This window comes from Primulina huaijiensis, chromosome 3 (assembly GCF_012295235.1).
Source record: "Primulina huaijiensis isolate GDHJ02 chromosome 3, ASM1229523v2, whole genome shotgun sequence".
NCBI lineage: Eukaryota > Viridiplantae > Streptophyta > Magnoliopsida > Lamiales > Gesneriaceae > Primulina > Primulina huaijiensis.
Window position 1 is genome coordinate 5,943,286 of NC_133308.1, and position 72,089 is coordinate 6,015,374.

At 34.3% G+C, this 72,089-nt stretch overlaps 5 protein-coding genes and 1 pseudogene across 8 annotated transcripts in view; 3 read left to right on the top strand and 3 right to left on the bottom strand.

The window, feature by feature from the left end:
• Positions 1-4,589: 4,589 nt before the first annotated feature.
• On the bottom strand, positions 4,590-7,071 carry LOC140973361 (uncharacterized). 2 transcript variants are annotated; one of them, XM_073436085.1, is made up of 5 exons: positions 5,991-7,071; positions 5,507-5,714; positions 5,288-5,417; positions 4,960-5,202; positions 4,590-4,826 (listed from the first exon to the last, which is right to left on the bottom strand). In XM_073436085.1, exons 1-5 carry the CDS (start codon positions 6,911-6,913, stop codon positions 4,816-4,818), a joined length of 1,515 nt encoding a protein of 504 aa, XP_073292186.1. In that variant the 5' UTR covers positions 6,914-7,071; the 3' UTR covers positions 4,590-4,815. The 2 variants fall into 2 exon arrangements, with proteins under 2 accessions (XP_073292186.1, XP_073292185.1); XM_073436084.1 differs by lacking the exon at positions 4,590-4,826 and having other exon boundaries at positions 4,834-5,202.
• A 10,091-nt stretch (positions 7,072-17,162) lies between these two features.
• On the bottom strand, positions 17,163-20,654 carry LOC140973362 (putative E3 ubiquitin-protein ligase RF298). Its single transcript, XM_073436086.1, has 3 exons — positions 20,496-20,654; positions 18,024-20,020; positions 17,163-17,930 (listed from the first exon to the last, which is right to left on the bottom strand). Exons 2-3 carry the CDS (start codon positions 20,007-20,009, stop codon positions 17,400-17,402), a joined length of 2,517 nt encoding a protein of 838 aa, XP_073292187.1. The 5' UTR covers positions 20,010-20,020; positions 20,496-20,654; the 3' UTR covers positions 17,163-17,399.
• A 10,517-nt stretch (positions 20,655-31,171) lies between these two features.
• LOC140973363 (uncharacterized) lies at positions 31,172-35,223 on the bottom strand. Its single transcript, XM_073436087.1, has 5 exons — positions 34,875-35,223; positions 34,123-34,270; positions 33,472-33,922; positions 33,269-33,337; positions 31,172-31,797 (listed from the first exon to the last, which is right to left on the bottom strand). Exons 1-5 carry the CDS (start codon positions 34,965-34,967, stop codon positions 31,308-31,310), a joined length of 1,251 nt encoding a protein of 416 aa, XP_073292188.1. The 5' UTR covers positions 34,968-35,223; the 3' UTR covers positions 31,172-31,307.
• A 3,352-nt stretch (positions 35,224-38,575) lies between these two features.
• On the top strand, positions 38,576-40,466 carry LOC140972089 (alpha,alpha-trehalose-phosphate synthase [UDP-forming] 1-like; annotated as a pseudogene).
• A 2,496-nt stretch (positions 40,467-42,962) lies between these two features.
• LOC140973364 (mediator of RNA polymerase II transcription subunit 33A-like) lies at positions 42,963-51,549 on the top strand. 2 transcript variants are annotated; one of them, XM_073436088.1, is made up of 12 exons: positions 42,963-43,404; positions 43,709-43,819; positions 44,236-44,583; positions 44,703-45,019; positions 45,090-45,181; positions 45,700-46,060; positions 46,599-46,809; positions 47,827-47,941; positions 48,158-48,319; positions 48,693-49,356; positions 49,823-50,029; positions 50,271-51,549. In XM_073436088.1, the coding sequence occupies exons 1-12, from the start codon at positions 43,121-43,123 to the stop codon at positions 51,392-51,394; spliced, it is 3,996 nt and encodes a 1,331-aa protein (XP_073292189.1). In that variant the 5' UTR covers positions 42,963-43,120; the 3' UTR covers positions 51,395-51,549. The 2 variants fall into 2 exon arrangements, with proteins under 2 accessions (XP_073292189.1, XP_073292190.1); XM_073436089.1 differs by having other exon boundaries at positions 43,187-43,404; positions 44,223-44,583.
• A 7,136-nt stretch (positions 51,550-58,685) lies between these two features.
• The window catches only part of LOC140973366 (uncharacterized), an 18,228-nt gene continuing 4,824 nt past the window's right edge, over positions 58,686-72,089 (top strand). The window contains exons 1-10 of one of the 2 annotated variants that reach the window (XM_073436091.1): positions 58,686-58,984; positions 59,641-59,685; positions 60,100-60,141; positions 60,336-60,455; positions 67,498-67,643; positions 67,709-67,856; positions 67,953-68,036; positions 68,994-69,109; positions 69,239-69,297; positions 69,498-69,600. In XM_073436091.1, coding sequence (XP_073292192.1) covers positions 58,888-58,984; positions 59,641-59,685; positions 60,100-60,141; positions 60,336-60,455; positions 67,498-67,643; positions 67,709-67,856; positions 67,953-68,036; positions 68,994-69,109; positions 69,239-69,297; positions 69,498-69,600 — 960 coding nt within the window. In that variant the 5' untranslated portion in view covers positions 58,686-58,887. Of the gene's footprint in view, positions 58,985-59,640; positions 59,692-60,099; positions 60,142-60,335; positions 60,456-67,497; positions 67,644-67,708; positions 67,857-67,952; positions 68,037-68,993; positions 69,110-69,238; positions 69,298-69,497; positions 69,601-72,089 lie in introns of both variants that reach the window. The other variant, XM_073436090.1, reaches the window with a different exon arrangement.

Sequence of the window (72,089 nt, forward strand, 5' to 3'; positions counted from 1 at the left end):
CATAAAACCTTTTACGAACCAAGTTCATCATTAATTATCACATGATCCTTAAACATATAAATTTTCATCTCTTTAGGTCAAAAGATCATCAATTCAATGCTAACGTGTTCAATGACCATTTTATTTTTCTTAACATGTTTTCTTATGGCTAAAATGCTTTATATCGATATACTTAATTCGACTACCGCTTTAGTCACAAATATTACAACGGAATTGTCGTAATATAATCTTAATGACTTAGATAAAAAAAATTCACAATTTTAAGCCCAAAATAAAACTCGTTAATATATATCATACAATAATGATTTAAAATAAGATACGAATTCAAATTCTGTAGCGGAAGTAGCAAATCATTTCAAAATTGTCAGTTCGTCTGTACATAAACATATAATCTCTAGTGCCATGAAGATAACCCAAAACATTTTGCAGTTTTATGTGGTCAAAACCTAGATTACTCATATTAGTTCTCTACAAATTCAGCTCACATTAACCTTCTGGTTTACATAATTTTCTCAACAAAACTCAATTAAGAGATAAATGAAACCTTAAATACCATTAATAAGAGGCTTGTTTCAATATATACAGCTTACTTAGTCTTTCATACTAGATATTCATCATCATTAAAGAAGAATCCTCAAAGTTATTTCATATAATCTTCTTACTCTATATCACCATTGAGTAATATTGTTTTCACCTCCATCTAATGCAAATTTAATTAAAATAGACTATTAATGTCATGATCACAAGAAGAGAATTTTTCTTGTATACATGAAAATTGTTTTCATGAAGTCAATTCTTTCTTTTGAGTGAACTCCTTAGTAACGAGTCTAGCATTATATTGTTTAATGTTGTCTAATGAGACTTTTTTTGTGTTGAAGACCTATCCACAATAAATGACAACTGGACCATATTTTAGATTACATTACTTGGTTTTGAATTCATCCATCTTTCATAGCATTGTACCACACATTAGATTTCTCATTGCTTATGGCTTTTGAAAACATATTAAGATCATTTTATGATCAAGAATAAATAGTCAGAGTATTTCAAATACTCGATATAATCACTAAGAATTGATGATTTCTTAATTCTGCTAGATCTTTTGAATATTGCACAACACTTTCCAATGAAGCTAGATAGACAATCTAATAGAATGCTCAATATCTTGACAAAAATTAAAATCCACATGATCATGATATCAAATTTATTTGAGTGGTCCCACAACACATATTTTAACTTGTATGGATGGATGAGCATCATAATGATCCATGTTCTGAACTGTCATTAATCAAGTCATTCTCAAGAAATTTCGAATTTCTGATTCGACAAATCTTATGATCAGTGATAAACAATAAAATATATATCAAGTCTTACCTTAGACAAGCATACTCAAATATATATGTCTCAAACTCGGTTTTCAACCTTTTCATAATTCAAATGTTGTCTTATGGATAGCTTCAATTGGAATCCGATAACATATACACAACCATTCTAAGAGTTTCAGTTCACAATAACTTAATAAGTTTGGAGCCACTAATCATGTTCTGCACTATGTTCATCCTAAGTGTATCTACCATAGTATTTTTTTTTACTCATACCTCATATTAGGACAATGCTTCTCTATATTTACCTTATATGTTTTTATCAAATATCCAACACTTCATACTTATTACGAAGAAAGTAGAAATATACATGTCGTGGGTAATCATAAATAAATATAATAAAATATTTATGGCTACACAAGTCTATATCCGGATAACAAATATCCTTATGCATAATATCGAGTATGTTTGAATCTCTCTTAACACTTTTAAAGCATATTGGTCTACTCATCCTTAATATAGTCCAAGCAAGTGTCAAAACCAATAAAAATTCAGATGTAATATTTTCTCGAACATGCAATAATATATATTATTTTATAAATTAATACAAAAATATCATCAGACAAAGTATCACTTCCATGAATATCATATCTATACAATAAACTAAATGATAAATATGAAAATTAAAGAATATTTATTTGATATCAGTCTTGAATATACTTGTGAGCTTTATCAATGAAAACTATTTAATTAATGTACTTGTGATCGAATTGACATTATTATACTATTTGATCGAACCCTTTATCTCAGTAAAAATCTTGCTCCTTGTGAAACAATTTGAGAAAAAATTATATATCTCCCACTTTTCATAAAGACTAGTGCACCGACGCACGCGTTGCGTGCTTGTATAATATTTTTTATAAGTCATTTGATTTATATTTAGATGAGGATCAAAATATAATTATAAGAAATACTGAGAGACTACACTATAATTTTGATATATAAATTAAAAAATAAATTGAAAAATAAAAGAAAAAAAAAATGACCTCAATAAGAATTGAACCTATAACCTAAACCCCAACAAACAATGACTATATTCACTGAATTAAACATAACTTGCATTAAAATTTTAACATTTTATTAATATATATAATTATTAAAACAGACCATGACACCAAAGTTAGTTACTCTAAGTGTCTCAAACTTAATAAAGTAGTATAGATAACCATATAAACAATTGGTTTTAGTCATGACATGTGATTCATCTTTCCTAATAATATATATGATGTTCATTAAATCACCAACATGAAAACTAACATTCCCCTTCCGCGCCTTATAATTATAATCTTGAATATCGGGAATTACCAAATTAATATCAAAGTAATTAATAGGAAAAATGATGCAAATAAATAAATAAATAAAATAGATGCTAATGTTATTACATGAAACATTAAATCATATGTCATGTTTTATCCATGTAAATAATGCTATGCATATGAATAAGAGACATAAAAATTACATGTTGACTAAATTTTTAATTCAATTAAATTCATAAATTAATGATATATGTTTAATCCAGATAGGTAAATTAATAAAATAATTCAATATCATATCATAATTAATTTTAATTAACATAATAAAATTTCATGTGAGATAAATTTCATTATTCAAACATAACTAATCACAATTTATATCTCTTCTGACCAAATGTGATCCGCATAATTTATGTATAATTTAATTCAATCGAAGATATTGTTGCTACTCTTCAATTATTTTACTTCATAATTAGAATAATCAAGATATTAAATTTTTTATGCATAAAATATTTATTATATATAATTATTCATCTCCAAATATTGCCAAATGATAAATGATGAATAATTTTATTTAATTTATATATGTTACAACTACATGTTATTCAAAAATTAATTTATAATTTTAATTTAATTAAAGATAATGTGGTTATTTTTTTAATAAATTAAAGTTACATAATCACTAAAGACAATAATCACATTGTATGAATATAAAATATTATATTCTTCATTATTTATCATAATAAATGTCATTAATGTGATTCTTAACCCACTTAGGCCATGATTGATATATGTGAATGAAATAAGATATGAATGAGATCAACTTTGAAATAGAATGATAATAAAAATGGAATGATATATATGTTTGTTTCATTCAAATTATTGATATCAAAAATATGAAACATGAATATAATGAATTTATTTTTAATTGTCAAATAATTTCTTAATTTAGTTTCAAAATATTCAAAAATATTTATTATTATTATTAAAAAATAATAAAATTATAAATATTGATGCTCTATTAATTATTATAAAACTATCATTATCATGAAACTAATATAACTATTGATCTTAATTTTATTTTTATAATTAATATTTTATTTATTAAATAATTATCCTTCAATAAAATATTATAATAATTATTATTTACCAATTATTTTATTTTATTATATATTTTTATATTATTATCACATGATCATTAAGTTATTATTTTAATTATTAATATTATCATAATTATTTTATATATATAAATGATACTAATATGTTTGATAATATTATTATTTTGAAATTTTAGTTTTATAATTATAATTGTAATAAAATATTACTACTATTATGAATTAGTTAAGCTAAATAAGAAAAGCCTTTTATAATTATAGAATGCGCAATTTTATCGACCTCAGAGAGTTGAAATTTGGCAAATCCTGATAATATATATCCGAGATATATTAAATTAAATCTCAATATGTATACTATTTTAATCCAAATAATATTTATGTTTTATTTTAGAAAAAAATATGAGATATATGTTGACCACAATTAAATTATTTTTTCGACTTAAATAAAATAATCTAAAATGATGATCATGAATGTATAGGATTTGGATCGGACCCTTAAAAATTTATTGTACTCCCCGACCCATTCACATAGACCCGAGTCCAACCCGATTAAGACGTGTCTGAAAAATGGTGCTCTGCTTTCTTGGACCAAAACTAAAGAAGACTCACATATCATCATGCCTACAAATTAACGTTGGATTAGCAGCAGTAAATTCTTCGGACTCTTGAAAATTATTTTGTATTGCTAATTAGCACAAAATAATAGTTATTGGAAGAATTTATTAAATTTTATTTTTAAAAATGCTATTACATACCCATGAATTGTGTGAATTCCGATCACAAATATATAAGAAGGAATGCAATATATGAGGCCACAGAGGAAAACTTGGTATTAAGACATGATATCATTCAAAAAAATCGTTCAAGAAAATCAATAGTCTAGGAAGAAGACAGGAATCAATGTAAATCATCCGATGTAGTTCTTGATACTTACTTTCTTGTTCAAATAAATTCACGAATAATCGTTATATATGAGCAATCTCATTTCTTTGCTTCGTCCAGTTGGAAGAGATTTTGTTTTAATAATGGCTGCCGGCAGTATTCATCGTAGTAAACGGTATTTCTTCAATGCCTTTCTGTAAAGAAAAGGGCTACATTGATTATACAATCTCTGTACATTATATTAAACTAACATGGAAAAGAAACAATAGACTCCCGATCGAAGAAGAAAATGGGACTAATTTTCTCAAGAATGTACTTTCCATATACCCTTTGACGGAGAAGAGGAATGTGTGATCTTAACCGTTTGTCGACTCTGCTGCTTGAGCTTCGTGCTCGTGCAATGCTGCGTGCTGCTATCTCCTTTGATCACATCAACTTTCACAATGTGATGATCTGATGTCCCTTTCGAAGATAAGACTGAGTATGATCCTGGAACAAACTTGTAGGGTGCGTTTGATGAAGATAGTATGTAATCTACTCGAGTCCCGTATTTGCACGTTCCTTGTACACCTGCACAAATCATGCATAGATTTAACTCAAAACAGTTGCGAAAACTTTTTGGTGTCTGAAGGGGTGTGAAATAGGTTGATCATACTCTGTCCTTTGGCGATCATGACAACAGACTCGCATTCGCCAGCGAAATCCTTAGCATCTGTGTATTGTTGGCTCTTCAAGTACTTCATCACCTCCACTTTAGGCGTTGGTTTTCTCATTTCTTCGAAGTACTGCAACATATATAAAGGAAGATTATGTAAAAAATTTAGATAGATATCACAAACTTTCTTGAAAATATAATGGGCCGGAAAGTTGTCACCTTTACAATATCTGTCCATCTTTCTTGAGAGTAATCTGTTTCGTCTAGAGAATTTAGTCCTCCGGCTAAAATATGGGGAACCTCAGTGGATTCAATTATTGCGTTGATTTGTTTCATCCTCCAGTTCTCGTCCAAACGGTCCAGATGAGTGCAGAAGAAGTTGATTTCTCCAGCTTGAGGTACATCAATGGTGGCTTTCAGTACATTTCTGTATCCAATTCCACAACCCCATTTCATAACATGTTTTGAAATAAAAAGGGTACATTTTTTTTCTCTGTAAACAGAATCGAAATCTGGAAGAAAACCCATTTCACTATTTTACAGGCTAAATTACATGCTTTGCGTTGTTAATTTCATCAAGAAAACTAAGACTCGGTTCATTCAGTAAATTTCTTGCAGAAAACTTTAGAAAATATTGATGATGTAAAATGTTTGAACAAGGAAGGAAAAAATCAAGAATAGGATTGAATTATTTATGAAGGACCTGAAATCAGTGTCATCGAAGACTTTCTGAACCTTCCACCTTTTAATCGGCCATTTTGAGAGAATGGCATTTCCATATTCAGGGGCCCAACTCTCAGCAAAAACATATTCCATCCCCAACGCTTCGGCCAAATCGGATAAAGGCTTCATATTCTTCTCCTCTTCTGCCTTCACATCTTGCAAAGCCAACACATCTGCATTCAACTCTTTCAACACTTCAAAAATCGCCCTTCTGCTCCTATATTCCGTCCCATTTATTCTGCTCGAATGCATGCTGTTTGATCTTATTAATGGAGCATTTCCTTTAAGAATCCCGCCAACTGTACTGCTGCTGCAGCTTCCCGATGATCCTTCCAGCTGTTCATTATCGGCGTAGTAGCTCAACTGTCCGCTTTTCGTCAAAGAAATCTCGTTATCGGGCAAATTTATGGAGACCCTCAATCTTGATTTCGAAAATTTTTGCTGCTTGGAGAGATAATCGGTAGAATTGCTATTATTGTTCATGGTGCTGCTGGGATGCAGTGGGGATTGTTTCAGTATGCTTTTTGGACGATTGTTCATTAATTTCCCCTCTCTTGAATTGTGATCAAACCCGAGATTTCTCTTCACGGTTTCTTGACTTTCGTACCCATTAACGTGCGATGAATCCTCTGTTCTCGGGACCGCCGGTGCCATGGAGAAGAGGGCAGCATTAAATGTCGCAACTCTAAACGACGACCTATCGGATTTTACGCCACCACCCGATTCATTACTCGGGTGAATCACGGCAGAAGCAACACTGTTCGATGCATCTGTATGATTCCTTGAGCCTGACTTTCCAAGCCTTTTCACGGTGATTTTAGGCTTGGAGGAGCGGCGGCGACGAGCCGGCCATCCCAATCCAGAACAAATGCGCTTCAGTTTCCCGTTGAACGTGTCCATCATCGTTTCAAGATTTCTTGAAAAGGAATACTAGAGGTTCAGTTATGGAGTCAACCCCATCTGTAGCATGAAAAATGGATGATTTATTGGAGGAAAAGAGTGTGCAGTGAAGATGATGTCAAATTCTTGAAGTTGAAAATTGTATGATGAAAATGTGCTGGTGCCATTTGGCTGGTCAATATAAATTATATTAAATTTTTTAAGAAACTATTATAGAATAAATAAATAAATATTCGTGATTCAAAATTATTGTGAAGATATATATGAAGGCAAAGTCCAACTGCTCCGAGGAGGAAAACATGGTGTAGATCAAAAGTGGAGTGTGTGTATCTGTTTGGACAGTATTGAATGTCCATTTTAGCTTAAATAATAAAAAAAAATCTTATTTTACAATAATAAGAAGCACTTGCAAATTTCTTTTTGTAAGTGACAGAAGGGTTGAACCTTTATGTCAATTCCAACTTCCCTGATATAATTGGTATGTCGTCAAAGAAGCTATTATAAGGGGTTAATAATATCTATATTGTATATTCTATCTACTCCTCGACGACTCTCGTTGTTTTAGTACGAATGATAAGATACCGTAAATCTACTCGATCAAGTTTGTGAACTTACGTAAAAGAAGTTATTATCGAGTTTAAGCTCATGTTTCAAGATAAATTTTCGATCAAATCTAATTTGAGTTATGTGTCATTAAAGTTCGACTCGGTTCGATTTCGCCCAATATATGCACTAATGAATCCAAACCTGCATTGCCAAAATCACGGCGTGCGATACTCCAAACTGATGAGAGCATAATCTCCTTCGGCGAAATTAGCTTCCCGTTCTTGGGGACCTGTGCATCGGGCCCATATAATAAATTTTTTTTAAAAAAAAAATTTAATCAATATCTGATTCCTTATATCACTGGTGACTGGTATATACAATAATTTATTGCATAGTTGCTGCATCGGTAGTTTATAGTCTTTTTATATATAAATAAATAAATATATATATACATATTTTTCAAGACTTGGTTAATAGGTGTTTGCTAGTTAAAAAAATAAGAAAAAATGCTACTACATATAAAAATTTGACTATATATTTGATACAGTCCGAAGCTAAGGAAATTTAAAGTTTATCGGGCGGAGCCACAAACCTTTTCACCCAGGCTAAACCTAATTTTTTTTAAAAAAAATTTATATGTATAATTTTGGATAGATTTGATATTAGTCCTGGTAGATCAATTTAAAATATTAAAAGATTTTAGAGTTTAAAATTCTAGACCGGATAGAATCGGATTCCTGGCTTCGCTAGTACTATATATTTGCGTATCCTCATTTATTTATTTGTTCTTAATGGGTGCGTAAGAGGCCAGCAAATTACTTAAGAAGCAATTGTTGGTTATAATTTCAAAGTAAATTTTTTAATTGTAGATTAAGCTATACTTAATTAATTATGAATTATAAATGCATGCATGCGATTAGTTGACTAAGCCCACAGTAAGTACCATGCACAGGTCAACCTCAATTACCATAAATTAAACTAGATGGTTCCCTCGTCAATTAATTTTATATTTATATTTATAATGATGAAAGGAACATAAATTATTGATTGAGATTTGAGATTTGATTTCGCACGAACTTAATGTTATTAATATATTCATAATATTTGTCGGATTTTCCTTCTACTGTTGCTTTTTTCTCCATTTTAGGATACAATGAATTAGAATTATATATACTAGTGAATCATGATATACACGATGTGTATCGCGTATGTCAAAGAAAAATTAGAGAACATAATAATGTTTTAAAATTTTAAAATAAAAGTTATTAATTTTTTAAATTGAAATGATATGATAAAACTGAAACTAAATAAAAATATGGTATATAATATAATTAGATGATTACAAAAACTTCACAACCATACCTTATAATAGGTTGCATCAAACTGTTCACGTTGTTACATGATGTTAGTTCTGTAAGCCGTAAACGATGTCATATGGAGTCATTAAATCTTAATGAGCAAGACTGATACTTGGTAAAGACAAGTACCGATCCTAATAAATGATGAGTATGTCTCTTGTGAAACGGTCTCACGAATTTTTATCCGTGAGATGAGTCAATCTTATCAATATTCACAATAAAAAAGTAATATTATTAGCATAAAAAGTAATATTTTTTCATGGATGACCCAAATAAGATATTCGACCCACGAAATTGATCAGTGATACCGTATCACGAGAGTTTTTTTTATGAATGATATAAGGTGATATGAGATTTTATTGTTTTAACAGAAAAAATGTGTATATCGAAAAATAGAAATGCAATAAATTGTCTTTTAATACTTGTCTGGTTATATGGCACCGCAAATGGCTACTTTGGGTATGTGCTATACAGTTGTCGTCCTATAAAAAGATACCAAGAAATCAACTTTGCGAGACTGAAAGGAAATTAATGGCCCATCTCATTAATTCCTTCAAAATTTATAGTTTATTTATCTTTTCTTAATCAATAATATTAGTAAAAAATTAATTATTAATTTAAACATTAATTTTGTTATATTAATGTGGACATGGAATTAGGAGGATATATGGATGAAAAGTAATAACAGGGAAATCAAGATTTATTTATTTAACTAATTTGCTGTCTAAGATATATTAAGTATAGAAATTATTTTAAAATATATAAAAGTACAGCTCACATTTTGTTGCTTGTGGAGTTGTGGATTCCTCACCTTCCATTGGAATATAGTTTCTTTCATAAAAAAAAATATATAAGTTTTGTTTTTAGAAAAATATGTTTGTGGCTATTATATTATAANTTAAAACATAATATAATATTGTTGAAAGGTGCTGAAAAATCGAATTAAACGTGATGAATATGTTTTTTTTTATATAAGAAATTAGACCCCCAAAAAAAACACAAATTTAATATTTCGTTTTTTCCTATTTATAATTACAAAAATTTAGGCAAAAACTTGTGTGAGACGGTCTAACGGGTCGTATTTTGTGAGACGAATCTATTATTTAGGTCATCTATGAAAAAAATTATTTTTTATGCTAAGAGTATCTCTTATTTGGATCATCCATGAAAAAGTATTAATTTTTATATTAAGAGTATTATTTTTTATTGTTAATATCCATAAAATTGACCCGTCTCATAGATAAAGATTCGTGAGATCTTCGTATATAATTATAAATTTATGGCGACGGGGTAGATGTGATGTAGCAATCATGTGCCAACTATTTTTTTTACCTGCATTCACTGAGATTCTGTGTTCTGACAATGCATATAAATAAATAAATCGTACCAACACCAGGGATAACAATAAATCGTATTTTGGTAGGATTTGATATATTTACTCCTTATCTATAATTATCATATTCATTTTTATCTCCATTTTCATAAAAAAAACAAAACAAAAAACATTCAATTTCATCTATTTTCTCATATTCACAGGAAGAAAATAATATTCATATTTTACTCAAATATCATATTATCATTTATAATTATATTTTATCGAATTTGAGTTATTTCAATAATATATGAATATTCAATAAATTGTTGGGAACAATAATAAAAAAGTATATATTAAAATTAGTAAATTAAATATTATAGAAAAAATAATAAAATATTAGAAACAATTTCTGGTCAAGTATGAACATGATTATTTAAAACATGCTTTTTCCCCATAACTAATTACTCATTTATTTAATCGAGTAAAAAATCTCCTCCATACTATCCTCCATTCGGGTCGGTTATCGGATTCTCTGTCAAGTTCGGAGGAAATTGTCATCCCTACTCTTGGAGTGTATAGTATCATGAGGTTAATCATACCCTAGCACTAGACCTCGACCGGACCACAGGCCGGTTAACCGGGTCAATGAGTTTGATCGAGAACCATGACCATAACTGACCAAAGTCGGCCTGATTATGATTTTGGGGTTTAAAACTCGTCGACACCCGCCGAACCCAATGGGGACGGTCATGATGACGTGACTATTGTACAACAGTCGACAAGTCGAGTCAAACGTTGAATTTTTTATTTTCCCCGAATTCAACCCTATAAATAACCCCTACTCCTTTCAATTCTAAATTTCTAATTCTCAATTCAAGCTTTATTTATCTATTATCAAAATATCAATTGTCGACTATTGTCAATTGTTCATTTATTTTTCTAATTACTTAAATTTTATTTTTATAAAAATGGTCAGTTCCAGTCTTAGTGGTAAGAACAAAGGGAAATAGCATCATGCTCGAGTTTAATGATCGTGATTTTTCTTCTATCAATGTTGACGACTTTAATCTTGATTTTTCTGATGAAGAACAACAAGAACAAGAGGCGGCCCAAGAAACACAGCATCATCTAAGTCAAGAAAGAATGAGCAATCTGATTGGGGCTTATAATTTGAGCGGTGCCTCGCAACACATATGATATCTTCACCAAAAATTTCGAAAAAATGACACTCTCTCTATTGATTTACGAGCTAAATGCAAATATTGTTTGAAAGCTTACAAATTTCAACAATGAGGTGGTTGTAAAATGTACACTTAAAAAATTATTTGTTGAACAAAAAAGAATTAATGAAAGAATTTACTAGTTTAAATAATAAAGTTTCTGTGTTCGGATATTTGGAGCGATTATTGACAAAATTGTTCATGTATAGGCATTACATATCATTGGATTGATATTTCTTGGAACATTAAAAAATATTGTTTGCATATAGAAGTTTTACCAACATATACGACACAAAATATTTCCCAAATTATGTTGTTACATTATAAGAATATGGTTTAACTTATCAAGTTTTTTCAATTTATTTTGATAATGCTAGTGCACATACCTCTAGTGTTAGTGAGTTTATTAAAATATGTAAATCATCATTAGGTGATCGGTACACATATCATATGTTAATTTTGTGTATTCAAGATGAAACATACTTTTAACTTTAAAATTTAACTAAATACTAGGGAATATATTTTTTTTTCTAAATTCAAAATCATCCAACATAAAAACTAATAATTTAGAAAACTTAAATGCATAAAATCCATAGATCGTCAATCACAAAATCGTACGTCAATATTAAAACAATCCAAAATTAAACTTCAAAGTAAAGTATAAAATCTTTAAATAAATAATCCTCAAAATCTTTACTTTAAAATCTTAAATCTTAATATAATGCGGAAAATAAAAGTCCCTCAAGAGTGTACTGTCGGACCCGATCCACTCAAACATCAGCGCCTCCCTCAAAATCATCATCGTCTGTGATCATCCAAACCTAGTAAGTCTAATGACTCAGCACATTCTAAACATACTTAACAAATAGTACATATACAGGCACATGCAACTTTAAAATAAATCTTTTAATAAAATAAGCTGGCGTAAAAATTCGCAATCATAGGTAAATCATAAATTATTAAATTATAAAACTTTTCATCATTATATATCATTTTTGGTGAAGTTTGATATTTGAAAGTGACTATCATATATTATATCATCATGGTCGACTGATTAGTCTAGCTATACCAAGTACCTGAGGGGGGGGGGGGGGGGCTAGCAACTATTGTCACTAGGCCTGTGGCCAAATATGGAAATACGATCGTAGGGCTCCCTCTGGGCCTTTTCCCTTAAACGGGCTCTCCCTGAGGCCTTTTCACTTACGATATCCCCATTAAAGATTTGTTGTCACAATCAATTCACATCCTTCAAAATATTTTTCTTTTCCTTTTATTTATAAAATATCGTGTCCTTTAAAAATAGTATTTTACGGGAAAATCGTATAGCCTTTGCATATATCATAAAATATCATATTTTCATCATAAGAATTTCAAAATATCATTTAGCATGTATTATGATTCTTCGGGACACTGCTAGATCTTTCGAACTACCTGGGACATAAAATGATTATTTTACCCATGGACCTCGAACTTCTCAATTTTGATTTTTTCTTACTTTTATTGACTCGAACCTATCTCATAGCATCATATAAGCTTAAATTTGACTTCTAATATTTTTCTTAGATGCAAACTCGAGCTTTTCGAATTATTAACTTAATAACTAAATCATGAAGCGTTTTAAACTCGAATTAATTCCAAACTTAATATTTTCTTCCCAAATTTTAAACATAAAATTTTCATCCCTAAAATACCCTCGTGAATCACGAACCAGCACCGTGAACCACGGTTCAAACCCCATCTCACTTCCTAGCCATTCTCGAACCTTTCATCCAAATCCCAAGTTGTGCGCCCTATTCCATCGAGCTACCCTCGAGCCCTCTTGGACAAGCCTGGACTCGCCCTGACCAGTATCGAGCCAGCCCCAAGCCGTGCCTAGCCCCAAGCGCACAGCTTGACGGTGCACGCCCAATGCGCGAGAGCCCTAGGGCTCGCGACTTTCCTTCTTCGAATCACAGCCTCCCAACGCCTAGCCATCCCTGAGCCACCCCTCTGGACCCCTCCTGAACCCAACCAGACCCATGCACCAGACCCTAGCCGATCCACTATGGCCCAAAAAAAGCCCTAGCAAACCCTATGTTTATCCTCCCTTAGCCATGCACGGTTCCGGCCCTCATCTCGTACCTAAACGTCTTCGTTCTTGTCCCTTAAGCATACTATAATGGCAGCGTACCCTTCAGAATCCATAACATGACTTACATGGTCTTTGAATCGTCAAAAGTTTTGAGAATTACCCTTTAAACGTTAAGTATTTGATCTAAACAATTTTTCACACTTCAAAACATAAAACACATATATTATGATTTGAATGGTGCAAAAAAAAATTTAGAAGCGTGCCTTTGAGTTTAGAACGCTCGAATATTCAATCGTCGTCGTGGGTTGCGAAGAGGAACGAACGGACGATGAACAACTTTGGATTATGCTCTCAAATTTCGAAAATTTATGTGTGTGGTGTGTAAAATATTCGACCAACTAAGAGTATATAGAAGCCTAGGATTTGATTTTATAACTTAGTGTTTTAGTTGATAAAGGAGTCTAGAGTTTAGATTTTTTAGGACTCTATCTTTGAAAATAATTAGGTCCATTAATCCTAGATAAATTAGGCCCATTTAAATACAAAATAAAAGTTTACAAAAATCGTTTTCAAAATAATAACTTCAAGGTCCATAAAAGTCATTTGTTTGACTAAAACCAACTTCTCGGATAAAATAAAGTCCGAATCGTCAAATAATATAGACTCCGGCATTTTTAGAAAATTTTCATCCTACTAAATCATTTTATCGAGCCTTAAAAATATTTTCATCTTGGTCGTCCCCGGTCTCCTTTCCCCAGCCTAATATCGAATATCTGGACAAAATCCGTAATTTCATGAAATCATACAATTTAAACATTTAATCATATTACATACATCATTTAAACATTTAAAATCAATTAAATAAAATAAATAAGCAGTTTAAATAATTTGCATGCATGCGATTTACGTGAACTGATTTTTGGACGTTACACGAGATGAACTACAAAAAATTTAAAATTGCATATTAAATCAATTAGGATTGTAATTCGTTATCTATGTACACATCCCCAAGTTATGAAACAATGAGACAAATTTTACAAAATCAATGGTATGATGCCTAAATGGTTTGCACGAGACATTCCAATATGTTGGATTTCAACATATAAATTGTTATTATCCGCTTTTGAATATAATGATTTATTACGTTTATTTTTTCATCATCATGTTCAAGCTCGTTATATTTATTTGTTTGCAAATCAATGAAACATATGCACTGGTATTTAAATAATTTTAAAAGTGTTTAATGATGCTAGTGACCAATTATCCGAAATTTATTATTTTATTTCTCATTTAGTTTTAACGCATTATTGCAACATTTCATGTATTTTTAGTGAACATATTAAATCTATTGATGAAGTTTGAGTTCTACTTATTTATTTCATGAAAGAAAATGGCAAAAATATTTTCTAGAAATTCTAGAAATATTTTTATGTGGTTTTATTTTAGATCATAGACTTATATTAGATGCTTTATAAGAAATTCTAATATTATATTATGATTTTTTAGACCCTGCTACAAAAACAATATCATCTACGTTATTGATTTTGTTTAATATTAGAAGTCAATAATATGATATTTATAATGAATATAGCACCAAATATGATGGGCAAATTGTTTCACATGAACCACAATCTACTAGTAATAGCATTTATAAACTTATTAAAAACAAATTTTATTAAAAAAATGGACGAAAATGTCCACGAGGATCTTCAAGTTCCAATCAGAAACTTGAGAATTATTTTAACACTATTTTTTATTTTAGTGATGCAGATAAAGACATTTTTGATATATTGCGATGATGGTCGCAAAAAACATGAGTATGTCTAATTTTGTCTATAATGACAAAAGAAATTCTAGCTTGCCTCGTTTCAATAATTGCAGTGGAACAAATTTTTAATATCGGATGAAATACATTAGATGAGAGATGTTCTAGCTTAACATCGAAAAATTTGGAAATCCAATTTATGTTCAATGATTGGTCAAAAGCCACTACCAGAACACAAGATATTAAAAGTGATGAAGAAAACCAAGACGAAACTGAGAGAACATCCGGAACAACGAGCAGCGGAAATGTGAGCGATTGAGCAACGCCACCCCTAAAGATAAGTATGCAAAGGTAACCGAACTACGAAGGATTTAATTCATCTACATCAAAATGAGATATATATGCAACTTATATAGTTATATTTATATTTATACAAGTACAAACTTTTTATATTTATATTTTTAGTATGTGATATCCTGAATATGAAAATTTGAATGGCGGTTCATGAAACAGTGTGCCGAATTTGCGGCCTTCAATGCTGTGAAATCCGGGCAATGTACCCCGCACTGGGGCGGCCAAAGCACGGACCACGCTGCCTGGATTTTCTAAGCAATGTCCCTCACGGTAGGGCAGACATAAATGGCATCCCCAGCCAGGCCATGGTGCATGAATTTACCATCGGATCAGTAGTCCCACAAATAGGTCAGGTGTGTTGCACCGGTAGAGCATAACCTTGCCTCAAAATTCATTTGGGATTGCAAAATCTACATACTCGTCGGGGTCATTGGATCTGACTATGACCTAATTTTAACTCACTTGAATGTCAAATCAAAAAAATTTTAGAGGGTTTAATGTTTGGCTCTTTTAACTCTCTCCCATTGTAAAAAGATTATGCAAGACAAATATATGTTTTTTCAAGAACACAATTTATAAAAAAAAAATGTATGGATATACAAAAATCTTGTCTATTTTAAAAAATTATTATAAAAAAATCAAGCCGCACCAGTCACCCCCGCATATGGGAAAAAAACCATCCGCCCAACACTAGGATTTCATAGAAGCGGGTTTCAAATATCCGGTTCATTCATACTTGTAAGACATCACAATCAATGAAAACCAACTCATCTAAACCAAGGAAGGAGAAAAATGAAGTGTCCACACAAGGTCCCAAGCCTTCATTAACGCATAGAATCTATATGGATTTATATTTTTCCAGTTTTCAAACCTTAATGAAACTGTTCCAATAATGTTGTCTTAAAAGTACAAAAGCTATGACGGAAATAATAAATTTTGGGTCACTCGGAAGCCATACATGGATGGACTAAGTTCCCCAGGGCCACAAACAGCCAAGCATCACCAACTATTGTCCCATTTAATCTCTCATATTGTGGCACAAACAAGTGCATTCACTTCATCACCAGCAAAAAAAAAAACATTAGGAACTGCAATTAAGTCTTGGCATCCACTATACTAGCAATATCCTTTTTGCAACACCAGAGCCAACAAACAGGGCTTTAAACGAAATTACATATGATTGATTTCACATACCATTTGTCTACCGAACAAGCCTTGATTTGAAAACCTTGCACAAATTTCGTTTTTTTTCCCCAAAAAGCATGTCAAGAAACTCGTCATAAACAAAGTAATCAACATCAGACATCAGCCATTAATAATTTCATGGTGATGCAGCGCAATTAAAATAAGACATCAGCAATTAATAATTTCACACTGCTCTTCTCAAGTCCTTAATAATCCTAAGTGTCAACCATTTTGGAGGGGTTGATTTCCAAGAATGTCAGCTGGAACTTTCAAGTTGGCAGTCATTATTAGTTCAACTTCTTAAGCTTCCAACAGACAATCGAAATGTTTGATTCTTTTATCAATTTCCAGGAAACAGATAATTTCCATATATGGGATCAAAGTATAAGTTAAGATCTAGAAGAGCAAGGGAAATTTTAATCTGTACTCAATAATGTAAAAATGGTTAAAAAAAGATTTGCAGGTAGAAGATGAGTGAGACTGTACACCCTTGACACATTAATTTCTAAGTTTATATGCATTTTCTCAACTTTTAGATTGTTTTCCTCCTTCAAAGGTAAACTACAGTCAAAATATGGGCCATAAACTGATGTAGAGGTAAGATATACCAAATAATACCAAAATGGATAGCTGATGGTTCTCAAATCACCAGCTTCAGTGTCATACCGTCCATAATCAATTGACACGATAACCAACAGATATCCGTTTACCTATTGTTGTTCTGCAAGAAGGACAATCATTTATTCCTTGCTTTTCATGGAGATTGCTGCATTGCCCGCAAAGAACTTGATGCGCACAAGGGAGAAAAACCACAGAAATCTCCTCTGTCATACACATAATGCATTCCCTTTCTGGTCTAACATTTCCAGCCCCAAAGTTCTCTTGAAAGACTGCCAATCTCTTTGTGATTTTAGGAAGCTTCAATCCAGGGAATGTGGAGGCGTCCTCGCCACCATTTAAGCAGCTACCATAACCCACATTAAGAGCTGCTATCTTTGATTTATCGGACTCTAATATCAACTCAGAGACCGCACTCTCAAGATTTTTAATGGCTTCTTTGCATTTCTGCAAGTTCAGTTCTCCCATTTGTTTGATTCTGTCCTCCTCTTCTCTTGTCACAGCATCATCTTCTTCTTTTTTCCGCCTCAAGGAATCTATAAACGTAGCAGCTTTAACTTTCTCCTTCTCTTCCTGTTTCATCAGAACCTGGAACCTTCCAAGTTTCAGATTACAAACGAAAAAAGAAATTGTAATATGTAGCTTAAGTACACATGAAGCATGGTTTTTTATAATGGCTACCTTGAACTGATCCATTTGTACTGTAGCCTTTTCTAGTCGGTTATTCAAATCAGCTGTTTGCCGCTTCAGATCTGTAAGTTGCTCCTGGATTAATCCCTTCTCTGCATTCCACAACTGAGATTTCTTCAGAGCATCCTGCTCCCTCCGGACAGCTTCCTGCAAATTAGAGGCAGCTCGTAGAGACTGCGACTTAGCATCCTCCATCTTCTTCTTCAACAAAGAATTCTCTTCTCCAAGCCGCCGAACTGCAGAGTTAGCCATTTCAATCTGGCCACTGGCATTAGACAATGCATTCTCCATTTCGGATAGCCGCTTCAAAGTATTCTCCTCCAAAGTTTGTCTCTCCTTGTTCAATTTCTCCGTCTCTTCCTTTTCTTGCCTCAACAATTTCAACTCTCCCTGGTCACTACCAAGTCTTCGGGCAGCCTGCATAACCTTATCATTGGCCCAGTGAGTCCAACCTTGTAGTTCTTTCTCCAGCACTTTTCTATGAGGTACTAGTATCAGGATTGTTTCATCTTTGTCATCCTGTGGAACGTACTTCTGGAGAGTTTCATCATATGCAATTGCAGAAAAATAATCAGTAGACTTATGAGAGCCAGAAACAGATGGCTCACCATTTGACAAAGAATTAGGATCTGCGACCAGTGATGCAGAAGATTTGGAAATTACTGCAGGCAATGCAAATACAGGATCTTTAATGGGCAAGACTCCAGCAGGTCCATCTCGTTGTGAATTACTTGAAAGGTGATGTTTTCCTTCCACAATGGAGTCATTGATTCCAGTTACCTTTGAACAAGCTCCTTTCATCATCACACTAGAACCAGATTGTGACTTTGACGATTTGTCCAACACCATACTTCCCCAGGCAGCAACTTTTGCCTTAAAGGCTCCCTTTGACATGCGACCCTTGTAGCTTTTCTCAAACTGAAATGTCTTCTGACGAAGCAAGTCTCTCTTCGAACTACCAGACGGACCCTTTTTAGTGCCTCCTGATCTCTCGTCCACTGTCATTGATTGGGATGACGTCTGGATTTTCTCCCTGGTGATAGCTGAAAACTTTCCCTTGACTTCTTGAGGAGCAACGGAACCTTCCTTCACAATGCTACCAAGTTCACCTGCACGGTTTTTAGAATTGGGAAATTGATGCACCGGTACAGAAATAGGGGATTCGAGCTGAGAACTTTGAGCACATGGCATTAACTGTTTTGGATCATCGCAAGTTTTAGAACCTAAATGACTGTTTACAGAAACTCCATCTTTGGACCGAAAAATTGTTGCTACAGAGCTTTCTCCAGGACTTTCTGGAACACAAGAACTACCAGACGTGACTCCCTCCATTACACACGCGTTTACAAGATTCGTATCGCTTATTAAAAGATACCACATTGCTTCTGCAACAGTCAAGGCTGGCCTAACCTCCCGAAGTACATGTATCATCTCTAGGATCGTGTAATCCACCAGATTCTGTAGTCCACCAAACAGTGGACGATTTGATGTGTTAAACTCCTTCTCACTCAGTAAAGCTAAAGCACCATCCACAACATTGGATACAGCATCTTTAATTCCATGATAGAGGCCGCTATTTAAAACAGCCCACTCAGCAGCTTCCTCAGTGTACCCGCATTCTTCTATTTGCTTTATGGCACTACGGAAAGTGGCAAGCAAATTATTGGTAAGAAGTTCCTCGAGCTGACATGCAATAGGATTGTCCCAATCAGCCTCTTGAAACTCTTGGAATTCCTGCTCCTCGCTCGCGTCTGCAGACCCCGCAATGAGTGAACCTAAATTGCTCAAAGCATTCTGGAATTTCTCCTGCAGCATTTCATGCCTAGGGAATTCTGTCCGAGACAAGGTTGTTACATCAACTGGAATGTCTATCGACAAATTAGATAAAAACTTTCTCTTGTTTCTACTTCCCTTCTCCTTGACCAAAGCAGTCGATGGTCCTTCAATGGTACCCGCAATTTTACCATGTTCACCCATATTCGTATCCTCTGCCAACCAACACAAGTTCCGTGAGTCACTTATAATCAGTCAGCCAACAGGCGATCACAGTGAGAAAACCAACAAAGGATATAATCAGGTAGCACACCACTCAATAATCAGTAATTTCCCTATGACACTAAATAATTAAATAATACCTGGGATGCTTGACATCTTAAAGATTTTCAAGATTGTCCGGCGTTTAAATGAATATAAATCAAATAGCAACCAAAAACAACATATTCACACATAGACTAAAAATATTTTAAGCTCGCCCACCTCACAAAAATAACATATAAAAGTCCCAAAACGGAAAGAGAACACCAAGAACAGAAACCAATCACAAAACCCAGAAAAACCAATGCTACAACGCACAGGATAGCAAGCCCTGATTCGGAAAAGAATTCACCAAAAAATTAAACACGAAAATTAAAACATAACACCGCAGAAAACTTTCAAACAAAATAAGAACCAACAAAGCAATACCTGAGTGAATCAATGCAAAGAACAGTCAATAAACAGCGTGAATTGAAAAGGTTCGGCTCCCGTTTGTGCTTTCTGCAATAAACACCCCCTAATTTTGTTCGTTTTTTAGCTCTAATAGACTGTGGCCACCCTTTTTCAGTGTGGGGGGTGTCACGGCTTCTAACTAATAGGGTTATATAAGTAACCCACGTGTAAGTAACCACCAACCCTTTTGCTTTAACCACGGTCAGAATAATCAAAAGAACCACCAATTTCGTAAACCCTAATTGCACTTATTCCTAAATAAAGCCAGGCCCACAACTCACAAGTAACCTAACCGGGAGTGGAGTTGTAAGGTCTAAAAATTAAGATGACGTAATCCAACTACACGCAAATTTAGAGAATATGAAAAAATAGTTAATTAAATGATTTTAAGTGCTAAATTGATTATGTGACGTTTTAGTAGTTTTTCTACTTACATGCATTAAAATGTATTTTAAAGGTTATTCAAGTTGCGATCGATGAACGAAGATCGAGACCTGAAAAATGAAAAATATTTTTATTAAATAATTATTTTTAATTATTTAAATAAAGGTTGATAATTTTTCTTATTTTTGAAAATAAGGAGTTTTGAGGTGATTTTATACTGCGAGACGTAAATTTTATCGGTGTTGGTTTTTCAACAAAAATACGAACGTTTTAAAAACTCGGCTAATAAATTCACAAACTTTATTAAACAAAATGATTTTTAATATTTGAATTAAATACTAATGAGCTTAATTAACTTCTTTAATGGGCCTAAGCCTGGTTAGTGGTTTATTAAGTATTTAAAGTACAAATTTTACTCCATACCCTATCCTACCCAACTCTCGCCCCACACCCCATCAAACTCAAAACACTTCTCCCAACAATTATACACGGCGCACACAATAATATTCAAGAGGAATTCGATTTTTGTCAAGGTTTTCAAGCCAACGTTCCCTCGTCGTTGTTCTTCAACTCGCCTAAGAAGATTCGTGCGTTAAAACGCAAAAGCACGCCATAATTCTTCTTTTTCTCATCTATCACACCTTAATATGTATTTGATCATGAATTGCATGGAAAACAAGTTTCACTTTTATTATTTTCGTTTTATGCTTCAATATGTCAAAAAGCTCATGGAATATTGCACCAAAACTTGTTTTTTTCATACGTAAAAGGGCTGTCATGATTAGGGATTGAATATGAGTTGTTTTTACACTAGTTTAGGGGTCCTAGGTCACACGAAAACTTGCTGCAACGAAATAGGAACAAGCTGGAATCATGGTGCACATTTTGGGGCAAAAGTGATCGGGTATTGGGTTGAACCGTGCATGGCTTTGCTTTGACTCGACCAAGGCTGGGCTGGAATGCGGCTGAGTCAGGGGAGAAGTCCCAGCCATGCTAGGACTCGAGTTAGAGGGCTAGGGAAGGGTCCAAGGGCACAAGGACTCTTCCCCAAGCCACTCGAGAGGAGCAGCAGCGCGGGAGGGCGCACGGTTGGGGCCAGGTGGCCAGCCTAGGTCAGTTAAGGTCCTGAGAGGGTTCACGAGGGGCTGGGCTTGATGTTGGCTCGAGGGCATGGGTTCTGGTTGGGGCGTGAAGAGTTCTTGGTTGCTAGGACTCTCGGCCGCCTCTTTTGGTTAGTGCAGGGAGTTAGGCGGTGGCTAGGGTCAGTCCTATGGGTAAGCACGAGTCCAGTAGGTTCCTAAGTGGTCTGAGAAGGGGTTGGCTCAAGGTGGCTCAGGCGTGGCTCAACAAAACCGAGAGTTGGCTCGAGGGTGGTTGCTAGGCGTGAATTAGGGTTTTATTCGTGGAATTAAATTCGAAACATGGCTCACGGGGGTCGAGTCGTGGTTCACGAGAGCTAAAATAATATAAAAAGTCTAAATTTTTAATTTAGAAATTTTATATTAAAGTTTGAAATTATTCGAGATTAAACGCCTTTAAAACGAATAATTAAATATTAATTAAAAAGTCTAGTATTTAAACTAAATAAAATTATAAGAAATTTAATTTAAGCTTAAATAATTATTTGGAACATGTTAGAGTCAATGAAATTAAGAAAAGTCAAATTCGAGGAATTTTACGTCTAGGGGTAAAACGATAATTTTACACCTGAAAATTAGTAAACGTCATGACAGTGTCCTGAATACTGTTTTATATGCTAAAATGATTATTTTCAATGTTTATGGATGTTTATGGATTTTAATATCTTAAAATATTTATTTTAAATGTTTATGGATTTTTATGATTCAATATGGACATTTAAAAGATATGTTGCATGCTTGGTTTAAAAAGAAAAGCGATATTTTATGCATGTTTTTATCAAGTGATGGAAATACGAAATGTTGAAGGATGTGAAGGGATTGTGACTAAATACGATGATATGTTGGAGATATTGTGAGGGTGAAGGTCCTAGTAGGAGCCCGACGATCGTATTTTCATTGATACGAATATGTTAATATGTTAATACGTTGGTCAAAGATCAGTTGACGGGTGAGAGTATCGCTGATGTCCCCGCCGCCCAGTATTGTGGTTATATGTAGATGGATCCATCATCCAATACGAATACGAGTCACAATCACGATCTGAATTCAACAAACACGAATATGATTATGAATATGAATATGTTTATGATGAACATGAATATAAATATGTTGATACGAAAATGTTTATGTTTAAAGTTTATGCGTTATTATGAAAATGTTATTTTAAGTACAAGTATTTTTCACTATTGTATGTGTTCTGTATACATATTATGTTGTTATCAAGATTATGGTGTGTTGAATATTTAGACTCACTAAGTGTGACTGATGCATGTGATTATGATAATAATGTTAATGGAGATCTTGATGTTTGACCTGACTGGACTGAAGGTGCACATGACCCGAGGACCAGCGCTTCTATTTTCCGCACTTATGATTTTAAGTTTATGATTTATGTTAAAATATTTTACGACCTTTATTTATGCTTTAAGTGGTTTTTGAGATGTTTTAGTATGAGCTATGATTTTCAAATTATTGCTTTTTAGGTTTGGTAAAGCGTTTGACGATTTTATGATTTCAACTATTTCTTTGATTTTTCAAATATTAGTTGGTTGGTTTTAGTTTAAAATGGTGTCACAATATTTTTGTGTACATGGTATGTTTCGGCCGATTAAATGTAACTTTTAAAAAAATTTCTAGTACTTTTTAAGTAAAACGAAAGTAGACGTTTCAGGAGTTAACCTTAACAATGTTTATACAAATCAAGAATGGAATTTTACTCGACTCGAGTCGTGTTTGAGTTGGTAGAGTATGTAAACGCTTAACTAATTGTCAATAGTACAATTCTCTCTACCAACACTTACTTGTGCGATCTTATCTAGTTAACATGCTTTACAAACTATTGTCTCAGTGCAAAGGTTTATCCAATACACCTGCAAGTTCTCACGTAATCAAAAATGAAATTTACGACAACAACGATGCAATGACATAAATCTCTCTTATCGGTGTTAGTTGTTTCTGCGTGAGATATTTTCTAATAGGGGGATAGTTTTTGTGCTTGAAATTTAGAAATTATATTAAATTTGAGATTTTAAAGATGAATTTTATAAGATATTTTTTTATAATTAACTAAAACAATTATTTTAAGTGGGGCAATTTTTTGTTATGGTCTTTAACATTTTTAGTAATAGGGTGCCAATTGCTCATTTTATTAACAAATTATAATATATCAAATGACTTGCTCCCACTTTACACACAAACACATATAAAGTAAATGTTAATAAATAAAGCATAAGAAAAGTTGAATAATATCAATCCAGCAAGTTTCGGACTCAAAAAACTTTACTAGAAAAATAATGTATTGAAGACTCGGATTTCATTTATTTAATATTGTGTCCGTTTAAGAGTATTTTCCATTTTATTTTTGTTCATTGGGGTAATATTTTTTTAGAAATAAAATAATTTTTTTATTTAAGTTGTTCAAATATTTATAATTGGAACTAAAAATGAATATATATTTGAAAGAAATAATCAAAAACATTTGTTTGTAATTGAAATTGCAGCCATTAAGTAGTCTTTTAAATTTTAGCTAACTATTTGAATAAAAGTGACTGCCATGGTAACATAAATGAAAATAATATTATACAAATAAAAATACATATATACTTGAATCGAATAGTTTCTTAAAATAATCTGCTTACCATGGGAATAATGAAACCATTAAAGGACATTCTAGATATTTTGTAAAATAAATAAACATAAAATATAATTAACAAAAATAAATTATAGATATAAATTTCGTCTACGAATTAATTTAAGAGAATTCATAAATTTTACAAATATAATAGTCCTAAAGCACTTCGGGTGCCCATGGGACTTGGGAGGGGGCTAAGTCCTAATATTGAAAAATTTAGGGGTGGTAGGGTGATATATAAAATTTAAATACGCCAAACTTTGAAATTATTAATGAGCATGTGCAATGAAATTTAAATGTCATATATGAAGTTGGGGAAAAAAAATTAATGTGATATCAAAATGTGATATAATAGCCAAATACAAAACTCTTATAAGACGATCTCATTAGTCAATTTTGTGATATTGATATTCTATTTGGATCAACCATGAAAAATTATGATTTTTATGCCAAAAATATTAGTTTTTATTGTAAACATAGACATGGTTGACACGTCTTACGAATAAATATTCATGAGATCGTCTCACAAGAGACCTAATCATAGCTAGAATGATTATGTAAGTGCTTATTTTGTCATTTGGTCTCGTAAGTGTTTAATTTTAGGTTTTGATAATGTAAAACGAGCTATGTGAAAGTCTCACGTTTGATATGTGACTTCAAGTTTCATTTTATTAAACAAGAGATGCGGTCTTAATCTTAAAAGGAAAAAATAATAATAAATGATGCAAAATCGTTACTTTTGCAAAACTTCATGATCTACGCTACTTTGGAATTATTATTATTTTGAATTAATTAAAAAAATCTTGGAGGTGACACTGAGATACGGATCACAATGGATCGGGTTTGGATAGGATTTCATATCTCTCATCTTCATTCGTATTAATTATATTCATCTTCATCATCATCGTCATGCACATCGGGTATTCAATTTCATCTTCATATTCATCCTCATACCCGTCGGAAGATTAAATATTCATATCCTACTCAAATATCATATTACCACATATAATTACATTTTCTCAAATTTAAATTATTTCTAGTAAGCTTTGGATATTTAGTAAATTGTTGAGAACAATAAAAAAAAATTAAATATAAAAATCAGTGAATTAACTAGTATAGAAGAAATAACCAAATATTATAAACAATTTAAATAACATCATTATCCTGTAAAAATAACATAAACTCTACGCTAATAGTTTTCTTCATTTTATCCAACTAATATCATTCAATAAAAGCATATTAGAATTAACATCATAACAGCAAAAAATATATAAATTATATATATATATATATATATATCCTCATACCCGATTATTCATTATTTAATCAGATAAAAAATCTCCTACATACTAACCTTCATTTGGGTCGGATATCGAATATCGAATTCTTCGTCGAATTCGAAAGAAATTGTCATCCCTACTCTGAGATTAAGGTAGGGGAAATTAGGAAAACACATATAGAAATTGCTGTGTGATTGCTTGAATTTTCTAATAGGATTCTTGAGGACAAACATTGATTCTGGGAAAATACACAACAATTATAAACACGCCTTTCCATACTTCTGGCTTGGTGTAGACAGCCATCATTATGGAAGCCACGAAACTTCATCCTGGAATCAGTTAGCAACTTAAAAGGAAATATATAATGTCAAACTGAAAATAAGTATCCTCCTTGATTGCTTCATGATGTGACCGGGTGAATTGGGTGCGAGACAGGTGTGCAATTTCATCGGGTCGGGTTATGTTGTTTCAGTCAGATGTTCTCCTTGGCTCTGGAAATATATGCACACTTAAGACAACAGAGATCGTTAGTGGGGCGCCAGATGGTTTTCAGGCGTAGCCACTCCGACGCTCAAGTTAATATTTTATGCAGAGAGTGAGTATTTCGTTTGCAAGAGAATATATCTGAATGACTTATTAATAAACAAACCTTAATATTTATAGGAGGAAAACCAATGTTTATTTTGTATTCAGTGCTCAGCCACTATTCTTGATGGGATAGTTGCTCATGCTTCTGTTTTTGACACCGTTAAGTCTAGCATCCCATGCTTACTTCCACCAAGTCACATCACTCTTTCATATGCCAAAAGATCTCCTAATGATGACCAAGTCATGGTGTCTCATGCCTATAATCTAAAACACGACACCTGTATTGAGATGCCCGAGAAAAAATCCTGTGGCGGAACTCCCCTCGGATGCTTGTAACTCGGGCTTTGCCCCCGGGTCCTTTCCTTCCTTCACCAAAGATTTATCCGAACCCCTATCACCCGAGCTTCAAGATAAACCTCGCCCCTGCCGTCTTCCCGGTCTAAATCCATCCTGGAGATGACCCGAGAATATGATATTCCCCGAGGTATCACCACTTCATATAGTGGGTTTTACAAGCATTAACTTTAAAGAAAACTAACCACAGAACAATTAAAATTTGAAATCGGATTGGTATGTGCATAAGAATATTCGAGAAGCTTACACAAATAACATCATTCTATTCGAAAACACTGTGCATATTGAGTTCATCAACTGCAGTTCTTCGTCTCTGAAAGCCAAAGGCATATATGGGTCAGAAATGAGCAGAGAAGTAAATATGAGGAGGCCCAACCAACTGCAATACCAATTACTTGTCGAAATCGCACATGGATAACTTCAATAGGAATGTTGTATTAACTTAATCCGGTCAATGTACAGCTAACTATATTCAGAAGTGTATATTGACCCCATATAATAATACAGCAAAAAAAGATGATACAGCAGCCATCAAAAGGACCTAAACCATCAGTATCTTAGTACTTTCAGTACTTCTCGCACATTGTTCATAATATTTAAAACCACGAGCACCAATAGTACCTAGATGCCATCTGGCAGGTTCATTGAAGAGACCATCAACTTTGCATCCTGGCTAAAGTTGATCTCCGATCTCCAGCGCTTTGGTGCAACCTTAAATTAAAAAGAACAAAAGATTTTCAATAAGGATTGATCCCTCTCGGTGTACTTATGTTTCAGTTTTATAGACATGGTAAATGATAAACATTGTTAATGTCTACTGAGGTCGATAAGATATCAATAATACTTGCTAAAATTGGATGCATGTCATTTCCGATCAAGGACAACTCAAAGAAAAAAATTTCTACCTCATTTTTGACAGAAATATCGTCTGCCACCTTGACGGAAGCTTCGGAATTTTCTTTTGAGAATAGCGATTCCAGTTGCTCAAAGCTCTCTCGAGTCTAAGATTCTGGTATTTTTTTTAATAAATAATTAACTATGTCCATTTTTATAAATATCCTAAAAACCGAGTCTAGCCCTAAAACCATTCAAATGCAATAATAATAATAATATCTTAGGAATATGCCCATCAAGATAAGATCCAAACAAGACTTTGGATTTCCTGTCCATTTCTAATCTAGGTAGGTGGCTCATGACAGAATTATGTATTCTCCTATAAATAGGGGCGGAGCCAGGATTCAAAATTACCTGGGGTTGGTTCCGTTTCATATTGTATTTAATAAAATAAAGAACTAAATAATTCTGAATTTTTCAAAAATTCCAACAAAATTCCATAAATTCGCATTTATATTTTCTATAACATCTAAACATCCAAATAATAAATAATCAACATTAAAAATCGACGATCCCCAATATAAAATCTGAAAATTCGAAATAATGCTCAAATAAATTCCAAAAAATTATCAATATCATCAATCGGCTCAAATATAGTACCTACAATCAACAATTTAATATATATCAATTATCGAAATTCAAAAAAACCAAAATACACAAATTTCGAAGCACTAAAATCAGAAATTACCTTTAAAATTCGAAATCTAACTAAGAACAACAAGAACGAGATGTAGAAAGTCTAACACTAAGATTTCCTCATGATTTTCGATGAAAACGGCGACCGATGGGCGAAGGCTGATTTCGAGACGACAAAGAAACTTTGAAATTTTGGTATTAAAAGAAAGCTTATGCCGTGGGCTTTCCGAATCTACAATCGATTTTGAAAAACGGAGATCGATGATGAAGTTACGACCATTTGAAGTAATGAAAATTGTGATAGTTTGAGAGAAAATAATAAAGATGACAAATCAGACAAGTGAAAAAAAGAGAAAAAACAAATTGGGTCTTGCGGCTAATCAATAAAATTTTTAAAATAAAACATATTTATTTTTTTTAAAAAAAAATTAGGTGGGGCTGGAGCCCAACCCAGCCCCACATATACCTCCGCCCCTGCCTATAAATACCAGGTTTGAGAATCTAATTATTCATTCACTATATTGATTCTTAATTGCGTCCTTAGCTACTCTCTCATTTTATTCTCAGTACCTGACTTGAGCATCGAAAGGCTACGCCGGAACATTCTCCCGTCCCCTTTCTAACGATCTCTTTTGTGATATCAGGTTTAGAGTAAATTCGAGATCTGCATTCGGGCTAGTCTCACCTACTAGAACCGAACTCTATATTTCTAGTAAGTATCAAGAGTGAAACGGACCTTCGATCATAGGCTTCCATTTAATAGGTCGGACTAGTAGGTCTATGAGTTCTGAAAAGTGCATATCTATCTGCTGATAATGTGTCATATCCCTTATAAATCAGTCTTACCATTTTTCGGTCATGCCGCACGAGAACTTTTCAGAAGGTCACTCATCTCAATACTACTTTCACTCATGCACATTTAACCCAACATTTTATGAAATATGTGTTTTTTTTTTTGTAGTTTGAAATTATTTTTTGGACGATGTGTGATTTTTTAAGAAAAATAATAATGTCATTTTATTAAATACATGTACCTATTTCATATTGTTGGTCATGTCATCGGTAGAGACAATATTAGCCGTTAGGATCCGACGTCACTTTTTACGGCTTATTTAGACAACCAGATCAAGTGGCACAATTTCAACAACTTGACGCAGGAGAACTTCCCAAGGTGTCACACATTTCAATAATATTTTTATTCATGTACAGTTAACCCAATATTTTAAAAATATTTGTGGTTTTTTTAAGTTTGTAATTATTTTTTGGATGATGTTTAATTTTTTAAGAAAAATAATGATGTCATTATATTGAATGTACTTGTAATTTGTATATATAATGATGCATTTTTTAAGTTTTGAAATATTGATGTGATATGATATGATATGATAGTTATGAGTATGACATTTTTATGAGAATAAACAAAATGGTCATTTAAATTTGTATATTTTGTGTTTTGGTTATGTTAATATTCAAATTTAGATTTTGATAATGTAAGTTAATTGTGTTTTGAATTTTGATTCTTTTTTATCTCAGTACTAGAGGTGGACGCAAGTCGGGTTTTTTGGGGTTCAGTTAGTTATATTCGGATACCCGATATATCTGATTGAGGAAAAAGTACCCGTCTATGACCCAAATATTATTGGATGCCCTAATAATGTCGGATACACGATAAACCCATTATTTTTTTTTAAAATTAATGTCATAATTTATAACAATGTCTTCAAAATATATATATTAGCTATTAGTTACATTAGTTTAAATAATTAATGGAAAGTTATTTGATAATAAAAAAATGGGGTAAATTGCTTATAACCTTTTTGTTAAATTTCAAAACAATTAATAACTCCTTGTGAAAAATAAATAAACACTTAACCGCCTATGTTTTTAAACAAAAAACCACAAATAATCTCAACTTCATAATTTTAAATGTATGCATTTTTAATACTTTCGATAATGTATAATTCATATTTCATATGTTTGAATGTAAGAGATTTTTCATTAAAATCATACAACAAATGTTTTACAGATAAAATATAATAGTTTTTACAGAGTGACATTAAAAATGTGATTATATTTAAATTTGGGTCGCAAATTAGAGGATATGAGAAAATGAAGTTGGATTTATGCAATTTACGTTAGAAAGTGTGATTATATTTAAATTCAATATGGACTTCTATATATTTATATATTTTTCAATCAAAAATTAAAATAATCTTTTTTATAAAAGTAAATAAGTTTGGTTCCGTTTTTTAAATATTTGAAATTCCTATAATTGAATTAACATAATTTCAATAATTTAATTATTTTGGCCTAGTATAAGTTTGATTTTGTATTTTTTTTAGCATAATGTTGTGATTGATTCATATATTTTTCAACCAAAAATTAAAATAATATTTTTTAATAAAAGCAAACAAGTTTAATTTGGTTCCGGTTTTTAAATATTATGATTTGAAATTACAGATAATTGAATTAACATTATTTCCATAATTTAATTATTTTGGCATTGTATAAGTTCGATTTTGTTTTAGTATAATGTTGTGATTGGAAGAAGTGTTTATCCAATTAATTTAGATTTAATAATAGATCTATTGTGAAACGATATCATAGATTTTTATTTTTGAGACGGATCACGATAAAAAATAACACTTTTGACATAAAAATAATAATTTCGAATCAAAATTGTGATGTACGGAAAACTTTTATGGATAGATTTCAAACTAAGACACACTTGAAAGGAAAATAGGCAAAAACTAAACTTGACAGCTTTGCTAATCAACAAAATTCCATGATCAATCATTATGAACACGACATTTTCATGTAAGATCTTGAAGGAAAACCTCTTATATACAAGAATCTTGAGTCGCGCTATCAACATCGCGAGTCACACTAGCCTCAGCACAGCAACTGCCATTAACGCCACGACTCTGAAATATATATCCTTCAAATTTATTTCCAAAAGATCCATCATTTTCTCATCATTTACACCCGACTTACCAGATGCTTTGCCAATAGATATAACTGTATCTCTCAGATTATGGACCGCCCACGAAAGCGAAATAAGTCCCAACCCAAATCCCATGCTCAAAATCTTAGATGCACAGAAGGGAGCACTACTACAAGCAACTCTGCAGACTACCGCTACAATGACAGCAATTCCGGTCCCAGCGATGCTGGCAGAGAATCGAGTCAGAAGTTGAGGCAGTTCTGGACTAGATTTCTTCAATGATTGGAGTGCGTTTCTACCAGGTTGATTTTTGTAGATGAGTATTGACAAAAGAATTTCACACGCATGAACATAACTGGTGTCTCTCTCTATGTTGGTTTTTGTTCTGATCTTCTTTTGTGTTGCCTTTTCCTTCACCTTGTTGTGGCTGTGATGAAAATTCAACATTAATTAGAGGAATCGTCTACCTGTTAGAATTTTCTTGCGCGAGATACGATTTTGTCGAATTTTAATATATTGTGCACGTGGACGGCTACTTCTACAGATGAGACTTGAAGAAAGTGTGAATATATAACTGGAGGAATTGTATGCACAGATACTAATAGACTAGTCTAGAAACACAGTAGCTACAGCTTTTCAGGCCGGAACTGTAAGGGTGAATTTCAGGAGCTCGAGCTCATTTCACGCTCACAAGGTTTGCTTAATGAAAATGTTTGCGACCCATGCCACAAGTTCAGCTCGCGACCTCAATAAGTAAAGAAGCTTTATACATAAATTTAAGATGAAATTTTTATATCATAATTATTGCCAGCCTCGGCTGTAAATGAGCAACAGCACAACCGTCACAGCAAAGAAGTTGATGGCAACAACAATGAAACAAAGAAACGGTGAAGCGGAACTATAGGAGATTGAGGGCATGCATACGAACTGAGTTGAAGATTGTTTTAGGCTCTTTAAAGATAATATCTCGATGAAGCAATACAACGGGCCTAACACTTCAAATTATAACGATTTGTCTTGCTAGCGAGTTGCACAATTGCAGAAATGATTCTATGAAGTGTGAACAGCTCAATTATTACGCAACAACATTGACAAGGAGCAAGGAAGGAAATGTAAAGGCCCCTTCTCATAAGAAGGCAAAAACAAAACAGCAAAGAAATGCGAGAACAATTATTTCATGTATCCTGTTAAAATTGTCCGATTCACGCATAAAGTGATTTGAGGTTGCAATATATACAAATAACAAAACCTCAAAAGGCTAGTGAATTCACACAAATTTTTAAAGAGGATTTTTGGCATTGAAAGACATGCAACATTAAAAAGCTGTCACAAATTTAAATAGATAATTGGAGACGTTAATCTAGAGGCATTTAAAGAAACCTGAGGTAAAACTTAAAAATGAAACAAAATCATTCACTTATTTTTTGCGAAAGGCGGGGACTCATGAACGTTTATGTTTTAAAGGGTCATAACTGCATTATCTGTATATTATGTGAAAGGAAGTGATTCAAGCACATGTTTTCCTAACAGATGCACAAGTCTGATTAATTGGTTTTCCGTAAAGGTACCAAAAATTGGCTGGTCTTTTGCGAGCATAAGAGTTCTACATCTCTTTCCTTATTTTACAACCACAAAAATGGGTGGTTATGTATATGTTGAATGCAGAACCATGAGAAATCCAATGTGAGACAACTTAAATTAAATAAAAAGGGCGGGACGGATGAAAATTTTGAATTTATTTTGTCGAAATTTTACTCTCTTAAATATCACGATAAATTATATGTATTCATAATATGGACAATTTCTAGACAAGGTCGAACTCGTTCAAAATAAATAAATAATAATCTCTAGTCATGAATTCTGAGGTTTATTGCATCGAAAAAAGTAACAAATTTTACCTTTTTAAAGACCCAACTTTCTCGGTTGGAAGCTTTGCTGCATTAGAGTTGATGCTCGCTCTTTTACGCCTGGTAAATGGAAAGGAAATACAGTAAGATTCCTCAAAAAAGCAGCAACCACGACAAGATTCTAATAATAAGAGAAAGTAAACGAAAGAAACGAAATCTCATATTCGCTTCCAGTAAAATAACAAAGCTAATACCTCTCAAAGTAAGGGACCAACATTGTCTGTCTAAAGGATTTATTTGTGGTCTTCGTTAAATAAATGTCGGAGATCAATGAAATTATATCATTTATCTCAGTCGTGTATGAACCACGCATTAGTTGGCCATCCGAGTTAAATGAACTTTCAGTACAGCTGCGAAAATCCCTTGGTATTTCCACCACAGGTTCATCTAAGTACAATTCCTTGGGTGGGTATAAGAGAAACTGCTGAGTCTCGGAATCGTTGACGAGGCTTCGAGAATGAGAAGTAAGAAGTGGAAAATCCGCTAAGAATGGTTGAGACCACACCATATCATAGAGCAAGGACATATCGAGTAAACCTCCTTCCACTCCTATTAATCCAGATGCCAGTAACTTCAAGATCTTTTCGTGCCTGGCACATTGCTCAGCAATACCAGAGCTAAAAAGTACCGAGTCTTGATGAATCCCTGATTTAAATAAAGATGGAGTGAATGTCATCCAACTCTGGAGATTGGGAACAATCGAAAATTTTTTAAGGCATTTCATATATCAACAAAAACGGAGCAAAATCTTAAATGAACCTGCTTCTTGTCTGTATTCATCTTTCACATTGATGATTACATTTAAACAGAACATTATAATTATGAGGTAACAGGAATATACTAACCTTGTACACCGTCAATGAGTGCCGGTCTTAAAATGTTTGAGCCACTCCTCACAACGCAGTTACAATCAAATCCACTAGTGGATTTTAAGGTGAGGGGACTAATGATATCTTGATTTGATCCGTGACAGGGGAGACAGTGTTGAAAGTCCTGCAGCAAAGACAAAGAAGATAGCAATAGATGAACCTAGAATCATGAGGAGGAAGCTGAACCGAAAAGAAAAAGGTCGAAAACTCGTTCTTAAGCTGTATCAAGAGTCCAATAGGTATCGCACAAGAATTTTACAAAGCAAATACCAAGATGTATCACGAATCAAAACCATGATTCATTTGGTTCAAATACTCTTCATAAAACTGCAACAACAGACATTTAAGAAAAACTTAGAATTAACTGTGTTTTCAGGCATGTTGAATTCCAGTCGTTCTGACTCAAAGAACATCGAGATACATTGAACTACAGTCATTCCACTCAAAGAATATCGAGATCATTATTACATGTAAATCAAATAATCCAATACTGAAATAGCAAGACAAGATGTTAAATAAATTCCAAATCTTGAACACACCCCGAAAGCCTAGGCCTTTTCTTCTCTTTATACTTCTAAATCCCACATATTAGCACGACAACTAAGATTCTGAATTTCAAAACTCAGAGAAAAAAAAGACCCATTTGAGCACAAAAAGAAGCCCAAATCAACCAGAGGTTCCCCCGATCCAAGAACTTCGCCGGATGGCCAAGAAACTTTGATATTTACCTTTAAGATCCTCTTGAAACCCTGTTCCGGATGGAGAACAAGACCTAAATCAGGAGGGTAGCACTGCGAAGCCATCAAACAAAGCTCCACCATCGGTTACTCTGAAGACACCCAGTTTCAGAAAATCCCTTCAGTTTCCGCTAACAAGGATGTTGACGGGAATCCTCAACGGCAACTCACACAACATACCTCGACTTATCCTCCCCTGCACCTCAGATTCTTTATCAACCCGTAGAAGATTTTAGTATAAAACCAAGGCCCTCTTTAATCCGCGAATCAGTATGTTTATCAAATTAGACGGGATTCATGTGGCTGTGGTGGAATCCAGGTTGGTCTACCAAGTTCAGACAAATTTTCTGGTTTTTATTTTATATAAAATGATTAATCTTTAACAATTTTTTTATTTGACAAATATATCATCTTATACAAATATATCGAAAAATCTATGAGAGATTTACCTGAATAAACTTTACACAATTGCTATAATCAATTTTAGTCTTCATTTAAATTAATTTACCAAAATAATCTTTTTATCATATCAAATTACAAAGATATCTCCTATCTTTTAAATCATATTCACTATCAATTTATTCATCTCAAACTCTTTATTTTATGAGAAATTGATTATTTTAGTCTATTTCAAAGTCATAATTTTAAAAATGACCTTCTTTATTACATAATTTGCATTATGTCTTATATAATTTAAAAATCCTAAAATGCCCTTTTTCTATGACCACACATGTTCCATTTTCTTGATTTATTTATTTAATTATCTATTTTTTTTAAAGAGTTGATTTAACATTTGTTCTGTTTTATTTAATTTATAAGATATTTTTTTAATACTACTTACTCATATCAATAAACATATTTTCATAACATTATGAATGGTTAGTTTGGATTAGTGCATACGAAAACAACAAAGTTGAAAATAATCAAGTCAAATATTAAAAAAATTAAAATCAAAATTACAGCAATCAATTCTAGGCAATATATTCTAATGATGTGACAAAAACAAAATTAATAACAAACTGATTTTGTCATAACCCATATACCTACTCACACAGTAATATCAATATAAAATCAATTTTTTTACGTAAAAGTTAAGTGGAAAAAAAGAAATTCATATTTGTTTAAAAAAATAGGATTGATGTATTTCACGGCCGCCTCTATACGCACGAAATTGATGAGATAATAAAATAAAGAGTTTGAGATGAATAAATTGATAGTGAATATGATTTAAAAGATAGGAGATATCTTTGTAATTTGATATGATAAAAAGATTATTTTGGTAAATTAATTTAAATGAAGACTAAAATTGATTATACCAATTGTGTAAAGTCTATTTAGGTAAATCTCTCTTATTTTATTATCTCATCAATTTCGTGCGTATAGAGGCGGCTGTGAAATATATCAATCCTATTTTTTTAAACAAGTATGAATTTCTTTTTTTCCACTTAACTTTTAAGTAAAAAAAATGATTTTATATTGATATTACTGTGTGAGTAGGTATATGGGTTATGACAAAATAAGTTTGTTATTAATTTTGTTTATGTCAAATCATTAGAATATATTGCTTAGAATTGATTGCTGTAATTTTGATTTTAATTTTTTTAATATTTGACTTGATTATTTTCATGAGCAACAATCGTAATTAAAATATTATAACTTTGTTGTTTTCGTATGCACTAATTCAAACTAACCATTCATAATGTTATTAAAATATGTTTATTGATATAAGTAAGTAGTATTAAAAAAAATATCTTATAAATTAAATAAAACAGAACAAATGTTAAATCAACTCTTTAAAAAAATAGATAATTAAATAAATAAATCAAGAAAATGGAACATGTGTGGTCATAGAAAAAGGGTATTGTGATCATAGAAAAATGGTATTTTAGGATTTTTAAATTATATAAGACATAATACAAATTATATAATAAAGAAAGCTATTTTTAAAATTACGACTTTGAAATACACTAAAATAATCAATTTCCCAAAATCTATATTGATATAGACTGATCTCGAATAAGATATCTCTCATCTCTCCAAATCTTGTATGAAAAGTCGTGTTATTTGTCTTAACATCAACTACAACAATAAAAAAAAAATCCAAATTAACCTTTTTTTTTATAAATATAGTCAGGTTATGATTGTTGGATTGTGAGGTTGTATTAGTTTGTTTAATATTTGATCCCATGAAATTATATTATAAACAAAAACTGTGCAAATTTAAGGGAAAAGATTATTTAATTATATTTATTTTTGGAATATAAAGTAATTTACTTGAATATGTATCTATCTTTAAAATTGAAAATCGTTAGACGTAGCTTCTGCATAGTTATTTCATATTTAAGATTTTTTTGGTTGAGAGAAATATCTTAATTTGGATGTCCTCTTGCACGATTCCTAAGATGACATGAGTTTAGGGGTGTCAACTCGGGTGAGTTGGGTTGTGTTGGATTGAGCAATAGTACTATTCAAAAATTGTCCAATCCGAACCCGAGCCACTCCAAAAACTATCAACTCGAATCCGAATCAATCCGATCAACCCGATTTTGAATTTTTTTTAAAAATCAAATAAAATTAAAAAAAATTTAATTTAAACACATAATAACAAAATCTCACTCATATATATAATTTAAATTTGAAAGTCTAATTATAGAAAAATAAAATATATTTACTAAATCAAATAACAAATTGTTTAAAAAATAAAAAATGTACAAAATAAATATTAAATTATGAAAATTTATGATATAAATATACAATAAATATTTTTTCAGACATACAATATATAAAAATGTAGGTAATATTTATTAATTATATTTTTTACAAAAAATTAAAATTTTCGGGTTAACTCGGGTCAACCCCCAACCCAACCCGATCATTTTTTCGGGTCAGCTATCGGATCCAACCCGATCTGACTCGAACCTAAACTCGAAAACTCCAAACTCAAGCCTGATTTTTTTCGGATTGAACCGTGTCAGATTGATGAATCATGTCTAATTTTGACACCCCTACCCGAGTTCTACCTTCTTTGTGTGTATCACCATATATGAAGATTGCAGAGAGTAATGTTTCATACTATATAATGCATTAGGCATTAATTGTAACTTGCCCTACCTACTCAATAATCCCTAGAGAAGCCAACCATCTCTTAGATGGTTTGGCGCAAACCTCTCCCGTATGAGGGAGACGTGTGGGTTCTATTCTCATGTTAATAAAAAAAAATCCCTAAAGAAGTTAAGTTCGATTCCCCCAAAGCCATTTAGTTCCTTTCCTCAACAAACCATGACAAAAGTACCCTAGGAAAAGCATCTAGCATTGACCATAATAGAAGTTAAGTTCGATTCCCCCAAAACCATTTAGTTCCTTTCCTCAACAAACCATGACAAAAGTACCCTAGGAAAAGCATCTAGCATTGACCATAATGGAATGAGTTTCCGCCGAGCACGAGCACGAGCACGAGGAATCTTTAGGAACAACATTACACATCGAACAAAGAGGTGAAATTAGATACACACCCGTATGAGTAAAACGAAGTGAATTATATGAAACATGACAACCTATCCCCTACAATCATGTTTGGTATTGATAAATCTTCACGATATTTTTTTTTGTGTGGAAGAGAAAGTATTACTTTAAATAACTGGTGAGTGGACTGCAGAATACGATAAAAGAGACATTCACCACATTGAATATTCATGTCGACGGAACAGGACTGTGAAAATGGTGGGATGACATTAATTTAATAATTGTTACTATATTATAAACGTGGAAACCCTTTAGAAAAAATATTTTTGTACTTTTAATGGATGTTCAAATTTATCATTATCATTATTTCAAAATAATAAGAGAATACATTCCTAAAAATGTAGATACGATGACCAGAAGACCTCTTTCTTTACGCTAGAAATGGAAAAAGTTTTTGGAAAATAAGAATATTATGGTCTGCTGAGAATAATAGTATCCATACATGTTTCCTTGGATAAAAAGAATGTTCACCAGTACTGCTGTGACTATTGCAACAACATATTATATCCTATGTTTCAATATTTTGGACCTCCACAAGAAGACCGTCTTGTAAAAACTCTGAGTTTTTTGCCGCAGTTTACTGCATACAAGAAGGTAAATCAAATGTTCTATGATGTTGTTAACCAACACTATGAAAAAAGAGATATTTGTTTGGTGCCATGATTGCCATCTCATGTTCTTCCCAAAATGCCTAAAATAACATAATAGCAGAATTAAAGTTGGGTGGTATGGTATGTACATACCCAATTTTCATCTTTTGAAATCCACCGGACTCTTCCATCTCGATCATAGCTACTTCATGCAGTGCTAGCTGCTGATTTGGTTGGTTTCCATACATATGATTATGCTAGACATTTCGTTAGGGCTTGTATTCATATTCTTGGACTTGAAACTATTCCAAAAGGTGTAGAAGATCGAGGAAGAGTAGCTCGTGTGGTTGCATTCTCCATAGGCATTGATTCTGAATCAAAGGTTCATATGTGCTTGTAAAGTTCCTCAAGTTCAGGATAAAATTAAAGAATTGAAATAAATATTTTAGGGAGAAAGTAATGCTTAGTGTGGATCGCTTTGACATGATCGAAGAAATCCTTAAAAAATTCTAGAATTTGAAATTTTTTCCAAAAAAACCATATTGGAGGGATGAAGTAGTTTTGTAGCAAATTGTAGTGCCAGCAAGAATGATGTTCCAAAATATTAAAATTTTACAAGCCAAGTTCATAAGATAGTCGGGCGGATACATGATAGATTTGGAACTTTGATTGTCGTTCCAATTCATCATCTGGATCGATCTCTTGAATTCTATGATTTGTGTATGCTATATGATGTCAGTAATGTGGTACTTGTCACTTCTTTGTGGATGAAATTAATCAATTTAGTTATGATTTATGGCTTGCCGAAATTCTAGAAAAGGGTCCTCAACCTTAGTGAATTTGCTGGAGCTGCACAATCCCTTGGTGTTGGTGCAATTCTTGTAACACATGAATCATCATAGAAGTTGCACAATCTATAGGATAAGCTCTGTATATGTATGCCGAGGAAGCCACTCTGTTGAGGTGCAAGAAGTGGGTATTACAAAAAGAGTCTCTATTGACAGAATACTGGGAGAGATTGTTCATAGTAAACCATTAAGAGATATGTGATATACATGCTTCGTTTGCACTCAGAAAAACCATCAACACCTTAAATGCAAATGTAAGTGGAGTTTATCAATTTCCTGGAGTATGTGAGGGAGATTGAATATGGATATATGGAGAAGGCAATATCGCTTCACGACGAGTATGAGAAGTTTGATTCTTGCTAGCCTTGTAGGTGAAACCATCACCGATAAATCAACAACTTTACAAGAGTGTGATAAAGAACGATGAGAACTTGGGTTGATAATAAAAAAAAAAGGTGCAAACATGAGTTTTCTTGAAATAAAAAGGGAATGAGTTTGAAAGTAGGAGCAATAGAGAAATGAGACATGTGATGAAGAGTACATAACCAATCTTTCCATTTTGGATCTCTTCACAAATTGGAGAAAAATGAGCTAAGGTAAGCGTGGTTATATATAGAGCTAAATTGGCCAAATTGACTAGGGATATTTTTTAGGCCTAAATTATGTTAGCAAGAATAAAATTAGGGCTCGATAGGATAAAGCCCATTAAATTAGAAGGTTCGATGGTTTTAGAAGTCAGACCTCAACGCACGACGAAGAAGTTGAGCCATGACCCACAATGAAGAAAGTTGACTCATGAAGAAATGATCGTGGAAGATTGAAGTTTAGCCAAGATCCTTGATCAGTGATAGTAGTTGAAAATAGGCCAAACTACTTAGAAAAATACAAACAAAAGCAAGCAGAGTGATCAGAAAGAGGGCTACACAACCCATCAATCAACAAATTAAGCAAAATGTTCTATCCAAATTTTAACATTTCTAATTAATTTTAATTCGCTTATTTCCAGTTTTATGACCTTAATTCCCTTAGTTTTTAATATATTTCTATAACTTTTATTTTAAATTATAGGCTCGAAAGATGATGATTTCAATGCATAATAGCACAATTGATTTGATTGTTATTCACAATTTTTTCATTCAATTTCTTAAGTTAAATTCTTAGTTTTTGTAGCTTACCGATGAAGTTATAACTAACCAGTGATTCAAGATTTACATTGCTTGATTTAGAAATTGGATTTCATATTTGGAACGACTCTAGAGATGTCAATGGGGTGGGTATGGGGCGGGTATGGCTAAACCCAAGACCCGCCCCATGAAGAAAACTCGGACCCATTACCCGCCCCACCCCGATTAAATATTCTTCAAACCCTCCCCACCCCGTATACGAAATGAGGCCGGGTAGACCCGCCAGACCCATGAGACCCGAATTTTTTTATATGAAAACAGTAATCTTCTTATCACATGATTGAATTATGAAAAAAAACAAGCCTCTAAATATAACACAATAGAAAACTAATTCATATCTTCGACCACACTTAATAATAACAAACAAAGTATTTTCATAACATAATGAATTAAATAAAAAAGAGTTACTAGCTCTCCAAAAAAAAAGTCTTGACATCCCCAAAAATAAGTCATAACAGAATTTAAACAAATCAATATAAAATCAGCGAGTAAGCATGATTTCAGACACATTCTTCAGGATCATCTTCTTCTTCATCAAGAATGGTGGGACAAGTTGGTAATTACTTGAAAAATTACCTACAAAATTAAAGAGAGAAATNCCTACAAAATTAAAGAGAGAAAGTACATTGAAAATATAAAACTGTAATTTAAAACCATAAAAAAATGTAATTTAAAGAGAAAAAAGTATAGTAACAAAATTAAAATGAAGGTACAATAACAAAATAACCTTCCACCTCACCTCACAACCATCTTCGTGAGCACATCAATGCCTCCAAAGTCGTTGGATTAAGCCTACTACGATGAGGACCAACTATTCTTCCACTATTGCAAAAGTAGATTCAGATACAACAGTTGACACAGGAATATCTAAAATATCCTTTGCCATTTTCTGTAAATTTGGATATTTGACCCCATTCGTCTTCCACCAACTAAGAATATCAAAATGTTGAGTTTGTGGCAATACAATTTCTTCCAAATACATATCCAACTCGGTTAGGGATTTTGACGCAGCTTGGCTTGAACTTGAAGCCACAAATTTATCATACATATCTAAAATATTAATATTATATGCATCAATATTAGAAATAGACGAAGTCCCATCAATTTTAGATTGTGATATTTCATCATAAATTAGGGGAAAATAAAATTCAACAAGCTTCATCTTATATCTAGGATCCAATACAGTAGCAACCCCCATCATAGTATGACAATTATCCCAATATTTATCAAATTTATCATTTATATCCACATATATGGGGCGGGCGTTATAGAACCCGTGACCCGCCCCATACTCAGATGAGTCTGAAAAATTGGTCCCGAGACCCACCTCATGACCCATTTAATATGCCCAAACCCGCCCCAAACGGGGCGGGTTNGAACAGGTAATAAATTAAAAGTCAAATATTTTAATGATAGGAAATCTCAAAATATAAACCATAAAATGGGTCAAGAGTGAGTCGGGGAGTAATTAAAAAAATAGATTGGAGGGAGGGACTGCAGAATAAACTTTTATGACGTGGGTACTGATCACAAATTCAGTGTTTTAATTAGGTATTTATCACCAATTTACTCATAAAAAGATAAAAATATTGAATAAAGTAGTGTACGAAGACGATGTTATAATTTAGAATAATAAGTATTCATTATCTAAAAGATTCTACTGTTATTTGAGAACAAAATTTTAATATCTTAAATATTTTGGTTTGAATTTTTTATATTTAAACTGACCAATTTTTTCGATTTGATTTGACTGAATATATAATATTTCCAACCGATCATAAACTAAAAATCAATTCAAACTGTCAGTTTGGTTTGATTTGGATTGGTTGATCATTGGGTCAGTTTCCGCTATTCCCGATCATATCGTTCGTATGTGTAATTAGACCGAAACCGTGGGGTCCAATGCAATTTACTAATGGGCCGACGTTGACTTCTACTTCTAGAAGGGCGGTGACAGTTTCAAAAGAGTTCTGGTGCTGCTCTCATTCGCCCACGCGCGCGCTGTACTCCAACTTCTCTGTTTTCAATTCAAAAAGGGCAGATCTACAAACTCTGCCTAAAACTCTCCGGAGGTATTGAAACTGAGAGATCATATGACGGCGGCGGCTGCGTCGGGGTCGCAGAGGACATGGGATTGCGTCTTGGACTTGACGAAGGCGGCTCAGGAGAGGGGCACAGACCCATTGATATGGGTCATGCAGATGTCGTCGACTCTTAATGCCGCCGGGATGTCCTTGCCCTCTATCGAAGTGGCGGAGCTCCTTGTCTCTCACATTTGCTGGTCAAACAACGTCCCCATAGCATGGAAGTTCCTCGAGAAGGCTTTAACTATTCGTGTTGTTCCTCCCATGCTGGTTCTCGCCCTTCTTTCCACTAGGTATGAATTAATCTTGTTGATGATTCCCCCTCCACCACGGCTTTATGTCTCGCACTCACATGAATGCATGTTCACACGATGGTTAAATGCAGAATTGGGCCTAATTTTCTTGTCTTTGTATGCTTATCATACACATGGATGATTGCCACGTGCAGAAAATGCGTGTCTGTGCTGTTCTTAAATCTTAACAAAGTCTAAAGTCTGAGCTCTGACTGTGTGCTACGAACATAGAAGCACAATTGAACCTAATATTTTCCTTGTACTTTTGTGCAACATCTGTGATGTTCATTCTCTTGTTATGCAGGGTAATTCCGGGTAGGAGGTGGCATCCAGTCGCATATAGATTGTATATGGAGCTTCTTAAAAGATATTCCTTTTCACTGCCGTCCCTAATTAATGGTCCCAATTATCACAAGTATGAATCTGTTGATCTTCCCTTTATCTCGCTTTAAGTTCTCTCTCGTTGGGTCTTGATGTTCTGGATATATGAGCTTTGTAAATTGCAACGTAAGTGTCAGACAGTTATCATATTTTGTATGTTCCTTTTCTGAATGGTGATATGTTGGTGTAAGAAAATCATGTTTTCTATGATGAATTTTCACATAAAAATTATTGTTTTGAGTGGGTGGTGATTATATGGCATGTTGCCAAATATGATTGCACAATTTCCTATCGTTCTGGAGTCTGGTCATTTAGTCAAAAACTGGGGTTTTTTTTTTTCCATTTCAATTATTCGACATTGCTATATAAGATGAACACCATGCGCTTTGGCGTTAGAATAACTTTTTATTTTAGTAACAAAAATAACGTGAATGCAGTATCCAATTTCAGGGTTATGGAGTCCATAAACGAGGTCCTCCAATTTTATCAGATGTTTGGAGTGCAGTCCTCTGAACCAGGGCTTCTTGTTGTTGAGTTTATATTTGCACTTGTATGGGAGCTTCTTGATGCATCTCTTGATGATGAAGGTCTGTTAGAACTCACGCCTGAAAAGAAATCTAGGTGGCCAATCAAGAGTCAAGATATGGAAATAGACTATGTTGATAGCTTTGATGGGAAGAGAAGGGAAAGTCAGGCAGCATTAAGTAAAATTAATACTGTTATGGCTGTTGAAATAATTGCTGACCTTTTTCAGAACAAAGTGACTTCCCAAATCCTTTTTTTGGCTCGTCGAAACATGTAAGAGTCTGTTTCTATATGCATTCTATGATGACGTTTCATTTCCCCGTGCCAAAGAAATTTGAGGTGTTGGACTGTTGATGGTTTTACATAGCATGCATTCATATGTTTTCTTTTAGGCCAATGCATTGGGGATGCTTCATTCAACATTTGAGACTGCTTGCTGCAAATTCATCGTCATTAAGAAACTCAAAGATTATCTCTCCAGAGTCACTCTTGCAGTTAACATCTGATACACGTCAAATCTTGCTTCGTGAATGCCGAACAAACTCACGACAACAGTTTCACACAGTTATGGCCAGGTCACCTTTGTGTTCTGCTAGCCTATCTCATGGTACTGTTCAATCAGAACAGTGGCTTCCAATAGATCTTTATTTAGAAGATGCAATGGATGGAATTCAAGTGTTGACAACTAGTGCTGCTGAAACTCTTGCAGGTACATATTTTAAATCACGGTTCTAAACCTATTTACACAAGTATAGATCTGCTGACGTTTGGTATGACAGATTTAGTCAAGTCTCTCCAGGCTGTGAATCAGACCACTTGGCAGGATACGTTTCTGGGTTTATGGGTTGCGGCTTTACGGCTTGTTCAGAGAGTAAGAGTTTAATGAAAATAGATGAAACATACAAGATGCCTTGTTCGAATCTGGAGTTTCGTCTATTTGTCTTTTGTTTATCGGCTCTAGTCAAGTAAAACTCTGTTGAATGATGCAAACATAAGTCCTGGAAATTCTTATGGTCACTGATTCCAGATTCTTGCTGTATTGCACAAAGTTGGCCAATACTTATTCACAAAATATTTATAGTGTCATCTTTTCTGATTTTGAGTGCAAGCGAGACATTATTTTGAAATGAATTATGATTTCCAGCCAAGTCTTGGGCAAAGACTCGGGATTCTATTTTAGTCTGTGAAGTAGTAATCGACATCGTTTTTTCCCCTCGCACACTATATTGTTGATCAATTTGTATTCTATTTGAAGACATTGTGAGAAGTTTCTTGGGAATTTACCTTTGAATGAAAGTAATTTTAATTCATTGAAAATGGTTCACTTTTTGTGAGCTTTGCTCGAGAAATTGTTTAGTATTTTGACATATCTCCTTTGGATTTGTTCAGGAGAGGAATCCAAGTGAGGGTCCTGTTCCTCGCCTTGACACTTGTTTGTGTATGCTATTGTCTGTCGTGGTACTTGCAGTTGTTCATATTGTTAAAGAGGATGAGGTTATATTGGTTACTGAGACTCAGCAAAGCTCCTACAATAAAAAAAAAGATGTACCACCCGTGGGAAAGTATCATCAAGACTTGGTTTCCAGCCTTCAACGGTTGGATGATTTTGAAGGATTGTTGTGTCCTCCACCACTTATTAGTTCACTGGCTAATCAAGCTGCTGCAAAAGCATTGGTGTTCCTTTCTGGCCTTACAGTTGGCAGTGCAAACATTGATTGCATTAACTTGAATGACATTCCCTTGAATTTCCGTGAGTAATTTTTATTCTATCGACTCTTTCGTTACTTTATTTAACATCTTAACTTCGTAGCATTGCATGACGATTATCTTGAAATTTACTTTTTGAAATATTTTTTACATTTATAAACGGATCTTTTTTTAATTTATAAATAGATCTTTTTTTAATTCATTAATTCTTTTGCTTTCTATCAACTGAGATAATTGAAATTGAATGAGAGTATTGTGTGCAATTGATTTAACTCTTAGGAGCCTATAAATGATTTGATACTTCATCAGTTATTGCTTAGTGAGCATTCTTTTTCTTGCTTTTAAGCTGAGAAAATGAAAGTAACTACTCTCTCCCCTTCATTCCTTGCTATGCTTGTCCTTGTGTCCTTGTATTCCTCGTATTTTTTATCCATTGAAAGATGAGAAAGGGTCTTGGAGAGCATGAGGGATCTGTGGTGCAATGATGTACTTTATATAGTTGTCATCTCTCCTAGTTTATGTTTGTCATTTACGCCATGATGGTCCATCGGGTTTCTTTTAATTCCTCACGATTGTTGCAGCTGGGGACCTTCGGCACCTCATTGTTGAGTCTTGCATTGCTAGAAATGTTTTGGACACATCAGCATACTTATGGCCTGGATATGTAAAAGGTCCTTGCAACCAAACTCCTCGAAGCGTTGCTGGTCAAATGCCTGCTTGGTCCTCATTAATGAAAGGGTCACCTTTAACTCCTATTATCGTAAACACATTGGTATCAACTCCTGCTACGAGGTTAGATGGCAGTTTTTTAAAATTTGTTCTTTAATTTGGAGTCAAAATAACCTCAGAAGAGTTAGGTTCTTGTAGTTTCTAGTTTCAGCCAGATCTACTTCTTTAGATCATGGTCACATCATGGCCCTTTTTCGATGAAAGTTGAAATTTATAGGACAAGGAATGCAAATAGCAAGTCACCAAAAGAAATCTTTATAAATATGGCCGTGGCAACTCTATTTGTTGCTTATTTTCTTTCTGGATTGTTTTGATTGGGGGAAGGGAAAAATGAATTGGTAATGTGTGCAAATATTATAATTTGTTGAGGCCACCAAATTCATCACTTGTTATTGTTAAGATCATGGACATGGACCTACCTCCAACCCAAAAATTAGCTCAAGGAGGGAGTATTTTCAAAGTCCATGTATACAACTCCCAAGAACTTAATTCCGCTGGTGTGAGACATCTAAGACGCCTCTCACGTCCGTGAATGAACAATTGAAGTATAAAGTTTGCAAAACATTAGTGGCTGACCCATATAGGCAGTCCAACACATAACGATGAGTTTGAAATCATATATCATATTAAGATCTTGGACTTGAGCATAACTTCACACCAAAAGCTAGCTTATTGGAAGAGGATTTTCTAATTCATATGTACATCTCCCAAAAACTTAATCCAGTGTGGGACATCAAACAATCATCAATTTAGCTCAGGGTGTCAGTCCACCAAAGCTCTAGTAAATGTTTCCCAGGAATCAAAATCTGGATGATATAGCATTCAGTATAACCCTAAACTTTATTCTTTTATTATGGTAGTAGGACATTGCAGTCTCAGCAGTTGAATGATACCCCCTTTTGAATTTCACCATTGATAAGGCCACTGAATTAGAGTTTCTACATTAATTAGTTCCAGTAGAGTAAGCAAACTGAAATCAAGCTTATATTCTATATTAATCAAAGTAGTGGTACTAGCTCTTCCTTTTTATATATCCCAGTGGAAACTCAACTGATTTTGGGCTATTGGATATTATGGAAGTTTAGTAGAGCTTGAGAGATTGTACGAGATTGCTGTCAGCAGTTCAGATGACCAGAAGATTTCTGCTGCAAAAATATTCTGTGGGGCTTCCCTTAGTCGAGGTTGGAATGTACAGGTGATGGATTTGAAAGTTTGTGCTAAATTTGAACATATGTTTGTGCCTATTGTGTTAATCTTACTTGGATGATTCCATTATTCATTTCACATTACAATCAACAAATGGACAATGACATGGGCAAGAAAAGGAGATCAATGAGACAAGATATTCTTACATGTTTTTGTTCACAACTTTATGCACTTTTTCACTTACTTTTTTTCACAATATTTACAGGAGCATACTGCCACTTTCATCACCAGATTGCTTTCACCTGCTGCTCCTACAGATTTTTCTGGAAGCGAGAGCAATTTGATAGGCTATGCTCCATTTCTGAACGTTCTTCTTGTCGGAATATCTTCTATCGATAGTGTCCAGATATTTTCCTTGCACGGCTTGGTAGGTCCAGTTCCATTTGTTAACTCTTCCTCTGTATACTTAATTTTCATAAAAATTCGACAAATTCAAAACCGTGAAACTTTACCATATAAACTCAACACTTTTTGTTACATAAAGGATAGAGTTAGGACTGCTATTAGAGAACATTAGCACCTGTTTAGTAACTGCATTCTTATAATATTCTCTTGTGTTTTCTTTAGTCGAGAGTTTAAGATAAATATTGAATAGGATAAAGGTTCAATACAGTAAACTTATTGAAAGGAAAGGAAGGGAAATGTCAATTTAGTTCAGGTTCTTTGGGAACACGTTAAACTGAAATTTATATTTTAAGCACTTGTGCCCTTAAAATAAATATATCTCAACTTTTTCACAGGCTCCTCAGCTTGCTGCTTCGTTGATGCCAATCTGTGAGGTCTTTGGTTCATGTGCACCCAATATGTTGTGGACTCTAAATGCCGGCGAGGAAATTTCTTCCCATGCTGTATTTTCAAACGCATTTTCTCTGCTGTTGAGGTTTTGGAGATTTGATAAACCACCTCTGGATAATGTGATGGGAGATTTCACCCCAGTCAGATCCCGTTTAACTCCCGAATATCTCTTATTGGTTCGCAATTCCCAGTTAGCATCATCGGAGAATCCACCAAATAATCATAATAAAACCAGTGGAATGTCAAGATTGTCATGTCCATCTTTGACCGAGCCCATAGTCATGGATTCTTTTCCAAAATTAAAGTGTTGGTACAGGCAGCATCAGGAATGTATTGCTTCTATTCTTTCTGCTCTGGTTCCTGGAAATTATGTTCATCAGATTGCTGAGGCTCTCTTAAACATGATGTTTAGAAAAATGTACAGAGGTGGTCAGCCACTTACTCCTCCAACTTCTGGAAGCAGCAGCTCATCTGCATCTGGAACTGATGATTCTTCTTTTTGTCTTAAATTACCTGCGTGGGATATTCTTGAGGCAGTTCCTTTTGTACTTGATGCCGCCCTTACTGCTTGTGCCCATGGGCAACTCTCCCCGCGTGACCTGACCACTGGTTTGCAAAAATGCGTACTATTTAAATAACGTTTGCTTTTCTTTGTTCCTTGTTAAAGATATATGTCGACTTTTGGAAATATACTATTGTCTGCTTATCAACCCATCTACTTCCACGTGAAATGACATTTGTTTTGCTCACATGACTTCATTTTGTACCTCAGGAGGATATAAATAAACAAGATCTCGTTGGCATAGCTATGTGTACTCTGGTTATAATTGAACGTATTCTTTTTTAGTTGAGAGATTAGCTGCTTCTAAATAGTTATCTACCTTCTATATTACTCTAATTTGATGTAACTGAATATCTCATGTTTATTTTTAGGAACTTCACATAAGATATCTATTGGAAACTGAATGTCTGTGCTTTTATGGCCCACTTACTTTTGGTTATGATATTATTTGTTCTTATCCAAATTATCGGTTTATTTTTGTATGTAGAACTAACCATCATGTATCCATCTCAGGGCTCAAAGATCTTGCTGATTTTCTTCCTGCTTCTTTGGCGACAATCGTAAGTTACTTTTCAGCGGAAGTGACTCGGGGTCTTTGGAAGCCCGCTTTCATGAATGGATCAGACTGGCCGAGCCCTGCTGCAAATTTATCCATAATTGAAGAACGGATAAACAGAACTTTAGCTGCTACTGGAGTTAATGTCCCATGTCTTTCTGTAGGTGCGCATTTATTTGTTTGCAAATATTAAATCCTTAAAGAAAGTCTCCTTGTGCATTTCTCGTGCACATGGTTTTGAAACTTTCGCTACTGTTTGAATTCTTCGGTTCTGTGATAAAGGTGTCTTTTCCCCACAATTTTCCTTCTAATTTTCTCTTGTTTGCAGAAGAGAAGATTCTCTCTAATGGAATGATGATTGTTCTCTTTTCATTAAATATGATGCTGATTAGAATTTTTCTTTAGGAGGAAGCTCTGCAGTGACTATTCCATTACCCCTGGCAGCACTTGTTAGCCTCACGATAACCTATAAACTCGACAAATCTACCGATCGTTTTCTAAACTTGGTTGGCCCAGCCTTGAGCAATCTAGGCATATGTTGTCCGTGGCCATGTATGTCAATAATAGCTGCTTTATGGACTCAAAAAGTAAAGCGTTGGGCCGACTTTCTCGTCTTCTCTGCCTCAAAAGCTGTGTTCCACCACAATAGTGATGCTGCGGTTCAACTCCTAAAAGTCTGCTTCACAACTGCAGTTGGACTAAAGTCTTCACCTGTGGTGAGCAATGGTGGGGTTGGTGCTCTTCTGGGCCATGGCTTCGGTTCCCATGTTATCGGTGGCTTATCTGCTGTTGCCCCTGGATTACTCTACTTACGAGTTCATCCAGCTGTTAGAAATGTTATGTTTATGACCGAAGAAATTGTATGTATTCTGGTGCACACAGTCAGAGACATTGCAAATAGTGGGGTCTCGGCAGAGAAAATGGAGGATCTGAAGAAAACCAAATACGGTATGAAATACGGCCAGGTATCTCTTGCTTCTGCAATGATGAAGATTAAGATCGCAGCTTCCCTGGCTGCTTCTTTGGTATGGATTACAGGTGGTCTAAATTTGGTTCAATTGTTAATAAAAGAAACTCTTCCTTCTTGGTTGATATCATCAATCCACTCGTCAGAAAAGAGTGATAAGGAACAAGGAGGAGTGGTTGCTATGATGTGTGGTTATGCTCTTGCATACTTCACCTTATTCATTGGAACATTTGCTTGGGGCGTGGATTTGGCATCACCTGCATCTAAACGACGACCCCAGGTTCTTGAAAAACACCTGGAATTCCTAGCAAGTGCCCTGGATGGTAAAATATCTGTTGGCTGTAACAAAGCAACATGGAGGGCGTATGTAACAGGATACATAAGTTTGATGGTGTGCTGTACCCCTGCTTGGATGCTTGAAATTGACGTGGAAGTTTTGAAGAGAGTTAGCCAGGGACTTAAACAGTGGAAAGAGGAGGAACTGGCTGTGGCCCTTCTGGTAATCAGCGGGCCTCGTGCTATGGCTGCCGCTGCTGAAATGATCATAGAAACTGGATTCTGAAATCTGATAGAAAAACTTGTTCATCTGTTTTTTTTTTCATTGACATGGTTTAGTTTAGGTAGCATCCATCGTATTGATTACGTATGGCATAGAGTCTGCATATTACTCTTTTACCTCAACATTTTATAGTATCTAATTCAAAGTTATTTTTTTCCCGTTGGAGGTAATAATAAAAGTTCACGTGTAGATTTCTCTAAAATTCGAATTGGTCGCCCAGTATATATCCATTGATCCTCATCCGAGCTTGTTATCTAATCCCCAAGCAGTCGGTGGATGGATATTCTTGTAAGCATCTGTTTGGCAAAGAAACAAAAAATAAAGTTGGATCCATCGGTCAGGGAGTGTGTGCAGACGAGAAGTGATTTTTCTCCAGTGTTTAAATTAACAGATTATGAAAAAAGCGAAATAAAAAATAGAAGCAATTAGTGTTTGAAAATAAAAATGTAAAAATTAAATTTTTTTAAGGGACAATTGTCCTAAAATCTCCAACAACATTTTAAAATTTGGCTTCAGACCTTAGTTGAGCTTATATTTCTTCTCACTCTCTGACAAAAGTAAATACACTTCTGACTTCTTGATCTACAACTGTTACACTTTTATTCAATTGGCCTACTTTTACCCCTTTTATTTATTTTTTAAACACTCATCCTCCAAAAGAAATATCAACGACTCGAGCCTTAAAACATGAAGACGTGCAGAAGAAATTTTTGAAATTGGTCGTGCTGATAAGAAATTGGTCGTGCTGAGAAGACCCCTGAAGAGATCATGCTGGTAAGATTGTGAATTCTACAAATTTCATTTCCAATATTTAGGATTAAGTATTATTATTGATTTTGTGTTTCATGCATTTCAATTGTGAGTTGATTATCTGGAATATATATAGATTTTGTCGATTAATTCAATTTTATCCTCTAATTTTATAGTTTATTACTTTATTGAAGAAGAAGTTAACTTTTATAAAATTGTCTTGAAATTCTTTACAGTATTAACTTTTTATGTTTTTATGTATTAGGTGCAAAATGGAATCTGTAAATGGGTCTTGCAACCTTTCGTTTTTGGGTAGCTGTAAGTGCAAGAAGCAGTTGTTTGTGATTTCAATTTTCAGTGGTTGTAGTCTTATGAATATATTTGTGAGGCTTGGAAAGAAATGTGCAGAGATTACTCCCGAACCTATGATTTTGCAATATGTAGCTCCACAACACAAGATGTATGTGACTTTGAACGATGATGATGATATCCTAAATATGATTCATCTTCATACGTGCATGAAGCTCACCATGATTGAATTGAGAGCAAAGAGTAAAAAAGAACATTTCAGCAGCCTAAATAGTGGGAGGTAAAATATATTATATTTCTCTCCATATTTTGGTTTGATAATTTTTTTATTTTACATAAAGCTTGAAATTGTGAAATTTTGAAAATGGTGTGGTTATATAATTTGTGCTCTAGTATTATGATGTACATACAATTTTCTGGCAGATTATTGGTTAATAATTTGTAGTTGGACGCATAGTTTGGATACGTGCAGATTATATGATTTGACAATACTAATATTATTTACATTCAATATTTTACATTTTGTATGTTAAATACTTATTCGTGTATCTTGTACTTAAAAAGTTTACATCAAATTGGTAAGGGTTGTTGAGAAAGACAGACAATCAAATATTGATAATGAAGCCAATCAGGCCTCATTGTGCAATACAATAGATGCTTGGATTAATTGCATCTGTGGCGTAGGTCTATCTTTCAAGGATGCTTCTTGTAGCGTCCTTACCCGAGCCACTACTAAACAGACTAATAAACATGCAACATTAAAACTTAATAACAACAATTAAAAGTGGAAACCAAATAATTTAATCATCTTACAACTCAAACGAAAACAGAACAAATAACATCAGTCTTAAACATTAATACAACCATATCGAAAACATTATTTTGAACGAGAAAACGATAAACCACATAAAACCTCTACTGGATCACCACCGAAAACCCAACTGCTCTAGCCACTGCCTTGGTCGTCCGAACCGGCCAACCTAAGACCTGCCCCATGGAATGGGGTGTCCAACATGAAAACAAAGACGTGAGCGACAATCGTCCAATACAAGAATGTACGAGTATACAAACTGATATGATGCATGGGAAATGCAATATGCTCGGATATCAAGGATCAAGTCAAGAATCTCATGCTCAGTTTAAAGGCGCCTGAGTGTGTAGTCTCTGATCTGCCCTAGGCATGTTTTGGCTCCCACACTTATCATCAAGACGTGAACCTACAATGTCCAGGTCATCAGAGCTCGCGGGTCCCGTCGGACACTATAGCTCTCGATGCCCCACGTCCACAATACAGAATAGGGCTGAACGACCCCAACAAACGAGGTATATCTCAAAAGATAAATGACTCAACATGATATGTCATGTCTAATATGCCAAAGCAGTAAAACATGTATCATGCAACAGATAAATATGCAGCATATAAGTGTGTATACTACGCTTGTATATCTCAGTCAGTACATCATGTACCTCACTAAAACAATTTGACAGAAAGCTCTGAACCTAGAAAATATCGACAATATGAGATCACTATCAAATCAGATCCTGAATTATCAAATATACTTTAAAGTTTTTTTAAAGGCTTTAGGATTATACCTGTCCGTCGTCAGCCCGCTGATGATGTCTCGATCTCAGTTCACCGACCCCTCCTCGAGTCGACACTAGCTCCGAAACTTCCCAAAATCAAAGTGTCCTAGAAACTAACAAGAAAACTAAGGTATATGGCTAGAGCTCTCTCTGAAAGATGCAGTGTAGGAAACAAAAGAAATCATCTTCCATTTATAGGCTGCATTCGGACTAGTTCAGAAAATCCGAATCAATCTTATCTGCCATGTGTCAGAATCTTATTCGTCTAGTTGAATTTCTCGGGATAATGAAATCTGAAGTAGGTTGGGTTTCCATTTTAAATTCGGTGGAACCCTACAGATTGATCCCGAATTATCAATTCCTTAATAATGTTTAATTAACAACCCTTTAATAATCTTTTAATTAATACTTCATTCAAAATAAGGATTCGGATCATTACACTACTAACTTTAGACGTCGTGTTAAAAATTATGCCGTTGCTACAATACGTTCATTTTCGTACGGAAAGAATGATAGCGAAAAAAGTCACTGCTAGTTGTACTGAAAAGAGTCGTGGCTGGAGAATTTATGGTTCTAAATATAAAGAAGACAATTTATTGCGATTCTAAAATGCAATTTACAGCATACATGTGGTGAGAATAATCTACGTAGTAGAAGACATCCTAGTGCATATGCAACATGGATAGCTAATGTGGTGAAATACAAATTGATAGGAGAGCCCTCTTATCGTCCTTGTACAATTCAAAAAGACTTGTAAAGAGATTATAGAGTAGAGTTAAACTATCACAATGTGTGGAAGGACAGAGAGTTAGCGATGCATGATATTCATGGCATAGATAAAGGATGCTACGTTAGACTAAGATGGTATTGTTGTGCTGTTCGAGAAACGAATCCTGGAAGTGTTGCTGATTGGGAGATTGATCCCATAAACGACTCTTCATTTGTTTCCAGTCATGTGCAGTTGGTTTTGTTACTAGTTGTAGACCGTTAATTTTTTTGGATTGTACTCATATAAAGAATAAGTATAAAGGTTGTATCTTACTTGTTGTGTCGAAGGATGCCAATGATGATCTTTTCACAATTGCTTATTCTATAGTGGATGCGGAGAATGATATTAATTGAGAATGGTTTTGTTATCATTTGAGAAGTGTTCTGATTTCATATCAAAACATTCTATTCAATGAGTACACTTTTTTCTCTAACAGACATCCTGGGACAATCAAGGCAGTTAAGCTAATATTTACGGGTAGTCACCATGTGTATTGTTTGAGACATTTAGTTGATAGTTTTGTGAAGCAGGTAAATAGTCTATTACTTAATTTTATCTAGACTGATTTGATTTACTTGTATATAAATATATGTTTTTATTCTGATATTTTTTTTATATCATTTTAGGTGTTGCGAAGCTATCCAAAACATAATAACAAACATTTGTCCTCGGTATTCAAGAAAGCTGCGTATGCTCCATCTGTGCAGGAGTATGAACAACATATAAAAAATATCCTAGAGTCCATGCCACTTACTATGGATTTTATTGTAAATTACCCACAGAGTTGGGCAAATTCATTGTTTCTTGGTGATAGATGTGGTGTTATAAATAATAACATAGCCTAGTGTTGGAATAATTGGGTTAATTAGCTCAGTATCTCCCTATTGCAATATGGTGGACCATATACGAGTGCAAATCATGAACAGATGTACCGCCAAGCATACAAATGAATTATTAATCTCATCCCAACTTTTGACACCAATGAGTCTTCTCTTGATGGTGGAAATGTAATCAATACTCCTGATGTCAGGAGTCAGCCAGGCCATAGGAAGACTATGAAGATACCATCGCAAGTCGTATCACGTGTGTCAAAGTGTAGTCGTTGTCCTACGAAATACCACAACAAACGTAGCTGCAAAGAAGCTATAAACTAGTTGTGAATGTTGCATGAAAATGGTGTTTCAATATTTTAATTATTGTTAAATTCTTACAGTTTATCTCTTTCAATATTACTCTATTATTGTTTCTGACTGACACCTGAAATCTTTTTCAACACTTCCACAGGAAAAAGAGAGTTCTAGAAGGGGCATCAAGCATATACCAGTGAGAAGACATAAACGTTCCAGTGAAAGCATTGGTGGTTAACGTATTATGTGATTGTTTTGTTTTAGAAAATGTCGTGAAAGACTTGGCTTGCCATTATGTCATGTTGTTGTAGTGTTTTCTGATGCATTGTATTCTAATATGTTCTCTGGAAAGTACCTCGGGCTTGTGGTCGTTGTTTATGTTAACATTGTATCGTGAACAATTTATTATTGTGTTTGTGGACGATGTTAAGCACCTTAATATGTATTTCTGTTTAGTGTTATTTGTTTTTAGAAAGTTTGTTGTTTCATATGTTTGCTTTTTGGGTTTGGTTTAAATGATGTTTCTAAGGGTTCATATCAATTTCGAATAAAAATTTGAGTACAAAACTTTCTTTATTGGGTATAATATGTGTAAACATAAGTACAAATTTTAAAATATTGGGTATATTTTGAACATGAGAAAACTGGAATAAAATACAAATTTCCCAAATTTATGTCGAAATTGAAAAGAATTTAGTCATTAAACATTAATTAATATCAGCACTATCTTCATGTTTTTGGAAGTTTATTGACCATAATTGTGTACGTAACTGAGATTGTGTACATATATATCATTATACGACCTACTTTACATGGTGGTCTATCGAAGATATGTTGCACTCAAATTCATGTGTATTGTGTACTCGATTAGTAAATTACTATACTCAATCGGATATTTTACGTACCTTGTCAATCAGCGCCTAGGCGCCAGTATAGTTCATACGTAGCGTCACGACGCTTATGCTATAGCGCCTAGGCGCTTGAGTTTCCACATTTTGGCTTTGTGACTCTAAGTTTTAACGCCTAGGCGCTTTTTTCTTCCAGCTCTATGTGGTGCTCGAACGAATACATATTGTACTCAATTCATGTGTACTGTGTGCTCGATTGGTAATTTAATACACTCAATCGGACTTTTTTTGTACCTCGAAATTGCCACTATATAACTTCATCCGGAAATGAAGTGTTTCTTAGTATGCTTATATGACCAAATTTATGTGGTGCTCGATCTAATACATATTGTACTCAATTCATGTGTACTATGTGCTCGATTGGTAATTTACTATACTCAATCAGACTTTTTTGTACCTGATATTGCCACTGTATAACTTCATCTGGAAATTNTTGTGCTACTAATAAAAATCGTTTTGATTTTGAACTCATTGAGTTTTCTTTTCGCCACTACAAAAGTCAGCCTAAAAAAACTCTAATTTTTCTCGTAACACGGTCACTAGTAGCCGCTCAAAAAATTAAATAATAAATACTCACTCTCTTCTTAGCTCGGCCGGGAAGGGGAGAGTGGCCAAGAATGGAACGACAGTAGTCCGTCGGCAAGCTCGTTCTGATATTGGATTTAATTGTACATAACACAAGAAATTTGGAATAACTGCCTCAAAATCAAACACTAAACTTAATTTCTGAATTTTAGCAAAGTTTCAAAAATTCATTCTCGTAAAACTAAACAGTCTATTGAAAAGCAATACCAAGAACAAATCCAAGAAATTAAGGGAAATCGGTTGCCAATACCTTATAACAAACAATAACAGTTTCAAAACCCCCAAAAAATTTAAACAAATAACAAACCATAGAAATTGAAGAAAATGGGGTTCTCTTTCGTACCTTTCTTCGATTTCTTCTTATTTATAGTTGTTTGGCGTTTCATCTCCGTTGTATCTTATACCGATTTCTCCACTTTTTTCCCCCTTTTCATGCGTCTCAGTCTAAAGATTCATTCTTCTTCGTCCCATTCTTCTCTCACTTCGTCGAAATCGGTTGTTGGGAAATGGGAGAGAGAGATAAACATAGAGATGCTATTATAATATATACATGAGTATTACTGAGTTTTACTTAAAAATGAGGGCAATTGAGTATTTTCCTATTAATTAGGGAGTTCACGCAAATATATTAGTTTTGTCTTGGGAGTGATAATAAATAAATTCTTAGTGAGTAGGTCTTTTGTGAGACGATTTTACGAATTTTTATCTGTGAGACGGGTCAATCCTACCGATTTTCACAATAAAAAATAATACTTTTAGCATAAAATATAATACTTTTTCATGGATGACCCAAATAAGAGATTCGTCTCACAAAATACGACCCGTAAGACTGTCTCACACAAGTTTTTGCCATTCTTAGTTGGGGTAGGAAGAATATTTGGACAATTTGTTTGTTTGTTTGTTTTTTTTTTTAAATGAGTGTTTTTCGTAAAATACATCGAAGATGTGTTTGATCGTGTATTATGAAACACAACAAACATATTGGGAAATAAGAGTGTGTATTATGAAACACAACAAACATATTGGGAAATAAGAGTGTGAATTTTTTTTATTTATTAATCAAAATCTATAATCACTTTTAAAATCAGAATTAACATTAAACCAACTTCTATATTTTATTAAAAGTAAGTAACGTCGGATCAAAATTTAGGTTTAAGAAAAATAAACTGATATTTTTAGGTGATTTAGTTTTTGAGGTTTGCAAACAATCCCAAACCAAACCGTATTAAAATTAATTAATTAATTATTATTAATTAATTAATAATTCCCAAAAAGGATCAATCCTAAAACCATCCAGCAAAAACCCTCAACGACCGATAACTCCACCGGCCGACCATTTCCCTGCCTTCTTACACTTCATCCATCGCTTGGAACATCAAAATTCAGATTTTCGTGCGGAATTATCCGTCTTATAATCAATTTTATATCGTTTACTTATTTTTATTCGATCTCTTTTCCAGAGAAATGAATTCACCGTCTCCAGTCCACGATGAAGATCAGGGAGAAGAGGTTTTTATTGATGAAAATGATATCATCAACGAGTATGATGTTGATGAAGAAGGTATGCTGTGAGAATTTCCTGTCGCGATTGACTTTTTACCAACTGATGGCTGTTCTAATATTTTCATGTTCTGACGAAACTTTTAGGCATGGGTGTTAAAAATTCCTTTGGTTTTAAATTATTTTTTTAAAAAAAGATTTATTTTTTTAAGTTGGTGAATAATTTTCATATACAAACTGTGGATGTTGAATAGACATTTTTTTAAGTGTATCATATGTTGCCTTTTTTTACAGGGCAGCTTTTTTTTTTTTTTTTTTTTTTTTTTTTTTTTTTTTTTTTTTTTTTTTTTTTTTTTTTTTTTTTTTTTTTTTTTTTTTTTTTTTTTTTTTTTTTTTTTTTTTTTTTTTTTTTTTTTTTTTTTTTTTTTTTTTTTTTTTTTTTTTTTTTTTTTTTTTTTTTTTTTTTTTTTTTTTTTTTTTTTTTTTTTTTTTTTTTTTTTTTTTTTTTTTTTTTTTTTTTTTTTTTTTTTTTTTTTTTTTTTTTTTTTTTTTTTTTTTTTTTTTTTTTTTTTTTTTTTTTTTTTTTTTTTTTTTTTTTTTTTTTTTTTTTTTTTTTTTTTTTTTTTTTTACAGTATCACTTGTTCATCATGCCATCATGTGATTGTTTCTAAATTTGTACGTTATTTTGTGTGTAATTTGATTTCTTGCGATTTCAGAACTTCCAGATGCCGATGATGGAGGAGGCACTGATGGAGAAGAAGGTTCTGGTGTGTAACTTTGGTTGCTAATGCTTACCTTGATTTGTTCGCAAAATGCATGCTAGATTTTAGTTATCTGTTAATGTGAACTTGTTTTCTTAATTTATTGAGTGAATGAATGAGAACATTAGGTGGAATTAGAAATATTGAAGATCTGTGTCTTTCCTACTTATGATGTCAATTCAATGATAATCTGTTTCAAACACTCGAAATTATAAAAAAAAACTGTAAAAATTTCTAGTGGGACTATAAAATCATTTGGTAAAACCACTTAACTTTAAAGATTTCTGGTAAATAATGTGAAGGCACGAGACCACTCTGTGTTACAGTTATAGAGGTTTTTTCATAAATGAGTTTATATCTAAAAAATATTCCTATTATTTTGTACCTTACCCGTTTGTGAAATTCTGGTTGCAGATATTGTTGATGATTCAATACACATATTTACTGGCCATACAGGTGCACCATGCCTTTTCCTGTTTACCAGTGCTGTTCCATATTGCTTTTATTAGTTCTACATATTTACTTGTCATGCAGATGCATTTTGTTTTCTCGTTTTGAATACCATTTCAGTTAATGAAGCCAATGCAATATGTTAGTTTCTTTGTATTAATACTTCTAAGAAAGCTTAAATGATTGTTCTCTTGCTCTAGGTGAATTATACGCCGTTGCATGCAGTCCAACAGATCCTACATTGGTTGCAACTGGCGGCGGTGATGATAAAGGATTTTTCTGGAAAATCAATCAAGGAGACTGGACTTCTGCATTAGAAGGTAAGAAATCGAGAGTTTCTGAAATGAAGAAGTAAAATTATGTTATGCCTCAGAACAATAATATGCAATTATAATATAGAAGGAAGATCAATCACAAAGAAACGTAATATTGTATTAAACTGAAATATGTAACCCAGAGCATAATTGCTCTGTACAATCTCTCCCTTTCAGAATGGTAGTAACTGACTCAACAAGAAATATAACTGAATGCTTTCTCTATCCGACCCCTTTCATATTTTATTTCCTCCCTTCACATGTGTTTCCCTTCCCCTTCCTAACATACACATTTATAATCTTGGGCTTGGGCCTTTCATTGTCATCAGTAATCCCACTGAATCTGGAATGCCTGGACCCAGTGGGTCTGGGTTCATAACACGTCTTGCCTCTTCAAAATCGCCTTGTCCTCAAGGTGAAAATCCGGAAACTGGGCTGCAAAATCTTCCATGTTCTCCCAAGTAGCATCTTCCTTTGTTCTTCTTTTCCAACACACAAGCAACTGTTTACGTGGATTCCCTTTTATCTGTTTAATGCGTCCTGCCAAAATGAAATCTGGTTCAAATGTCAAAAATAAATCAGCATCCAATTCACTAGGCAATTTTTTCTCAGCATAGTTTTGCACGCTGCTCATTCCAAACATGATACATGAAATACTGGGTGCACCTTAGACCCCTCGGGCAACTGTACACTACAAGTAACCTTCTCCACTTTCTTTAAAACCTTGAAAGGTCCATAGTACTTGGCTGCAAGATTCTGAAATACCCTTGTACAAACTGAGTTTTGGGGTGTGGCCGCAACTTTAAATACACCATATCCCCCTATTGGAAATGAACCTCGTCTCGACTTTGGTTAGCATACTTAATCATCTGCAGTTGAGTCCGCTCAAGATTTTACTCGAGTTCTCTAAAAGTTCATCTCTATCCAACAAGGTTCGCGAGACCGCTGTCACCACTGTTTCCCCAGGTAGGAATTAAATTAAAGTAGGCGGTTTTTGCCCATACACCACCTCAAAAGGTGACATCCCCGCAGAAGTTTGATAGGAGGTGTTGTAACCAGTACTCGGCCCAATGTAGCCACTGGGCCCAATCTTTAGGTTGCTTATAACAGAAACAACGAAAATATGTCTCGACTCACTTGTTCAACGCTTCGCTTTGACCGTCAATTTCAGGTGGTGTGCTACACTGCTACACTCATTTTTAGTCGGGTATCCTGCAGCCTAAAAAGTTCAGACCAGAAAAAACTCAGAAACACATCATCTCTATCATTTATGATCTTCTTTGGAATTCCATGCAATTTAACCACATTTCTTGTAAAGGTTTCAGCCACTGAACTGGCTGTGTAAGGGTGTTTAAGTAGAAGGAAGTGCCCATATTTGGACAATCTATCGATCACCGCTAAGATAACATCACAACCTTTCGACTTTGGCAGCCAGGTAATAAACTCCATAGCCAAATGTTCCCAAACTGCTTCTGGAATAGCAAATGGCTGCAGCAATCCCGCTGGTGCGGCAGCTTCGTACTTTTGTTTTTGACACGCTACACACTCAGCCACAAACTTAAACACATTTCTCTACATTCCCGCTTGCAAGCCTTTTATATGTTCTAAGAGCTCCCGGGTGTCCCCTCGCTGGAGTAGCATGAAATTCAATCAACTTTGAGACCCATGGCGATGCCCGAGGAACTACCAACCTTCCTTTATACAGAAAACACCCATTGACTAAAGAGTAACGATTGATATTGCCATAAGTCATATCCAGTTTTTGTATGACTTTTCGCAGCTCTGGATCATTGTACACAGCCTCACTGATTTCGTCTATTTCCATCCACTCAGCTTTTGTTAATGCATTCAATCCTCCAGTTTTCTCCCTTTGTGATAACGTATTAGCCGCCCCCTTATCTGCCCCCGCCTTGTGTTTTATCTCAAATTCATAACCAAGTAATTTGCCAACCAATGTTGCTGGTCAGGAGTGGATATTCCTTGTTGCAACAAATTCCTTAAGGGCTTGTGGTCGGTTATCTCCAGAAACTTACGTCCCAAAAGGTAATGTCGCCAATGTTGGACTGCTAACACCACTGCCATTAACTCCCTTACATAAGTAGACTTGGCTAACGCTCGGTCGGCCTGTTCCTTACTATAATAAGCAATAGGCCTACCATCTTGGGATAACACTGCCCTAAGCCCACCCCTGATGCGTCACATTCTACCACAAATTCTTTGCCGAAGTCGGGCATTTCCAGAACTAGTGCAGTGCTAAGAGCTCGCTTTAATAAATTCTCTATAACACCCTATCAACCCAAGGAACCCCCTCAACCCTTTTGTGTTTTGTGGCTGCGGCCAATGGACCACACTTTCAAATTTTATTGGATCTACTTCCACACCCTGAGCTGTAATAATATGTACCAAATATTCAACCTGGCCCAATCCAAACTGGCAGTTTTTCTTATTCAAGAGCAGCCTGTTAAACTGCAATATTTCCAACACTATTTCCACATGCATCACATGTTCCTCCCAAACCTTACCATAAATCAGAATATCGTAAAAGAACTTGAACAAATTTCCAAAAATAAAGGCGAAATAACCCATTCATTGTCGCTTGAAAAGTGGCAGGGACGTTTTAGCCCAAAAGGCATGACCAAAAACTGGTAGTGGCCTTCATGCGTCCTGAACGTTGTGTTATGTATGTCATTGGCTTGGACTCGAATTTGGTGATATCCCGATTTAACGCCCAACTTGGTAAAATGTGTAGCCTCCTGCAACTCATCAAATAACTCATTGACTACCGGAATTGGATTCTATCTAAAACTGTAACGTCGTTCAACGCTCGGTACTCTACAAAAAAAGCCAACTACCATATTTCTTTTTAACTAGTATAACAAGACTTGAGTATGGGCTATTGTTGGCTTGTATCACATCGGATTTGAGCATTTCTTGTACCGTACGTTCAATCTCATCTTTTTGATGGTGGGCGTAGCGATATGGCCTTACCCCACATTCTTCTCTGATAATTATAGCATGATCTTGTCTCCTACTTGGGAGTAATTCATGAGGTTCTGGAAATATTCCCTCATATTTGACAAGAATTCTTTTCATTGCCTCATCATGGTTCATTTTTATTACTTTTGACTTCTCCTCCTCACTGTTATTCCACTTCAACAAAATAGCCCCATGAAATTCCACCTTACTTACTTTAGCAATTGACTTGAGAAATACCGTTGACTTGCTAAGGGATGGATCCCTCTGTAAGATCACAATTCGCTCATTCCAACTAAATTTCATATGCATTTTTGCCCAATTCATTAATATGTCTCCCTAAGTACGAAGCCAATCAACCGCTAAAATGAGATCAATTCCGCCTAGCTCAAACAAATAACCCTCAATTTGAATTTGACATTGGCCCAAATCCACCTTCAACTCCTTGCACACCCCCAACACGATATGTGACACCCATCCCCAAGACTTACCCCAAAACACACACTCTCATCAATCATTTGTCCTAACTCGATTGGCAAGCTTTTCGAAACAAAATTGTTGCTTACACCACTATCAACCATCGCCCCCCACCTTCAAGGTTTGCGGTTGATTAATGCCACTAACATGATACATCGGCAGCTCCAGGGTGTCATATTCGGTTGCCACCAACTCTTTGGCTATGTTCACCGCCTACTTTATTTCATCATCCACTTTCACCGGTTCTCACTCGCCTCCTTCTTCATCCTCCATTAAAATTGTGATTTGAGACTTTCGTTGGCGCATCGGACGGAATGGTTCCCCGTATTCAAAGCATAATCCCTTCTCCCGCATGCGATAAAAGTTCTCGGTGAAAGACAATTTTACCATCTCAATTCTTTTTATTTGGAACCCTAGCCACTTCACCGCTCCGGTCTCCCCCATCACCTTCATCTGGGTTAACTCTGATCTGCCACCGTAGGACATCAGTGTAAATGGTTTACAAATCGCTTGCTCCCCTGGACTCACTTCTTTCGCACTAACATTTGATTGTGGGTAAATTTTGCTATGACCCAACCCCCACATTTGTGACGACTTTCTATTTAAAATCCAAGTCCGACCTTGCTCTGTTTATTCCCCGTTCCATCACCTTCCCATACAACTCTATATCCAATCCCCTCACTAACATCATCGCTCGATTGTTCGGAGGCTATGTATGATCATCTTCTAGCGTATTTCTTTCCTCAATCCACTCATAAAATAAACCCAACACTAATCCTGCTGAAAATTTCCAATTTGTGCAACCACCATCTCAAAGTGTTCGATGTAGGCATCAATCGAGTGCTTCAACGAAGCCATCAACTCAAATGGATTGGCATCATACCCACTGTATCGCTTTATTAGCTCCTCAGCAAATGTATCCCAATTCATTTAAGAGACCTCACCTTATCCATCGAAACCAATGTACAACATACACGTGCATACAAGTGTAAGCCAGCTTGAGCCTACAATCATGAACTTCAAAATATTATTCTATCTTTCCCAGCCGACCTCACCATCAAACCCAGGTTTTTCAATTTTTCTTAAGGCTAACCTCACCTTCTCATAAAGTTGTTCTCACCCACGTCCGCATGTCACTGCTGCACTCTAACCTTTCTCCTGCATCCCAACTCCCACTCTCAGTGTGTGATCATTTTTATTTTTTTTATAAGAAACAATATTATATTGATTAATAAAAGTAGTTACAGAAAGCGAACCAGAGGTCCACATTAAACGAAGTGAGATCCATAGTCAAAATAGAGTAACATAATATTCAACCCCAATTCCCACACAAATCTGAGATCAAGAACGATTTGAACTCTACAATTCTCGAGCTCTAGCATGAAACCCAATCTTATCCTAGCACTCATCAATTGAATATCTTGATCTTCCTATTCATCTCCATCCACACGGACATGCTCAAACAGGGAACCACCAAATTCCAAAAAATTATGTCCCTCATTTCCAAATCCTGCGAGATCCGCATCGAATAAATCCGGAGTTGATATTGGAGATACCCAAATCAAGCCGAACTCTGCCAAAGCTTTAAACCAAAGACAACGTGAAAAAGGACAATGGATGTTCAAATGATCCTGAGTGTACACCTCTTTTCGACATAATCCACACCAATTTGGACAAAGAGAACAAGGGATATTTTTTTGCAATATCGCAATAGTAATTTTCCAAGCACTGCAATCCCGAGAATACTTGCACCTTGGATTGAAATAGGCGCTTTCCAAATTGTTTGATAAAGAGAAAAAGAAGGATAACTAGATTACTACAATTTGAAAAAAAGGCTCGAAGAAAGATTTTACTTTAAACTTCCTTGAAGAATCCCAAACCCACTCCTTCTTGTCTTCTACACCCTCGATCAATCTGACTTTCTCAAAAGTCTTGATCAAAGAACCTAACTCAATTTGCTCCTTATCCTTGAGATCCCGTCGAAAATAAAAATTCTAAGAACGAGTAGAAGAGTTGGATGAAGAATTGAATTGTGCAAAATAAGAAATATGATGATTATGGATTGTTGAAATCTGAAATGAAAGACGGGTAAAGATCCTGAAAGAGGAATTCCCCCACCATCTGTCTTCACAAAACCTAATCTTATGTCCTCCCTTGACCACCACTCTCAGTGACAGAAGAAAAACCGGATAGATTCTGGATGTAAACTTCCCTGGACTTCTGAAGGTGACACTTCTTGCAATACCCGTGTCCGACCAGTTATTCTATGTCCCCTATTTGATAACCACAATCTTTTTTTCCATAACGACTCTCATTTAGTAGAAAATCTCAACCAACATTTCCCTAGTAAAGCCTCGTTTCTCATACAATTATTACCAATACACAAACCCCATCGCTCATTTGGTCAACAAACTTGATCCCAAGCCACCCCTTGACCGTGGTGATCCCCATTTGCTCCATCCCACAAAAAGTCTCTCATAATCCCCATGTGTTAATTACAACTGCTCCATTTCGACCCTTGATAAACTGCTCCATCATCCTTTTCAAGTCTAATAAGTTCTCCACAGCCTTATCTATCTTGTCCAGTCTGCCTTGCACTTGCGCCATGTTTTCCTGCAACCCAATAACAGATTTTTCCATGATATCCATCTTAGTTTCTGATCGTGTATTGGCTATCGTATTCCGCCGTTTCTCAGATCCGGTAGGTCGGACCAAGTGTATGCCACAAAACAATAATATGCAATTAAAATATAGAAGGAAGATCAATCCTGAAGAAACGCAATATTGTGTTAAACTGAAATATGAAACCCATAGTATAATTGTTCTGAACAAACTCACTCTCCCTAGCAGAATGGTAGCAACTCACTCAGCAAGAAATATACTTGAATGTCTTCTCCATCCGACCCCCTCTCATATTTTATATCCTCCCCTCACGTGTTTTTCCCTTCCCCTTCCTAACATACACGTTTATAATCTTGGACTTGGGCCTTTCATTGTCATTAGTAATTGGACCCACTGAACTAGATTGACTGGACCCAATGGGTCTGGGTTCACAACAAAGTATTCTTCACCATTTCTTGGTTCATGTTATCTTTCTAAAGTTGTGTGTGGTGTCGAACAATCTAACAAATGACTTCTTTTGAATTTCAAGGATTTGAAGTTTATCACTAAAAAATCCTTTGTTTGCAATTTTGGAGTGATGAAGGCTTATGATAAACAGAACATTGAATTGAAAAACATAAGTAAGATTACCGTTTCTTGTAATATGAATGCAACATCATTAGTGAAGAAGTTATAAAACTTAGAATCAAGAGTGTATCCTCTGTAGCATCAATCTTACTACATCTTTTAGCTCAACCCTTACAGTAATTATCGATGCTAGCATGTTGAGGATAAAAGAATAGAGTTCTAGTTTTAGTTCACAAGATGTGTTTTTCTCTAAAAAATTCACGTATGGTAGGAAACTAAATTTGATGCCTTTCCTTCTCAACTTTTTTAGCTGTACATATGAGTTCATCGATTATCATGACACCTATCATTTGATGCCATCGTAATCACTTCTCTTTGATTTTTGAGATTCCCAAACGTCCTTGTGCAGGTCACCAGGATTCTGTATCTAGTTTGGCTTTCAGTGTGGATGGACAGTTGCTTGCATCTGGATGCTTGGATGGAGTTGTCAAAATATGGGACACGGCTAGCGGAGACTTAAAATGCACACTTGAAGGTCCTACAGGGAACATTGAGGTGATACTAATACTTATGCTTGTGAATTATATCCTGGTTTCTGTTGTCTAAACTGGAAATTGCAGTGGGTCAGGTGGCATCCAAAAGGACATCTGATCTTAGCTGGTTCTGATGATTCTTCTGTCTGGATGTGGAATGCTGACAAGGCTGCTTATCTGAACATTTTTACCGGTCATGGGAGTAGTGTAACCTGCGGTGATTTTACTCCTGATGGTACTGATCTTTAGAGGAAATTTTGAGTGTTTTCTTTTGGTGATTATTATATTCTTGCAGAATCATTATTTATAACTGACTCTTAACTTTCTGAAGGTAAAATAATATGTAGCGGTTCTGACGATGCAACTATGAGAATATGGAACCCTAAAACAGGTGAAATCATCCATGTCGTCAGAGGTATGGCGTGGAGTTTTTCTGTGCATATATTTCTATTATTATGTTGTATGCTGGTTACACAACGATTGAGCTTCATGCATGTTATAGTCACGATTTTATTCTTCCTTAATGTGTAATATTGCAAAAGGATCTGTGCATAGTGCATACATTGAAATCATTTTGTTTTAGCTTGAAGCAAAATCTTAGTTTACTTGGATTGATCAGTGAGGATGAGGTTTTTCAACTTGACATAGGTTTTTCAACTTAACATAACTCATTCTTGAATGTTCCAAAGTACTATACATAAGAATTCTGATTGTAATGAAACACTATTTCTGCTGTAGTATCTCTCTTGTACAAACAATGTATCATATAGCACTGAAACTAACAATGAAGTGTCAATTGCCGAAAAAAATTTGTTATGCGAAGCCATGTCTAAATTAATCACTGCAGTTTTTTTTCTTTTTACTAGTAAAAATAAGAGAGGTGGCTTTTACGCACATGCGACTGATTTTTATGTTAAAGCAGCTACCAAACGACCTTTTGTGAGTTCCAACATTTATCACATCATACCTTTTGTTCGTAAATTGCTAAGAGAAAATATAATTGGAGAATAAAATTAAGCTGGTACAGGACGATGCATAATTTTGCTTCAATAATGATGCTAGCTCGCAATGAGCAGCGTGGCTAGAGGATTTGAGAAGAATGGGTGATCCCACACCTACATTGAGAGAATTTAGATTTCCTTATATTTCGAGCTTGCCTGCCGCTCTACGTACTTCTCACTCTATCCGGCTAAACTTTGTGCTCCAACAATGATGATTAGTATTAGAAATCACATCCCTGCAATACAAAAGTTTAAATGTCATGCTCCTGTATCATTGCATTGCTTTGTTATGTTTGTTAGTTTTGTCCTTGGATGTGTTTTGTCCTCAGGATTTGTTGGTAATACTGATTAATGTATATTGTATTGTGAAGGTCATCCTTATCACACTGAAGGACTCACATGCTTGACGATCAACTCTGACTCTAGTCTTGTCCTCACCGGTTCAACCGATGGTTCAGTTCATATTGTCAACATATCAACTGGGAAGGTGATTTTGCTTTGTTTTGTTTCATTTCAATTTTCAATGCTACCATTATGCTATGGAGTTGTTCCACTGCTACAATTGGTAGTTTTTGGCTTATTTTATTGATTGATCTTGCAATTTCCAAATCATCAGGTGGTAAGTTCTTTAAGTGCTCATTCTGAATCAATCGAGTGTGCGGCATTCGAAATGAGGTGTGAGTTGCTATTTTGTCCTCTTCATCCTGTATAATTAGAAGAAATAGACATAGATACTTATATCTAACTTAATTAAACTGTACTGGGCATTTGTGAATTTTGTTATGTGATGTTTTGTGTGGCAGAATGTATATATTTTAAATTTCTTTCACCAGAAATGATTCCTTAAAAACTTTTTGGCATAAATTTACTTGAAGCTCTCGGGGAGCTTATTCAATGGTTGCGACAGGAGGCATGGATAGAAAGCTTGTGATCTGGGATCTACAACATTCATCACCTAGGTGCACATGTGAGCATGAGGTTTGTTGAATTCCTTTCTTTTAATGAGATTTTCTTAATTATTTTTATTTGGTTGTGGGAGAGAGAAACATTAACATTGTGAGAATGGAGGATGTGGTTTGGGCTTAAAATCCAAATAGCTTAAGAAGTTTTCAATTCTTAAAGGCCATAGTTGTCAAAAGTGCAAGCTTCTATGCACTTTTTGCGCATCTGAGAGAAAATAACTTTTTTTTAAAAAAATCTGACTGAGAAGAATGTCATTTCTCTTCTGTTTATTAAACAAAAAGAGCAGAGTAAACCCTAACATCGCATTACCTTTACGGCATGTCGCCTCTGCTCTTTGGCCTCGCATTTTAATATTTGATATTTGGAAAATGAAGATGATTTGAGTTATTGATATCTCAAGTTTTGTATTTTTTAAAAAATTGTTTTTATTTATTTATATATGTTGGAAATTTAGACTTCATGAATTGAAATTAAGCAAAGATGACAAAAAAAACTCGAAACGAAAGCACAGGAGGAAAAACCTGCGCTCCAAAAGTTACCTGAGAACTTCCCAAGCATCAGGAGAGGCGCTGGGGTGCCCCAAGAGCTGCTTGGAAATTCCAGGCAGTAGAGAGGGCGTTGGGGCACCCAAAAGGAGGCCCCCCAGCGCTGGTGGAGGCGCTCGGAAAGTGGCGCCTAGGCGTCTGCAATGCTGTTTCGTGAACTATTGTGGACTTTCTACGATTTTTCTGCTACCAGTTCATCCAAATGATGTCTTTTGGTGTTGTCTTAAGATCTTTGAACCAAGAGACGCCTCATATATTGAAACATCTCCCTACAGAAAAACAACATTAAAATAGGAGATCAAATATCATTTTTTAATATTATATTCATATTTTAACGTTCATATTTTGCATTCATATCGAGCGTCTTCTTCTTCCTTCAAACAAATAATTTATATCATTTATGCTTGTGGAATTATATGATAAATTGTGTTATTTTCATAAGTTAAAGTTATTGTATTTTGGGAAAAGATTGTCGGTTTCCGTCAACACCAAGAGCGGGACAATATCTTCTTAATGAAATAATATTCAACACTAGCCTCAAATTAAGTTCTTCTTCATTGTCATCTTCAAATCTTCTTCAAATTCCATACCAATAAGCTTCGGAAGATTTTCTGAAAATTTGAAGATGACTTCCTCATCAACGAGTAATACTTTATTGACACAAGGAGAAACATTGGAAAAGTTCAATGGTTTGTACTTCAAAAGATGACAACAAAAACGTTGTTCTATCTAAGAACTCTGAGACTGGAAAGGTTTCTGAAGAAAGATCATCCCCCATACCCAAAGATGAAGTTGATCCTCACAGGAGAGGGCTGCAGTGGATGCATGGAATCAAAGTGATTTCCTATGCAAAAACTACATTCTAAATGGATCTGCATTATACAATGTGTATTATCAAGTCAGAACCACAAAAGATCTGTGGAACTTGCTTGTCAAGAATTACAAGGCGGAAGATGCTGACCTTAAAAAAATTCATAGTTAGAGGTTCTTGGATTTCAAAATGGTAGACTCTAAATCCGTGGTGAGTCAAGTGCAAGAAATACAAGTACTATTGCACGAGATTCATGCGAAATGGATGAATCTAAGCGTGTCATTTCAAGTTGCTGCTTTGATCGAGAAATTCTTTCTTTTGTGGAAAGATTTCAAAAATTACTTGAAGCACAAGAGGAAGGAAATGAGACTCGAGATTTGATTGTGAGACTGAGGATCGAAGAAAAAAACCGTGATACGGAGGTCAAAACAAATAAGATAGCTACAAAAGTAAACATTGTGGAGTCCAACAATAAAGACAAGAAAATAAAAATCATCGGTGAAGAACAACAAAAGAATCTGAAAATTTTCAAATGAAATACTACAATTGCGGGACACCGAACCACATGGCAAAAGACTTCAAACGCCTAAAGAAAGAGAATGAACAAGCAAACATGATTCAAGAAAAGTCGGTACCTTTTGATTTTTCTGAACTTGATTTAACTGCAATTGTGTTTACAACAAATATGGTGGACAACCCAAATGAATGGTGGGTTGATACGGGTGCTACCCGACACATATGTTCCGACAAAGAGATGTTCTCCACATTTACCCAATTTCTAGGAGAAAACTCTTCAAGGGGAATTCTGTTACATCGTACATTGTGGGGGATTGGAAAGATGGTGTTCAAGATGACATCTGACATGGAAGTGACTCTTGTTGATGTGCTTCATGTTCCTGAAATAAGGAAGAATTTTGGTGTCTTGGTCATCGTTGGTGAAACATTGCTTTAGGCTTGTATTGAGTTTAACAAATTTGTATTGACAAAGAATGATCATTTTGTTGGGAAGACGCATCTTGATGAGAGTCTCTTCAATTTAAATGTAACAACGGTTCACCGCGAAATTGATAATAAAATTAACAATTTTATTTCCTTGCTTGATTGTTCTGATTTATGACATGTTCGTTTAGAACATGTATTGTTTAATG

Bases quoted from the DNA above. Each gene is read 5' to 3' on its own strand.
- LOC140973361 (XM_073436084.1), bottom strand. From the start codon at position 6,913: ATGATGGACACGTTCAACGGGAAACTGAAGCGCATTTGTTCTGGATTG. The intron at 5,418-5,506 runs GTGACAACTTTC...TATATGTTGCAG, and splicing joins GATGGACAGATATTGTAAAG to TACTTCGAAGAAATGAGAAA. The intron at 5,203-5,287 runs GTATGATCAACC...TGATTTGTGCAG, and splicing joins CATGATCGCCAAAGGACAGA to GTGTACAAGGAACGTGCAAA.
- LOC140973363 (XM_073436087.1), bottom strand. From the start codon at position 34,967: ATGGTGGAGCTTTGTTTGATGGCTTCGCAGTGCTACCCTCCTGATTTA. The intron at 34,271-34,874 runs GTAAATATCAAA...TCTTTGCTGCAG, and splicing joins GTTTCAAGAGGATCTTAAAG to GACTTTCAACACTGTCTCCC. The intron at 33,338-33,471 runs GTATTAGCTTTG...TCCATTTACCAG, and splicing joins TTGGTCCCTTACTTTGAGAG to GCGTAAAAGAGCGAGCATCA.
- LOC140973364 (XM_073436088.1), top strand. From the start codon at position 43,121: ATGACGGCGGCGGCTGCGTCGGGGTCGCAGAGGACATGGGATTGCGTC. The intron at 45,020-45,089 runs GTACATATTTTA...TTGGTATGACAG, and splicing joins TGCTGCTGAAACTCTTGCAG to ATTTAGTCAAGTCTCTCCAG. The intron at 46,061-46,598 runs GTGAGTAATTTT...CGATTGTTGCAG, and splicing joins TGACATTCCCTTGAATTTCC to CTGGGGACCTTCGGCACCTC.
- LOC140973362 (XM_073436086.1), bottom strand. From the start codon at position 20,009: ATGGGTGAACATGGTAAAATTGCGGGTACCATTGAAGGACCATCGACT. The intron at 17,931-18,023 runs GTAGCCATTATA...GGAAGGTTCCAG, and splicing joins TACAAATGGATCAGTTCAAG to GTTCTGATGAAACAGGAAGA.